Genomic DNA, 71380 nt, shown 5'->3' on the forward strand with positions numbered 1-71380 from the left:
TGCCCAAGCTGTACTCGAGTCAGTCAGGAGGATGGAAACTCTGAATGTTCTCACACTGCTGTGCAAAGCTGCAAGCCATTACACATTATACCGTGGCCCGGGCTAAAATAAGACTGCGCGGCGCTCCCGAGCTCGCTGCGAAACTACAAAGTGTCTTTTCAAATGAAACATCTGGAAGTCGAGTGTGCTTGTGTTATTTTCCATCCTTGTTTTAAAAAAAGAAAGAAAAAAAGAATGGCTTATAGATTCCTTATGACCAAAGAAGTGAGCTGTATCCACATGTGAAGCAATGTATGTTTTAACTGTAGGGTGTCAAATAGGATCAAAGGCAAGAGATTTGTCGGTAGTGGACATTAGTAAGGACGACCCTACTTCTACCATAGGGTGTGGCACATGGCATGATATAATCCTAGATCACCCAAGGTATACCAAAACAATGAAACATATATTGCATAGAAATATGACATAGTGGAACATATTAATAAATGTATGTGGCACTGGTTAAACTTCTTTTTGAAGTTCAAGTTAAAATCTCGATTTTTTTTCCCCTACTTGATGGACTGCTTTCATGGGGCAAGTGTGTCCTACAAACATAGTGATGTGTGATGTGAAATATACTTATCTATGAGTGGCATGTTTGACTTTGGAGTACATCCATATTAAAGAACAAGCGGTCATTTGGGCACTTGCCAATGATGCCTTGAGGTGAGCCACACCCCAAACTCCTCTCCCTCGCCAGTACACACTCAGCCGGGTAATATGAAAACTATCATCTGCAAAAAATATCTGTCAATTGAGCATTAACCCTTTCATGAAGTTCAACTTGTTTGTCTGTTTGCCAACCACCCCCAGTCCAGTACCCTCATGATAGTCCCCAATCCTCACCCATCACGGTGTCAAGCGTGCGTGCCGTGCCCCAATTCCCCCCTCAACCAACTCACACACCACCCCACACACCTCCCCTCCACCGACACACATATCCACACACACACACACCCTCACCCTCACCCCACCACCCACCCACACACCTCCATCCCATCCCCACTCCACACCCAAGCACATTCACCCAACGCTCACCTGGTAGATCATGACTTTGAAGTTGCGTCTCTTCAGCAGCTCGTTCTCGTTGCTCTCCAGCCTCTTGATCTGACCCCCTTGCTTCTCCAGGTTGGCGCGCACTGTCTTCACATTGACGCTCACCTTGCGCACCTTCTCCAGCATCTTGTTGACTGAGTTGGACGTGGTGCTGTGGCTCTTGGACAGTTTGGTGAGCTCGCCCTGGATTCCCGTCACTGACCGCTCCATGTCCTGCTGCCGAGCCTCCAGGCCACTCTGCGTCTGTTGGATCTGGTCCACCGCCCCGATGATCTTGTCCAACAGAGCCAAGACCATAACGCCGTTCTCCTGGGTGCCCACTTTATCCTTTTCCTTTTCCTCCTGGTCGCCCTCGGACACGGCGAGCGCCACCAAGGAACGTTCCTTGGCGGCACCAAAGTCTTCGTCATCCGACGGTGGCAGGTTGACTTCGTCGTCGGAGATCTCGGTGAGGGTCTGCTGCTGCTCCTGCAGCTCCAAGTGCAGGCTGGATGTTTCCACTTCCATGACTTTCTGGATTGTTTTCTGGATGAAGACCTGAAAATAAGTCAAAGGACTGTGTATTCAAAAGAATTAGACGCTGGAAAGAGATGCTTTCTCTATTGTTTTTTACTTCACTCGAACTCCTTGGGTGTCAGTTCAGTATTTGCTGCTTTCTGTCCCCTGACTCACACACTTCTCTGTTTGCTCTGTCCTTCTGTGGTCCCGTACACTTCTCTCCTGTCTTTCTCTCAAACTCTCAAACTCTTGCTCTCAAACACACAAGCAGGCTCCCTCTCTCTCTCTTCCCTATGTTCCTAATCCTTGGACAAAGTCCAGTCTACTGGGAAGAAGTCTGCTTTGGAAGTAACCGTAGGAGCGCTGGGATGTGAATGACACTCTTCCCGGAGAAACCCTTCCAGTCAAAGCAGAGCCAGCAGCTTTTTTCCTCTCCGGACCCCTTTTTCCTGGGACTCTCCCCTTTCCCCTCCTCTCCTCTCCCGTCCCTGGCCCCTCCTCTCTGTCCGTGAGACTCCACCTCAGCCGTGTGGGGAAACCCAGCCCCCACCTCCCCCAGACCCAGACGGCCCATCCCTCTGGGCCCCATCCCTCTCTCTCCAGCATGGTTGGAATAGTTAGAGTGGAGCTGTAGACTGGCCGTCACATGCAAGCTCAGGCACAGCAACAGGAGGAACGTGAGGTAGGAGTTTTCATAATAGACTACCGTTCAAAAGTTTGGGGTCACATTGAAATGTCCTTGTTTTTCAAAGAAAAGCACATTTTTTGTTTATTAAAATAACATCAAATTGATCAGAAATACAGTGTAGACATTGTTAATGTTGTAAATGACTACAGTAGCTGGAAATTTATAATGATTTATAATGGAATATCTACGTAGGCGTACGGAGGCCCATTATCAGCAACCATCACTCCTGTGTTCCAATGGCACGTTGTGTTAGCTAATCCAACTTTATAATTTTAAAAGGCTAATTGATCATTAGAAAACCCTTTTGCAATTATGTTAGCACAGCTGAAAACTGTTGTTCTGATTAAAGAAGCAATACAACTGGCCTTCTTTAGACTAGTTGAGTATCTGGAGCATCAGCATTTGTGGGTTCGATTACAGGCTCAAAATGGCCAGAAACAAAGAACTTTATATATAATATCAAATATCACAAAAATGTAAAACAAGATTCTCTGGTCTGATGAAACCAAGATTGAACTCTTTGGCCTTAATGCCAAGCGCCACGTCTGGAGGAAACCAGGCACCATCCCTATGGTGAAGCATGGTGGTGGCAGTATCATGCTGTGGGGATGTTTTTCAGTGGCAGGTACTGGGAGACTAGTCAGGTTTGAGGGAAAGATGAATGGAACAAAATATAGAAATATCCTTGATGAAAACCTGCTCCAGAGTGCTCAGGACCTCAGACTGGGGCGAAGGTTCACCTTCCAACAGGACAACGACCCTAAGCACACAGCCAAGACAATTTAGGAGTGGCTTCGGGACAAGTCTTTGAAAGCCCTTGAGTGGACCAACCAGAGGCCGGACTTGAACCCGATCTAACATTTCTGGAGAGACTTGAAAATATCTGTGCAGTGACGCTCCCCATCCAACCTGACACAGCTTGAGAGGTTCTGCAGAGAAGAATGGGAGAAGCTCCCCAAATACAGGTGTGCCAAGCTTGTAGCGTCATACCCAAGAAGACACGAGGCTGTACTTGCTGCCAAATGTGCTTCAACAAAGTACTGAGTAAATGGTCTGAATACTTATGTAAATGTGATATTCAGTTAAAAATATTTTATCAATTTGCTAACATTTCTAAAAACCTGTTTTTTCTTTGTCATGATGGGGTATTGTGTGTAGATGAATTAGGAAATAATACAATTTAATCAATTTTAGAATAAGGCTGTAACGTAACAAAATGTGGAAAAAGTCAAGGGGTCTGAATACTTTCCGAATGCGCTGTATATGCTGTATATACACTGCTCAAAAAAATAAAGGGAACACTTAAACAACACAATGTAACTCCAAGTCAATCACACTTCTGTGAAATCAAACTGTCCACTTAGGAAGCAACACTGATTGACAATAAATTTCACATGGAATAGACAACAGGTGGAAATTATAGGCAATTAGCAAGACACCCCCAATAAAGGAGTGGTTCTGCAGGTGGTGACCACAGACCACTTCTCAGTTCCTATGCTTCCTGGCTGATGTTTTGGTCACTTTTGAATGCTGGCGGTGCTTTCACTCTAGTGGTAGCATGAGACGGAGTCTACAACCCACACAAGTGGCTCAGGTAGTGCAGCTCATCCAGGATGGCACATCAATGCGAGCTGTGGCAAGAAGGTTTGCTGTGTCTGTCAGCGTAGTGTCCAGAGCATGGAGGCGCTACCAGGAGACAGGCCAGTACATCAGGAGACGTGGAGGAGGCCGTAGGAGGGCAACAACCCAGCAGCAGGACCGCTACCTCCTCCTTTGTGCAAGGAGGATCAGGAGGAGCACTGCCAGAGCCCTGCAAAATGACCTCCAGCAGGCCACAAATGTGTATGTGTCTGCTCAAACGGTCAGAAACAGACTCCATGAGGGTGGTATGAGGGCCCGACGTCCACAGGTGGGGGTTGTGCTTACAGCCCAACACCGTGCAGGACGTTTGGCATTTGCCAGAGAACACCAAGATTGGCAAATTCGCCACTGGCGCCCTGTGCTCTTCACAGATGAAAGCAGGTTCACACTGAGCATGTGACAGACGTGACAGAGTCTGGAGACGCCGTGGAGAACGTTCTGCTGCCTGCAACATCCTCCAGCATGACCGGTTTGGCGGTGGGTCAGTCATGGTGTGGGGTGGCATTTCTTTGGGGGGCCGCACAGCCCTCCATGTGCTCGCCAGAGGTAGCCTGACTGCCATTAGGTACCGAGATGAGATCCTCAGACCCCTTGTGAGACCATATGCTGGTGCGGTTGGCCCTGGGTTCCTCCTAATGCAAGACAATGCTAGACCTCATGTGGCTGGAGTGTGTCAGCAGTTCCTGCAAGAGGAAGGCATTGATGCTATGGACCGCCCGTTTCCCAGACCTGAATCCAATTGAGCACATCTGGGACATCATGTCTCGCTCCATCCACCAAAGCCACGTTGCACCACAGACTGTCCAGGAGTTGGCGGATGCTTTAGTCAAGGTCTGGGAGGAGATCCCTCAGGAGACCATCCGCCACCTCATCAGGAGCATGCCCAGGTGTTGTAGGGAGGTCATACAGGCACGTGGAGGCCACACACACTACTGAGCCTCATTTTGACTTGTTTTAAGGACATTACATCAAAGTTGGATCAGCCTGTAGTGTGGTTTTCCACTTTAATTTTGAGTGTGACTCCAAATCCAGACCTCCATGGGTTGATAAATTTGATTTCCATTGATAATTTTTGTGTGATTTTGTTGTCAGCACATTCAACTATGTAAAGAAAAAAGTATTTAATAAGAATATTTCATTCATTCAGATCTAGGATGTGTTATTTTAGTGTTCCCTTTATTTTTTTGAGCAGTGTATATATATATTTTTGTATTATATATCTTTTTTGGGGTCTGTCGAATATGTGAAGAAGTGGAGGTGTGTGTGTCTGTGTGTTTGTGTGTTTGTGTATTGTGATGTTGAAAGCTAAACATGCTGCATAACTAGCCTCATCATTATGTTATATTGGGGACCTGTATTTGACCAATTACTTCTTACTGCCATTGTCTTTTACAGTATTTATAACTTTACTAATACCACCGTTTTTCAGGTTAAGGGGAAAGAAACCATCACTATTCCTAAGGTTTTGCCAATAATGGCAGCAGCCTTCAAGTACTTAATAGGAAATACACACTGCCAGATGAAAACAAACAAAATGTATTAAGTATGTTAAAATGAAGTTTTTTAAACCTAAAAAAGAGGATACATTTGAAGAAAGATTACGAGGTGAGTAAGACAAGTGGGTAGTCACACAATTGTGGTCGATTTCTATCATCCAGATAAGGTCATATTTACATGAATAACTCCTGTAGGGGAGATTGGGGTTGGTTGTCTCAAAGCACAAAATGCGGAATTGTGTTAGGAATATTGTTCGATAAAGGCTTGGCCAGTTCTAAAACTCTGTATGATCTATATGGCTTCATTTCCTGTTACAAAGGGAATAAGTTACTAGCAAACATTGTGACAACCAACCCCGTGCTAGGGCTGGTTGTCACAAGTGGACAGAGTGTGTTTGATGGCGGCTTATAACTCCATTTTGGATATGAGGATAAAAATAGTCCCCATTTCAACATTGGTCTTTCCCCTAATATTGAAAAGAGAGATATACAAGTGCTGAGGAATACACACAAGAGTAAAACGTATAACAACCAACCCCAGTCTCCCCTATGAAAGGCATCTGGATTTTTCAGAATTTTCACTAGAGGGTATATTTTCAAATGATGTTGTATGACAATGACAGTAATAACCTTTAGAGAAGTCTCCCTGTTTGGCAAGCAATCAATCAAAATGTGTATTTAGAGATAGCTGGTTTTGAGTGACTGTATTTTTTTAAATCGATCATAAAACTCAGTCTTATACACTTTGGTGAACGGGTACATAATAGCATCTGAATGAGAGGCAAATATTTGAGTTGCTTTAGGGGGAAATATCATATAGATTGAGATGTAACAAGAATTGTTATATACCATTTTACATCATTTGAGATACAGAGTTCTTTTATATATCGGTAGTGTATTATAATTAAACCAAGCTTTAAAAAAGAAAATCATATCAACTCACCTATGATCCATTACATCAGTCAGCGACAACCTAAACATTCGGAAGTTAGTGGAATCAACTCTGGGTAGGTCTGGGCCATTGTGACATAGACACAGCACAACCATAGAGATCCTATTAAATTACCAATAGATGCAGTAAAGAGGTCAGTGGAACGCAGACCGTGGGGGATAGAAGAAGGACGTCTAATTGGCGCACATTCAACAAATCTGTTCTAACCAAGTGGATATTCTTCAAATCCATCAAGATTTATGTATTGTAACAGGCCCACAATGTGGTTACTAAAGTCTGATTTCAATATATTTGGCTGTTTTCGCTGCATAACATTTAGAAGTTGTCCCACACGTTTCGGTTGAATGCATTCAGTTGTGCGACTGACTAGGTATCCCTGTTCATTTCCTTTTCAGGTTTAGAAGAAGTAACTGACAAATGATAACTCCCATTCGAATAAGCTGGTAGCATAGCAAGCATACAAAATCAGTGGTCAGTTGTTTTTAACTGTTTTATTGTATTTATTTATTTTTATTTCACCTTTATTTAACCAGGTAGGCCAGTGGAGAACACGTTCTCATTTACAACTGCGACCTGGCCAAGATAAAGCAAAGCAGTGCGACACAAACAACACAGAGTTACACATGAGATAAACAAACGTACAGTCAATAACACAATAGAATAATCTATATACAGTGTAGTAAGATTAGGGAGGTAAGGCAATAAATAGGCCATAGTGGCAAAATAATTACAGTTTAGCATTAACACTGGAGTGATAGATGTGTAGAAGATGAATGTGCAAGTAGAGATACTGGGGTGCAAAGGAGCAAAAAATAAATATGGGGATGAGGTAGTTGGGTGGGCTATTTACAGATAGGCTGTGAATAGGTGCAATGATCGTTAAGCTGCTCTGACAGCTGATGCTTAAAGTTGGTGAGGGAGATATAAGACTCCAGCTTCAGTGATTTTTACAATTCTATCCTGTCATTTGCATGCAGAGACCTGGAAGGAAAGGCGGCCAAAGGAAGAGTTGGCTTTGGGAATGACCAGTGAAATATACCTGCTGGAGCACGTGCTACGGGTGGGTGCTGCTATGGTGACCAGTGAGCTGAGATAAGGTGGGGCTTTACCTAGCAAAGACTTATAGATGACCTGGAGCCAGTGGGTTTGGCGACGAATATGAAGCGAGGGCCAGCCAACGAGAGCATACAGGTCGCAGTGGTGGGCAGTATATTGGGCTTTGGTGACAAAGCGGATGGCACTGTGATAGACTACATTCAATTTGCTGAGTAGAGTGTTGGAGGCTATTTTGTAAATGACATCGCCGAAGTCAAGGATCGGTAGGATAGTCAGTTTTACAAGGGTATGTTTGGCAGCATGAGTGAAGGATGCTTTGTTGCGAAATAGGAAGCTGATTCTAGATTTAACATTGGATTGGAGATGCTTAATGTGAGTATTTGTAGTTGTCCACATATTCTAAGTCAGAACCGTCTAGAGTAGTGATGCTAGACGAGCGGGCGGGTGCGGGCAGCGATCGGTTGAAGAGCATGCATTTAGTTTTACTTGCATTTAAGAGCAGTTGGAGGCCACTGAAGGAGTGTTGTATGGCATTGAGGCTCGTCTGGAGGTTTGTTAACACAGTGTCCAAAGAAGGGACAGAAGTATACAGAACGGTGACGTCTGCGTAGAGGTGGATCAGAGAATCACCAGCAGCAGACATCTTTGATGTATACAGAGAAAAAAGCCAGCCCGGGAATTGAACCCTGTGGCACCCCTATAGAGACTGCCAGAGGTCTGGACAACAGGCCCTCCGATTCGACACACTGAACTCTATCTGAAAAGTAGTTGGTGAACCAGGCGAGGCAGTCATTTGAGAAACCAAGGCTGTTGAGTCTGCAGATAAGAATTCGGTGATTGACAGAGTCGAAAGCCTTGGCCAGGTCGATGAAGAAGGCTACACAGTATTGTCTTTTATCGATGCCGGTTCTGATATCGTTTAGGACCTTGAGTGTGGCTGAGGTGCACCCATGACTAGCTCGGAAAACAGATTTCATAGCGGAGAAGGTACGGTGGGATTCGAAATGGTCGGTGATCTGTTTGTTAACTTGGCTTTCGAAGACCTTAGAAAGGCAGGGTAGGATAGATATAGGTCTGTAACAGCTTGGGTCTAGAGTGTGTCCCCCTTTGAAGAGGGGGATGACCCCGGCAGCTTTCCAATCTTTGGGGATCTCAGACGATACGAAGGAGAGGTTGAACATGCTAGTAATCGAGGATGCAAAAATTGCTGCGGATAATTTTAGAAAGAGAGGGTCCAGATTGTCTAGCCCAGCTGATTTGTAGGGGTCCAGATTTTGCAACTCTTTCAGAACATCAGCTAACTCGATTTGGGTGAAGAAGAAGTGGGGGAGGCTTGGGCAAGTTGCTGTGGGGGGTGCAGAGCTATTGACCGGGGTAGGGGTAGCCAGGTGGAAAGCATGGCCAGCCGTAGAAAAATGCTTATTGAAATTCTGTAATACAGATGATTGGTGACGATGACATCCAGACAAGCATTATACTCCAATTTGTACTTCAACACAGTGTGAAATAAACATGTAAACAATAGCCTAAATGTAGGCACATTTTGCTGGAGGGTAAATGGAGATTTGGGACCTTTCCCCCACAGCATCCTTCCCCCACGCGTTTCCATGGCATTTGCATTGTTTTGGTCAGGTTCCATTGGCCTCTACCGCATCTAGAATTAAGAATACTTGAGTATTCTAATTCCTAATTCTATGAGCCCAACAAAGTGAGCTATGATTTCATTGATCAGTGCACCTTGAACATTCCGTTTGAACTATTTGATGGCTGACCACTGAAAATATAACTGCACCTCCGAAACAATGTAGAAAGTGGTATCAAAGCAACTGGCTTGCAATGGAGCCTCCGGAAAGTTATGAGGAATTACTGCAGGAATACCTGAAACTGAGGGAGGAGAAGGAGCAGATGAACCAAGTGATCATCTGGATGACGAAGAGAAATAGTCAACTAGAGAATTTGTGCTCACAACATGGCCTCAGTACGGATACTTCAGTTCAGCAGGAGGCTAGGTTTACCCCGCATCCGCCCTCCAGACTCCCTGTGCCCCCCACAGCAGGCCTCAGGGTGAGCAAGGTGTGGCTAGAGAACTCAAGTAAGACCAAGATGGCCTCCATGATAGAGAAGGTAGATAAGGTGACTTTGAATCAGGTTATTTTGTATTGCAATATATGTTTATTGGAGAATAGTATGCAAAATTACAGATATCACATGACATGTAACAGTGTTCACCTGTTTCCTCCAGGTGACTTTGAGTCCATTTCAGGAGAAGAAGAGGTGCGAAGTAGTGGATGCGAAACAGCAAGGAGGGTTACAGCAGTCGACGAGCAAGGCCGACTGCAATCGGAAAGAGTGTGATATCTGTGGCCGGCGCTTTCATCCTGACCGTCTGGAGAAACACAGCCTGATATGTGCCAAGGTCGCCTCCGAGAGCAAAAGACGTGGGGTCTACGACTCCTTCAAGCACCGGTACAAGGGCACCAACCTGGACAGCTTCATCAAGCGATCTATTGATCCATGATTCATGTGATGTGGTGTGTTGCCTGTCCTCCAAGCCTATATGCTCTCCTGACTATGACAAAGTTTAAAACTCTTATCCTACTAGAGAAACCTTTTTATTTTCACTTAAATAAAAAGTATACGTGAATTGTTTGGATCTATCAGTGTATTTCAAGAGAAAGATATACTGATGTGTTCCCATCACAGTCCATTGGTGCATTTACACTGTAAATATGTCCAATGGTGGAAAATGTACCGATTTTTGGGTATCTGGGTTGAGCAGGCATAGGCAAACTCAAATGGCCATTTTCAAAGATTTATTCTTAAGGTATGGTTTTGTCCATAAATCATTGCAATTAAGTTCCAAACATCAATCCACATCTATATCCAATCCATATTCAGTTCTGCATACTTTGCTTTCCATTTATCTTTTACTTTAAAAACCGAGTTAATTAAAATCACAAACATACAAACCAAATTGAAAACACAGGAAGTGGCAAAGGAAGTGGCACAGGAAGTGACGCAGCCCAGCAGGCAGGTGTCCATTTTCTTCAGAAGAAGGAGTGGATACTGTGTTTTGACCCTTACCGTACTGCAGAGAAAACTCTCAACAGTACATCATTCTTTTTAAGCATAGCAGCACTTCAACATTGAATATTTCTACAGATACGATCTATAGGTTTTTCTTATGTGTGTAGAGATGATAAACGATGACTAACAAGGCCTTACTATTTTAATTGCCTTTTTAAATGCCCACACCAGTAGAAATCAACTTTTCTTTCTCTCGAGCTGACAGACGATGGCCAGAGCATATGATGATGCACAAGGATTTAAGTCAATAATTCATTGATTTGGTCAAAGTATGATACAGTTGAAGTCGGAAATTTACATACATCTTAGCCAAATAGATTTATACTCAGTTTTTCACAATTCCTGACATTTAATCCTCGTAAAAAGTCCCTGTCTTAGGTCAGTTAGGATAACCACTTTATTTTAAGAATGTGAAATGTCAGAATAATAGAAGAGAGAATTATTTATTTCAGCTTTTCTTTCTTTCATCACATTCCCAGTGGGTCAGAAGTTTACATACACTCAATTAGTATTTGGTAGCATTGCCTTTAAATTGTTTCACTTGGGTCAAACGTTTCGGGTAGCTTTCCACAAGCTTCCCACAATAAGTTGGGTGAATTTTGGCCCATTTTGACTCCTGTACTCCCTGTTCACCCATGAATGTGTGACCATGCACGCCTCCAACTCAATCATCAAGTTTGCAGACTACAGTACAGTGGTAGGCTTGATTACCAACAACAACGAGACGGCCTACAGGGAGGAGGTGAGGGCCCTCGGAGTGTGGTATCAGGAAAATAACTTCACACTCAACGTCAACAAAACAAAGGAGATGATCGTGGACTTCAGGAAGCAGCAGAGGGAGCTCCCCCCCATCCACATCGATGGGACAGTAGTGGAGAAGGTGGAAAGTTTTAAGTTCCTTGGCGTACCCATCACGGACAAACTGAAATGGTCCATCCACACAGACAGCGTGGTGAAGAAGGTGCAACAGCGCCTCTTCAACCTCAGGAGGCTGAAGAAACTTGGCTTGTCACCGAAAACACTCACAAACTTTTACAGATGCACAATCGAGAGCATCCTGTCGAGCTGTATCACCGCCTGATACGGCAACTGCTCCGCCCACAACCGTAAGTCTTTACAGAGGGTAGTGAGGTCTGCTCAACGCATCACCGGGGCCAAACTACCTGCCCTCCAGGACACCTGGAGAAAGGCCAAAATGATCAACAAGGACAACAACCACCCGAGCCACTGCCTCTTCAACCCGCTATCATCCAGAAGGCGAGGTCAGTACAGGTGCATCAAAGCTGGGACCGAGAAACTGAAAAACAGCTTCTATCTCAAGGCCATCAGACTGTTAAACAGCCTTCACTAACATTGAGTGGCTGCTGCCAACATACTGACTCAAATCTCTAGCCACTTTAATAATTAAAAATTGGATGTAATAAATGTATCACTAGTCACTTTAAACAATGCCACTTTATGTAATGTTTACATACCCTACATTACTCATCTCATATGTGTATACTGTACTCTATACCATCTACGGCATCTTGCCTATGCCACACAGCCATCGCTCATCCTTATATTTATATGTACATATTCTTACTCATTCCTTTACACTTGTGTGTATAAGGTAGTTGTTGTGAAATTGTTAGATGACTTGTTAGATATTACTGTACGGTCGGAAGTAGAAGCACAAGCATTTCACTACACTCGCATTAACATCTGCTAACCATGTGTATGTGACCAATAAAATTTGATTTGGTAGGAAGGATGGTCTCGGGGTCCGAGGGTGTAGCCGTGGGGCTATAGTGGCTTGAAAGCGCAACCGGCTTGACATTCATCAGTCATTCAAACTATTTCAAAATATGTCATCTAAATTAATTTCTAAATAAATGGTATTGGCTACCATTTGAATGACAGATTTTAATTAATGACATCAAATTAATGACATCAAATGGATATCAAAGAGTGTATTTAGTCCATCCATAGATATTTGTATATATGGTTGCCAATAGCCTACCGTCATTACATAATATAAATACCCATTGTAATAGCTCAACTGGCTGACGTCGAAAGCCACACTAATCGCACAGCCTTGCAGCATCCCAACTCATCACATGACCATCCCCCAGCAGATGGTTTGCGTGACGTCACATTGATTCGTGAGGAGAGCGCCTTTCGTTCGACCTGGAGGAATTCTGAAGGATTTTATCACAAGTAAGCTAATTCATAACTGATTAAATCTATATATGTAAATGTGAATTTTACAAACAGAACGGTGTCAAACAGAAATGCTTTTTTTATGGTGAATTTGAACGTGCTTGTCATCTTGCGCGAGTCCTCACCTTGAGAACATTTCCTCTCAGGTCCATGCACTTCAGCTGATGATGCGATGCGGCTTGGTTCTGCCATAAGCTATTAGGTGTTGTTTAAAATAATAGTGATAGACCTACTGTACTCTATGTCATCCCTAATCAAATGGAAGAAATTGCAAATAATGTCAGTCGACCATTAATCGACGATGTTAGAATCATTCTGTATTTGCATTAGGCCATAGGCCTAATAACCATAGACCTTCGGTCAAAATATAACCGTTTGTGATAAAAACGAAATTCATTATCTATTCATAATACTCAAACGTTTATTTCAGTGACCATCAAACAGAGGTGCTATCTATTTATTTCGTCGTCATTTTGGTTGAAATATGGCTATAGCTGGTCATTTCAAGCAATATTTTAGACATATGTACTCATAATTTTCAATTCGCCTACATAATTGTTAGAAAGACGTATATATATCGTCTTTATATATAAGACGTATAATTCATCAATAATATTCCTATCATTATTCCCCGTGTTCGCCGTTGCCTTCATCATATTATGAAAGATGCTCAATAGACTACTGGTAGCCTACAGCTGCAGCATCATAATGGCGTCCTTGAGATGAAGGACAGTGCGGCAGAGAAAACGACATCTCTTTCTGAAATTGATAGAATATTTGATATTTTAATGATTGAACGTAATATGCTTTATGTTATTTAGAATATTTTAGAAATGTATTAGAACATACCTAACCTATATGAATTATGTTCGGGTTGACTACCTGGGCAGCGGATATATGTTTATGATAGCATTCCATTGGACACGGACAGTTAATCCTCATATCCATGTTGACTGATCATGATGACAGTCCTTTCACATCTGGAAAGAAAAAGGAAGCCATAGAATTAGAAGAATGACATACAGTACCAGTCAAACGTTTGGACACTGTACTTCTGACCAATTTGATGATATTTTAATGGTAAAAAAAAAGCTTTTCTTTCAAAAACAAGGACATTTCTAAGTGACCCCACACTTTTGAATGGTAGTCCAAATGCTAGACCTACTGTTCTTGAACTGTTCAAGCTAGAGACACACCAACCCAACTTTGTTCAGGCTAACTATCTATCCGTCCGCCCGTCTGTCCTAGTCATTTTGCCCTTCATTTTGCCAACAGGGGTATTTTTTTTTACCTTAAAGGGGTGAGTGTGTCAGGTGGTCAACATGGGGGAACTGTTCAGGAGCGAGGAGATGACGCTTGCCCAGCTCTTCCTCCAGTCTGAGGCAGCCTACTGCTGTGTCAGCGAGCTGGGAGAACTGGGAATGGTTCAGTTCCGCGATGTAAGTAACATACCAGTCATCTATCTATATAAAAAAAATATTTCACCTTTATTAAATTAAACAGGAAGTCCGATTGAGGTCAGAATACCTCTTTCCCAAGGTAGACCTGGCCAAGAAGGGCAACTTTGACACCTGTTTCTGTTTGAATTTTTAGCTCAATCCAGACGTGAATGTGTTCCAGAGGAAGTTTGTGAATGAAGTGAGGAGGTGTGAGGAGATGGACAGGAAACTAAGTGAGTGATTTCACAATATGTTGAATGAATAAATGAATACATTTTATTTGACATATTTAATATACGTATAGAGATATGTCAGCCAAGTGAGCCAACAATACATCCAATGTTTTTTAGAATTAAGAACACAGTAAGTGTTACACAATAAAGACATTTCCGTTGTGGTCCTCTATTTCTAGGTGGGTAACAGAATGGACAGCTTGGGCAAAACATAGCAGGGACAGTTCATATAATACCACATTAAGTATATGTTTTAATAAACTCTACACAAAGTCCCATCAAGACCAAAAATCGTACATATACAGTGCATTGGGAAAGTATTCAGACCCCTTGACTTTTTCCACATTTTGTTACATTACAGCCTTGGATTGAATCGTTTTTTTCTCTCGTCAATCTACAGTCGTGGCCAAAAGTTTTGAGAATGACACAAATATTAATTTCCACAAAGTTTGCTGCTTCAGTGTCTTTGGATATTTTTGTCAGATGTTACTATGGAATACTGAAGTATAATTACAAGCATTTCGTAAGTGTCAAAGGCTTTTATTGACAATTATATGAAGTTGATGCAAAGAGTCAATATTTGCAGTGTTGACCCTTCTTTTTCAAGACCTCTGCAATCCGCCCTGGCATGCTGTCAATTAACTTCTGGGCCACATCCTGACTGATGGCAGCCCATTCTTGCATAATCAATGCTTGGAGTTTGTCAGAATTTGTGAGTTTTTGTTTGTCCACCCGCCTCTTGAGGATTGACCACAAGTTATCAATAGGATTAAGGTCTGGGGAGTTTCCAGGCCATGGACCCAAAATATCAATGTTTTGTTCCCCAAGCCACTTAGTTACTGCCTGCTGCCATTTCCGAGAAATCTCTGTACTGGTGGTTCCCCGATCCCGCAGCTGAATCAACTTTAGGAGACGGTCCTGGTGCTTGCTGGACTTTCTTGGGCGCCCTGAAGCCTTCTTCACAACAATTGAACCGCTCCCCTTGAAGTTCTTGATGATCCGATAAATGGTTGATTTAGGTGCAATCTTACTGGCAGCAATATTCTTGCCTGTGAAGCCCTTTTTGTGCAAAGCAATGATGACGGCACGTGTTTCCTTGCAGGTAACCATGGTTGACAGAGGAAGAACAAGGATTCCAAGCACCACCCTCCTTTTGAAGCGTCCAGTCTGTTATTCGAACTCAATCAGCATGACAGAGTGATCTCCAGCCATGTCCTCGTCAACACTCACACCTGTGTTAACGAGAGAATCGCTGACATGATGTCAGCTGGTCCTTTTGTGGCAGGGCTGAAATGCAGTGTAAATGTTTTTTGGGGATTCAGTTCATTTGCATGGCAAAGAGGGACTTTGCAATTAATTGTAATTCATTTGATCACTCTTCATAACATTCTGGCGTATATGCAAATTGCCATCATACAAACTGAGGCAGCAGACTTTGTGAAAATGTATATTTGTGTCATTCTCAAAACTTCTGGCCACGACTGTACACACAATGCCCCACAATGATAAAGAAAAAAAAGAAAAATGCAAATTTGTAAAAATAAAAAAATACTGAAATATTAATTTTACATAAGTATTCTGACCCTTTACTCAGTACTTTGTTGAAGCACCTTTGGCAGTGATTACAGCCTCGAGTCTTCTTGGCTATAATGAATACTCAGGGGAAAAAAGGTGTAGATTCACACGCAGAGATGTTTATTTCACCTTCGCAGAAGGCAGGAATCATGGTCACAGGCAGGCAATGGTCATACACAGGTAGGCAAACAGGCAGGTGATTCAAAACTAGGACTGAAGGCTATAGCTGGTTCTCACAAACGAGCTAGGAATAGGCTTAGTAGAGTCAAAACGAACAATACCTCTCAAAGGCACAAACAGAATGAACTGAACTAAATAAGGAGCTGATGAGACCAGGTGAGTAACTAACACAGGAGGTGAGTAACTAACACCGGTGAAATCAATGAACAAAAAATTAAAAACAGGGCTACGTTCAAAAACACAAAGAAACAGGGCTACGTTCAAGAACACAAAGAAACAGGGCTACGTTCAAGAACACAAAGAAACAGGGCTACGTTCAAAAACACAAAGAAACAGGGCTACGTTCAAGAACACAACGAAACAGAAAACAAGGTTGACTTAAGAAAATAAATACAGAACCTTACATTGGCACACCTGTATTTGGGGAGTTTATCCCATTCTTCTCTGCAGATCAAGCTCTGTTGGGTTGGATGGGGAGCGTCGCTGCACAGCTATTTTCAGGTCTCTCCAGAGATGTTCGATCTGGTTTAAGTCCGGCCTCTGGCTGGGCCACTCAAGGACATTCAGAGACTTGTCCCGAAGCCACTCCTGCCTTATCTTGGCTGTGTGCTTAGGGTCGTTATCCTGTTGGAAGGTACTTTGCTTCGTTCATCTTTCCCACGATCCTGACTAGTCTCCCAGTCCCTCCGCTGAAAAACATCCCCACAGCATGATGCTGCCACCATCATGCTTCACCGTAGGAATGGTGCCAGGTTTCCTCCTGATGTGATTCTTGGCATTCAGGTCAAAGAGTTCAATCTTGGTTTTATCAGACCAGAGAATCTTGTTTATCATGGTCTGAGAGTCCTTTAGGTGCCTTTTGGCAAACTACAAGTGGGCTGTCATATGCCTTTTACTGAGGAGTGGCTTCCGTCTGGCCACTCTACCATAAAGGCCTGATTGGTGGAGTGCTGCAGAGATGGTTGTCCTTCTGGAAGGTTCTCCCATCTCCACAGAGGAACTCTGTAGCTCTGTCAGAGTGACCGTCAGACATTTTTTGGTACCCTTCCCCATATCTGTGCCTCGACACAATCCTGTCTCAGTGCTCTACGGACAATTCATTCAACCTCAAGGCTTGGTTTTGCTCTGACATGAACTGTCAGCTGTGGGACTTTATATAAACAGGTGTGTGCCTTTCCAAATCATGTCCAATCAATTGAATTTACCACGTGGACTTCAATCAGGTTGTAGAAACATCTCAAGGATGATCAATAGAAATAGGATGCACCTGAGCTCAATTTCAAGTCTTATAGCAAAGGGTCTGAATACTTATGTAAATAAGGTATTTCAGTTTTTTTGTTTTTTTATAAATGTGCAAACATTTCTTAATCAATCAATCAAATGTATTTATAAAGCCCTTCTTACACCAGCTGATGTCACAAAGTGCTGTACAGAAACCCAGCCTAAAACCCCAAACAGCAAGCAATGCAGGTGTAGAAGCACGGTGGCTAGGAAAAACTCCCTAGAAAGGCCAGAACCTAGGAAGAAACCTAGAGAGGAACCAGGCTATGAGGGGTGGCCAGTCCTCTTCTGGCTGTGCCGGGTGGAGATTATAACAGAACATGGCCAAGATGTTCAAATGTTCATAGATGACCAGCAGGGTCAAATAATAATAATCACAGTGGTTGTCGAGGGTGCAACAGGTCAGCACCTCAGGAGTAAATGTCAGTTGGCTTTTCATAGCCGATCATTTAGAGTATCTCTACCGCTCCTGCTGTCTCTAGAGAGGTGAAAACAACAGGTCTGGGACAGGTAGCTCGTCCGGTGAACAGAGACTTAAAACCTGTTTTCGCTTTGTCGTGATGGGGTATTGTGTGTAGATTGATGAGGGAAAAATATACTTTTAGCAATTTTAGAATAAGTCTGTAACGTAACAAAATGTGGATAAAGTCAAGGGGTCTGAATACTTTCCGAATTCACTGTACATTGTGATATAGTATTGCTAAGAATACCACGCACAGAATGGCACACAGATGTCTATTTCTCCCACAATGCAGAAACTCAATGGCTTGGTCTCAGATCTGTTTGTGCTTCTGCCTATTACATACATTGCCATTGTCAAGCAATTTGGCATGACAATTCCATAAGGAGTTGGCAAGAGATCAGAAAGAGACTGGCAACCTGGGTAGAAACACGCACATGTATTGAATATTACCTGGTGTTTTGCTTTACAGGGTTTGTCGAGAAGGAGATTAAAAAAGCCAACATCCCAACTGTGGATACAGGAGAGAACCCCGAAGTCCCCTTCCCTAGGGATATGATTGACCTGGAGGTATCTATCCCTGTTTAATACTGTACGTCAGTAATAGGAAATTATGAATGTCATTGACATCAACCCAAATTTAGCACAACACAATTTAACAGATCATTTAATCATCTTTTTTTGCTTTACACTACTACTCCATTTACGGAAAAACCACATGACCTTCACGTGATCACATGTGACGTGTTCCAAAACGTCTTATGTGAAGTTAATGTAATAACATGTGGCAACATTTAAAGCAACGTGAAAACGTGATTTTCCACATGTGAAATCATGTGATTTTTATGTAAGGGCCTACCTGATTGTGAAGTGGAACTGTGCAGCAGTTCGCCTGCCCTAGCCAATATCCAGGATGACACTTTACCGGACATTGGACATAGTTATAGGATATAGGTAGGACTCATGTTAGGGCCCATGACTGCTTGTTATGGAGCTGAAAGACTATCCCTTCCATAGAAATACCGGCAGCCATTTTAAAAGTGTACCAATGGGAGTAAAGCAGGAAGTAAAGGCTATGTCCGTTCTAGTGATTCTATTTCTATGACCCCTTCTACTATTTTCGAATCACGCCCCATCCCATCTAAAGCCCAATCTCATTGGTTGTCTCTGTTTGATTGACAGGCCACGTTTGAGAAGCTGGAGAACGAGCTGAAGGAGATCAACACCAACCAGGAAGCCCTGAAGAAGAACTTCCTGGAGCTGACTGAGCTCAAGCACATCCTGCGACGTACCCAGCAGTTCTTTGACGAGGTCAGCGAGTACCTCCACTCCAATATTTTGTGCACGTTCCAGGCGGACTACATTGCAGATGCATGCCAGATCTCACAATGCCTGGATAGGTTTTTAACATATCAGCTTCCCACATCATATGATATAGCAATTTGATGACCGACTGCTCAGTCAATGACATGGTACACAACCATTGATTGATGCAATGCAACGTCTGCAATGAAGTTCACCTGGAACGCAACCTCTGTTTTGCTCAATCCAATTGCTGGACCCCTACCTCCACAGACACCAGGGTTGGGGTCAATTCAATTCAGTCAATTCTGGAAATGAGAAAATTGGACCTAATTCGTAGTAGGATTATTCTCAAAGTAGTAATTACTAGCTACACTACATGACCAAAAGTATGTGGACACCTGCTCATTGAACATCTCATTCCAAAATCATGGGAATTAATATGGAGTTGGTCCCCCCTTTGCTGCTATAACAGCCTCCACTCTTCTGAGAAGGCTTCCCACTAGATGTTGGAACATTGCTGCGGGGACTTGCTTCCATTTAGCTACAAGAGCATTAGTGAGGATGGGCACTGATGTTGGCCGATTAGGCAAGGCTCGCAGACGACATTCCAATTCATCCCAAAGGTGTTCGAAGGGGTTGAGGTCAGGGCTCGGTGCAGGCCAGTCAAGTTCTTCCACACCGAAACATTTTCTTTATGGACCTCGCTTTGTGCACGGGGGAATTGTCATGCTGAAACAGGAAAGGGCCTTCCCCAAACTGTTGCCACAAAGTTGGAAGCACAGAATCGTCTAGAATGTATGCTGTAGCGTTAAGATTTCCCTTTACAGGAACTAAGGGGCCTAGCCCGAACCATGAAAAACAGCCCCAGACCATTATTTCTCCTCCACCAAACTTTACAGTTGGCACTATGCATTTGGCAGGTAGCGTTCTCCTGGCATCCGCCAAACCAAGATTCATCCGTCAGAATGCCAGATGGTGAAGCGTGATTCATCCCTTCAGAGAACTCGTTTCCACTGCTGCAGAGTCCAATGGTGGCGAGCTTTACACCACTCCAGCCGACGCTTGGCATTGTGCATGGTAATCTTAGGCTTGTGTGCGGCTGCTCGGCCATGGAAACCTATTTCATAAAGCTCCCGAAGAACAGTTAATGACGTTGCTTCCAGAGGCAGTTTGGAACTCGGTAGTGAGTGTTGCAACCGAGGACAGACCATTTTTACGCACTTCAGCACTCGGCGGTCCCGTTCATGTGTTGAGCATGTATTGCCTACCAATTCGTGGCTGAGCTGTTGTTGCTCCTAGATGTTTCCACTTCACAACAGCACTTACAGTTGACTGGGGCAGCTCTAGCAGGGCAGAAATTTGTCGAATTGACTTGTTGGAAAGGTGGCATCCTATGACAGCGCCACATTGAAAGTCACTGAGCTCTTCAATAAGGCCATTCTACTGCCAATATTTGTCTATGGAGATGTCATGACTGTGTGCTTGATTTTATACACCTGTCAGCAACGGGTGTGGCTGAAATAGCCAAATCCACTAATTTGAAGGGATGTCCACATACTTTTGTATATATAGTGTATCTTAACAATGTGGTTGCTGGTTTGTGAAGCCAGACTAAATTGCATCTTCCTCCTATCTCCATCATCATCACCATCACCATCATCATCTTCCTTACGTTCCACAGATGGAGGACCCCGCCCTGATGGAAGAATCGTCAGCCCTAATGGAGGGTAACGAGGGGGGCCGGGGAGCACCGCTCCGACTGGGGTGAGACACACACACACAATCACACACACGCAGCAGTTTTCCCAAAGAAACTTCCAAGCCCTCGGGCACTGAAGTTGTCAATTGAAATCCATAGAAACCAAAGTTTGTTAGGCTTGGGTCTAACAGAGTTAGGTGGCTCGCCCTGCTTGAACAATGGTAGGGGAAACACTGGTGTTCTAGGAGATGTACTTTCAACATACAATACATTAGAGTACAGGGCCTATAGGGCACTTGAGCTGTACATTGAATGCAATCAGCTGTACAATACACACACCATTGCATGCTGTAATATTATTTTGGAGCCCAAGGAAAAATATATTCTAGCTGTCGTGGGGATCATTTAACTCATAGATGTCCAAGTGACCTCTTTTTGTATACAGGCAATTTAAATGAAAGATGGTAGTGGATGGTGTATAAAAAAACTACTGGCCTCTTAATAGGGAATGATTTCAATTAACTTTGTGCCAGGCATTGATCCATGCTTGATAATGTCACATGGAACATCAGAACTATTTTGGATAATAGCAATAGACCCCATCGGAGAACAGCTTTGATTGCTGCAGAACTAAGGCGCTATGACATTGACATTGCTGCCCTGAGTGAGACCAGGTTCCTGGATGAAGGTTCCCTGAAAGAGGAGGGAGAAGGCTACACCTTCTTCTGGAAAGGTTACCCTCCGGGTGGACAACATCAGCACGGTGTGGGACTGGCAATTAAGAACAGCCTTCTACCCAGCCTCACCGAAACACCTGTCTGCATAAGTGAAAGACTCATGTCTCTCCATGTCCCCTTAGCCAAGATGCGTTATGCTACTCTTCTCAGTGCATACGCACCAACGTTACCATCTGAAAATGAGGCAAAGGACTGCTTCTACCAGTCACTAGATAAGGCCCTTCACCGCATGCCCAGGAATGACAAGATGTTTATGCTGGGTGACTTCAACGCTAGGGTGGGACAGAAAAACAGGATATGGAGCGGAGTGCTGGGTAGGCATTGTGTTGGCCAGGTCAATGAGAACGGCATGATACTGCTAACTCTATGTGCCGAGCATGATCTCATTGTCACTAACACCTTGTTCCAGCAGAATAACAAATATAAAACATCATGGATGCACCCACGCTCCAAACACTGGCACCTGGTGACTATGTCATAGTGAGACGTTGTGACACTAATGACGTCCTGCTGACACGTGCCATGAGGGGTGCAGAATGCTGGACAGATCACCATATGATACTGGCTAAACTCCAAGTGAGAATACTCCCCCCCAACGCCTGCAGAAGTCCAGTAAGAGGCGTCTGCACTATATCCGGCTTGAGAAAGCAGCAGTAAGGGTCGAGTTCCGCCGCTCTCTCGCTGAAAGGCATGAGGGAGACTGAGCCTCTTCTGAACGCAGAGGACCCCATGGACAAGAAGTGGGCATCTATTAGCTCAGTGTTCTATCAGGCAGCAGTCCACTCCATTGGCTACAAAGGTAGGAAACATCAGGACTGGTTCGATGAGAATTCTGACACCATCACAACCTTACTGGACAATATGCACAAAGCGCACAGGGCTACTCTCAACAGCCACACATCTGCTACCCTTCGCAAGTAATGGCATGCATCGCGCAAGGAAGTGCAAACAACCTTGCGTACTCTGCAGAATGAATGGTGGACGAATAAGGCACAGGAAATCCAAATTTATGCAGATAAAAATGACATGCACAATTTCTACAACTCAACTAAAGCTATCTATGGCCCGAGAAGTCGCTACATCAACCCCATGAACACAGCTGATGGTCTGACTCATGAAGGACCAAAACCAGATACTGATGAGGTGGGCTGACCACTTTGAAGCACTACTCAATCAGCACTCTCCCACAGACCACTCCATCCTGGAAGAACTGCCTGTCCGTCCACCCATTCAAGACCTCAATCATTTGCCAACCTTCCAAGAGGTGTTATCAGCTATCCGTTTCCTCAAGAACAACAAGACTCCTGGTGCTGACAGCATCCCGGCAGAGCTACTTAAGAAGGGAGGTTACTTCTGCATTAGAACACTCCACCAGTACATCAGTGAGGTTTGGGACTGGGAGATCGTCCGCCAACAGCAGCGGGATGAAAACATTGTCACCATCTATAAGAACAAGGGTGACAAGTCCATCTGCGGCAACATCCGGGGGATATCCCTTCTGGCTGTTGCCATCAAGGTCCTGGCAAAGGTGACATTACACAAGCTGGTGAACAACATGCCAGAGTTACAATGCGACTTCAGAAAGAACAGGGGTACGGTTGACATGATATTCACGGTACGGCAACTCTAGGAGAAGTCCCGTGAACAACATCAGAACCTTTTCATGGCCTTTGTCGACCTCTCTAAGGCCTTCAACATTGTGAGCAGGGAACTACTATGGGACATTCTACTCAAATGTGTCTGTCCAGACAAATTTGTCAACATCCTTTGCCAGTTCCTTGATGAGATGATGGCTCGGGTGGTCATAGGAGGGCAGGAGTCCGTGCCCTTTGGAGTAAGCATCGGTGTGAGTCAGGGGTATGTGCTGGCACCGGTACTCTTTAACATCTTCCTCCTATGTGTCACACAGCTTCTCCACATGGAGCTTGAGGACAGCAGCAGCGTTTTGGTGGACTTCAGGCTGGATGGAAACCTATTCAACATCAGGACGCTTCAAGCATCCACCAAAGTTTTGACGGAGCAGGTTCTTCAGCTGCAGTATCCCGATGACTGTGCTCTTGTGGCCCACACTCCGGAAGACCTCCAGTCCGTCCTCGTAGCGGCTGTGAGGGTCTATAGCAGGATGGTACTGTCTTTCAACACCACCAAGACAGAGGTGGTCTGCCAATGGAGATCCAGCCCTCCACCCACCATGCCTGTCTTCACCATTGAACACAAATCACTGGCAATAGTCCCGCCCTTCAAATAGCTGGGCAGCATCCTCTCTGAGGACTTCAGCAACGACCTCAAAATTCTAATTAGGATCAAGCAAGCAGCTGCCTTCGGAAAACTCAGACGCAGGGTCTTCCAAAACAGGGATCTCCACCTCCACACCAAAGACGCCGTTTATCAAGCCGTCTGCATCACCACACTTCTTTACAGCTGTGAAGCCTGGGTCACTTAATCGCCACAACAAGCAGCTTGAGCGATTCCACATAAGATGCCTGCCGCGCATCCTGGGAATCACCTTGCGCAACCGTGTGCCTCATACAGAAATAGTTGCAAAGACCAACTGCAAGAGTATGGAGGCTTGGGAATGTCATTAGAATGTCTTAGGATCGCATGCTGCGGAAGATCCTGTATGGCCAGCTACATCTTGGCCTGCGGTCTATATTGGGGCAGAAGAAGCGCTACAAAAACCAGCTAAAAACGTTGCTGGTCCTAGAGGACCTAGAGGATGCTGCTGCCGACCGTTCCACCTTGCGGCAGCTCTGCCAGAGCGGTGTACAGAGGTGGGAGGAGGAGAGGAGCACAAAGAGACAGCAAAAACAGCTCAGGAGACATACAACCATGCCTGCCCCCGCCAACACAGACTGCATATGCCCCACCTACAATAAAGTTTGTGGATCTCGGATTGGAGTCTACTGTCACCAAAGAATTTACTGTTAACTCAGAAGGGGAAGTCATCATCAGATACGATGGACTACCATAAGCAAGTAAGTGTGCGTGCGTGTCAGTAGGTCAATGGCAGCATATGAAGCTGCCACACCAACAAAGCAGGAAAATTGACACATTATGACCTATAGTCACAGTGACAGAACAGCAAACAAGTTGGGCTCATCCATCCGTCAACACATTTGTTTTGCACTGTTCCCATTAGCGCCTATTGTGTCTATTAGCCGTAGACGTATTGGAGTTAATGGGGTTGAATGCTATTAGGCTGGTCCCAGATCAGTTTGTTCTGTAACAACTCATATGGTTGTTGTTATGCCAAAAGGACAAACAGATCTGGGACCAGGCACCTATGTCAGGAAAAATGTCACGACAACCCAGAGGGATCATGTACAGTGCATTTGATTGGCCAGACCCTGAAATATTTTAATCTGGCCCGAGCAGGTTTGTTGCTGGGGTGATCAGCCGGGAGAGGATCCCTACCTTTGAGAGGATGCTGTGGAGAGTGTGCCGCGGCAACGTCTTTTTACGTCAGGCAGAAATCGAGGACCCCCTGGAGGACCCCGCCACGGTCTGTCAAAAACGTTTTTTATATCTTACTTCATATTAAATAAATAAAAATTGTGTGTGTGTTTTGTCTTGTATGTTTGTTCTTATTCTCTACTGTCTTTCGATTCTTTGTGTATGTATTTTTTTATGTTATGTATACACACCTGTCTGTGATCTGAGCACCTAACAGGAAAAATATGATTAAGTATAAAAAGTTGGTCAAAAAATGTTTTCTTTGACACACCAATAAAGATGAAAAATACAGAAACGTATACACACCCAAGTTTGTGCAACCTAACACCCAATGAGCCAGGGCAAAAAAAAATGGAAATCTGCGTTGTTCAATAATTTGTTCCAACGACAGTCACTGCTTTATTGGTGAGATGATTGACTCTTTCTCTCTTACAGGGCGACCAAGTCCACAAGTCAGTCTTCATCATCTTTTTCCAAGGCGATCAGCTGAAGAACAGAGTCAAGAAGATATGTGAGGGGTACGTTACTACCACTAGTCAGTACCCAGTTTGTCCATTAATTTAGCATTTGAGTGCTGTCAGAAATGTAGACATATGAGTTCCCGAGACGGAAAAAAACACTAGAACGACGCCTTAAAGTCGGGAAATTTGGACCAGAATGATGATACCCAAGTTTATCAGTTGTGACGTTTCATATCTGATCACGGAACATTGATTTTAAATGGGAATGTCTGTTTTCTAGTAATTCTAATTCTATGGTTACCTACAGTATAATTGTAAGTCAGTATGCGAACTGTTGGTTATGTGTTCCAGGTTCCGGGCCTCCCTCTACCCCTGCCCCGAGACTCCCCAGGAAAGGAAGGAGATGGCTGCTGGGGTCAACACCCGTATTGACGACCTCCAGATGGTATGCAAGACAATGAACACAGTAAAATAGTGTCACTTAACCGTTTACTGCAGTGGGCAAAATCAGGGACACAGTGTTTTTTGGTTGTCAAACAAATCTACTTTAAAACAAAGGTATACACCTCACACACATGATTATGGGCTTAAAAAACCAAAGACACCTGTACCATGTCAGATATAGAGTTGAACATGTATTACATTTTGCGTTTGTTCCCAATATTACACTTTATGTACATCATAAAAGACTGAAATATAACAAAATTGTTTGACATAGAAACAATGATGAGGCATATTAATAACATTCCACCCATGAGGCCACTAGAGGGAGATTTGGTAATTTGATGCTACATGTATCCTAATATGGACACCGTACCCAGTGGTAGGTAACTAGATTCAGTACAGGGACAATTTTTGGCTGAGCTGATGGTTGAGGTTCGCAACATAACAATCATTTCCTACCTTATTTACATTGAGACAAGATTACATATCTATTATTTTATTCGTGGGATTATTTGGGAACAGATTTCCTAAATTCAACTCATTTTTAGTTGGTGATTTTACCGTTTTCTTTGACCCAAAAGTAAAATCACAATTTTCTTTTTTTACCCATGAGACATTTTTTTTTACCTCTACGGAATCGGTGTCCCTCCACCGGGACGGTTGAGGTAACGTGCGCTAATGTGATTAGCATGAAGCTGTAAGTAACAAGAAAATTTCCCAGCATGTAGACATGTCTTATATGGGCAGAATGCTTAAATTATTGTTAATCTAACTGCATTGTCCAATTTACAGTAGCTATTACAGTGAAAAAATGCTACCATGCTATTGTTTGAGGAGAGTGCACAACAACAAAAACTTTTATCACTGCAACTGGTTTGATACATTCACCTCTGAAGGTAAATAATGTACTTACATTCAGTAATATTGCTTTGATGTGTCATTCTAAGGGTTCCAGAGATAAAATGTAGCATAGTTTTGTTTGATAAAATCATATTCAAATGTAGGAACAGGGTTCTAAAGTTTGAACCCCTGCTGTTTATGGGAGGAAGGGGGGGGGGTCAATGTAGATAGTCCAGGAGGTCCAGGTGGCCATTTGATTCATTATTCAGCAGCCTTATGGCTTGGGGGTAGAAGCTGATAAGGAGCCTTTTGGACCTAGACTTGGCGCTCCGGTACCGCTTTCCGTGCTGTAGCAGAGAGAACAGTCTACGACTTGGGTGACTGGAGTCTTTGACAATTTTTTGGGCCATCCTCTGACACCGCCTAGTATATAGGTCCTGGATGGCAGGAAGCTTGGTCCCAGTGATGTACAGGGCCGTACGCACTACCTTCTGTAGCACCTTACGGTCGAATGCCGAGCAGTTGCCATTCCAGGCGGTGATGCAACTGGTCAGGATACTCTCGATGGTGCAGCTGTATAACTTTTTGAGGTTCTGGGGACCCATGCCAAATCTTTTCAGTGTCCTAAGGGGTAAAAGGTGTTGTCGTGCACTCTTCACGACTGTCTTGCTGTGTTTGGACCATGATAGTTTGTTGGTGATGTGGACACCAAGGAACTTGAAACTCTCGACCTGCTCAACTACAGCCCTGTCGATGTTAATGTGGGCCTGTTCGGCCCACCTTTTCCTGTAGTCTATGATCAGCTCCTTTGTCTTGCTCACATTGAAGGAGAGGTTGTTGTCCTGGCACCACACTGCATGCTCTGAGTACACGTCCTGGTAATCCGTCTGTGCAGTCCATGCATGCTTCAGTGTTGCTTGCCTCGAAGCGAGCATAAAAGGCATTTAGCTCGTCTGGTAGGCTCGCATCACTGGACAGCTCACGGCTGGGTTTTCCTTTGTAGTCCGTAATAGTTTGCAAGCCCTGAGCGTTAGAGCCGGTGTAGTAGGATTCAATCTTTGTCCTGTATTGACGCTTTGCCTATTTGGTGGTTCGTCTGAGTGCATAGTGGGATTTCTTATAAGCGTCCAGATTAGTGTCCCGCTCCTTGAAAGCGGCAGTTCTAGCCTTTAGCTCGGTGCGGATGTTGCCTGTAATCCATAGCTTCTGGTTGGGATATGTATGTTCGGTCACTGTTGGGACGACGACGTCAACGCACTTATTGACGAAGCCGATGAGGTGGTATATTCTTCAATGCTATTGGATGAATCCCGGAACTTATTCCAGTCAGTGCTAGCAAAACAGTCCTGTAGCATAGCATCCATGTCATCTGACCACTTCCGTATTGAGCAAGTCACTGGTACTTCCTGCTTTAGTTTTTGCTTGTAAGCAGGAATCGGGAGGATAGAATTATGGTCAGATTTGCCAAATGGAGGGCGAGGGAGAGCTTTGTATGCATCTCTGTGTGTGGAGTAAAGGTGGCCTAGAGTTTTTTTCCTCTGGTTGTAGATGTGACTTGCTGATAGAAATGAGATAAAACGGATTTAAGTTTGCCTGCATTAAAGTCCCCGGCCACTAGGAGTGCCGCTTCTGCATGAGCATTTTCTTGTTTGCTTATTGCCTTAAACATCTCGTTGAGTGCAGTCTTAGTGCCAGCATCGGTTTGTGGTGGTAAATAGACGGCAAGAATAATATAGATGAAAACTCACTTGGTAGATAGTGTGAAAACCTGTTTCAGTCTGCTTTCCAACATTGACCTTTCAGCAGGACAATAACCTAAAACACAAGGCCAAATATACACTGGAGTTGCTTACCAAGACGACATTGAATGTTTCTGAGTGGCCTAGTTACAGTTTTGACTCAAATCTCCTTTAAAATCTATGGCAAGACTGGAAAATGGCTGTCTAGCAACAATCAACAACCAACTTGACAGCGCTTGAAGAATTTTAAAAGTATAATGTGCAGAACATTTGCTAACATTTCTAAAAATATGTTTTCACTTTGTCGTTATGGGGTATTGTGTCTAGATGGGTGAGAAAAATAATCTATTTAATCCATTTTGAATTCCGGATGTAACACAACAAAATGTGGAATAAGTCAATGTGTGAATACTTTCTGAAGGCACTGTATGATCATATGATTGGAGTTCCATGCAATCAGGGCCCATGAACAGCTAACCATACAATGGCTGTGTCCCAAATAGTTTGTTCCTGCCTGACTACGTTGCAGACGCCTGCATATCAAATAACCACATCATATGATATAGCAATACGATGCCCGACTATGCAGTCGATGGTGTGACGGCGAATAACTATTGGTTGATGCGATGCAACATCTTTCAGGTAGGAACGCCACCCTTCACTGTTGCCAGTGAGGAAGTTACCCAGTTACCCCTTGTTCTGTTCTCAGGCTTGCATTTGCCAATACATCATTCTTGTTACTGTCACGCCCTGACCATAGATTGCTTTGTATGTTTCTATTTTGTTGTTTGGTCAGGGTGTGATGTGGGTGGGCATTCTATGTTTGTATGTCTATGTTTTCTATTTCTATTGTGTTTGGCCTGGTATGGTTCCCAATCAGAGGCAGCTGTCAATCATTGTCTCTGATTGAGAACCATACTTAGGTAGCCTGTTTTCCCACTTTGGTTGTGGGTGGTTATTTTCTGTTTAGTGTTTGTCGTCACCTTACAGAACTGTTCGTTTGTCGTTTTGTCAAGTGTTTCGTATTTTATTAAAATTAATATGAACACTTCCCACGCTGCACCTTGGTCCTCTTCTCCTTCTCCCGGCGACGTTCGTTACAGTTACACAGGGCTTTTGTGTTTGTTATGTGACAGTGTTGCAAGCTAATCAACCAAATATGCAATGGCAATCATAAATTGTCCCAGAAAGCATGACAGGATGTGTGTGCTTGTGTTACACAGTCCCTTGATACTGTTGGTTTAAGTCACACAATGTTCTCGATGTGGGGATGTGCACATGTGCAGTATCTCAGTACTAGTCGGTAGAGGTCTTTCGCCTCGTATAACAATAATTGTGTTGAACTCTATCCTTGTAAAAAAAAGAATGCGGTTCTGCTTGAAAGGGAAGACTCCCTCTGTCCTCCTCTAAGCCTGCCCTCCAGTGGAGTCACCGTGCGCAAGCTTTTAAAAATAAATAAAATCATAGTGGCCATGCCCGAAATCTGTTTTTCCTACTACTTACTAAAACGACATACTGTTTAGTCAAATGAATACAGTACGCAACAAATATCAACATACTAGGCTCACCCTTCCTAAGAATGCGTCGTCTAATGTGCAATTGCATTGGTACCCGCTATTTGTTCATTTGGTTACAGCGTGTCCCCTTATCTCATTATCAGCTGACTATCAGCTGTTGTCAAACACATGTGCCTGGAAAGACGATTCTATTCCTCAAAAGTGTGCAGTGAATTCTACTAGATGAAAAGCCGAAGTGAGTATAACATCCTAACATTTAAGCATACTCGATTTTGGAAATGTCATATACTATAAAACGTAATATTTTCGCATACCTAAAATGGGTATGGGTATTTGGACACGGTCTATGTCTGAACCAACTGAGGCCTGAAGACTTGCGTTAGCTCCCCCGAGATAATACCTATTACCTAGGCTTAGATAACACCATCTTGTTGTCTGTGCAGGTCCAAAACCAGATGGACATTTTTCATAATTTAATCATTAGTTTGCACCAACAACCTGAAGACTTGCGTTAGCTCCCCCGAAATAATACCTAGGCTTTAGCTCAGCGAGCTAACAAAACCCTCTCTTCTCCCGTGCAGGTGCTGAACCAGACAGAGGACCACAGACAGAGGGTGCTCCAGGCTGCAGCCAAGACCATGAGGGTGTGGTTCATCAAGGTGAGGAAGATGAAGGCCATTTACCACACGCTGAACCTGTGCAACATCGACGTCACCCAGAAGTGCCTGATCGCCGAGGTGTGGTGCCCTGTATCCGACCTGGACTCCATCCAGTTCGCCCTGCGCCGAGGAACGGTGAGTCGGGTCTGCAAATCAGAAGGATTAGAGCTCCAAGGCAGGAAGCTCCCTTTAGTTCATTACCTCACTTCCTGTTGTTGTTTTGATGCTGAAAATTTGGAATTTAATAAGAGATGACGATATAATATGAAGTACTTTGCATTCTTTATAAACACCATCGAATTTGTGTCGAATAGAAATACTTGGAATTGGACAGAAATCATAATTAAGGGAGAAATTATATTGCTAGATATCAAATACATACAGAATATCATTATGCAATCTGTTTTGCCAGGCAAACTAAACCAACTGCACACACAATTTTCACCCGTTCACCCAGAGGTCTATGGAACGTACTCTTTCTGTGCACTGTTCTTATCTAAAGCTAAATGAAATGACAGGAATAGGCAAACGTTGATGTAATGTAGTGAAATACAACAATGATTCTGCCCAGTCTTTGGTCTGCAGAACTGACCTGGTGTATGTTCCTTCTTCCATTACTCATTGGTCTAAGTGATGTGGCTACCTCCTCACTGAGTCATCTGAAAATATGAAAATTGTGTTTAATTGGCATTTGTCAGGTAATTCTGGTGTAGGGTGAAGTTTCCCCTAGATGCTGATCTTGGGTCAGATTTGCATTTTCCTCACTAATGATTAAGGTTAGGATTGGGGGAGGGGAAGCTGATCCTAGAGTTGCACCTAGGGCAAACTTTACCCTGTAGCGGTGACTCATTGGCTTGGTGTGTTTTACAGGAGAGGAGTGGCTCCACAGTGCCCTCCATTCTCAACAGGATGACCACCAAGCAGACTCCGCCCACCTTCAACAAGACCAATAAGTTCACCTCTGGATTCCAGAACATCGTGGATGCCTACGGGATCGGAAATTACCGGGAGATCAACCCAGGTGACATACAAGTCTACACTGTGTGCCTCTGTGTTGTTGTGTCTATGTATGCTGTTGTGTCTTTGTGTGTTGTTTTGTCTGTCTGTTTTGTTGTGTCTACATAACTGTTATGTCTCTGTGTGTTTTGTGTCTTGTGTTGCTTTGTCTCGTCTTTTTTGTCTCTTGGGTTGTTGTGTCTTTCTCTGTATCTTGTTGTTGTTTTCCCCCATGCCATTGTGTTGTACTGTCCACTGCGATGTGTCTTACTGTGTGCTCTTTCCTACAGCACCGTACACCATCATCACTTTCCCTTTCCTGTTTGCGGTCATGTTCGGGGACATGGGTCACGGTGTGCTGATGACCTGCGCCGCCCTCTACCTGGTCATCCGAGAGAGCCGCATCCTCTCCCAGAAGACTGACAATGAGGTACGTCCCACCAAGAGCGCCGATGACGTTGTGTGCTTCCGATTAATATCTCCTTTCTCCTGAAGTGTGCACTCGTTCACTACTTCTCACAAACCTAAAAGCATTGGATTGAGGGAGGAAGGGGCCAGAGGGAGTTTCCACCATGTTTCTTATACCACTTAGTTCCTTTAAAGTCAGTGAAGGGATGTGAGCAAGTGCACACTTTGGGAGGAAGGAGATAATTAGGCCAATGTATTGTAGATTTAATTTGGCAAACTACCCTCTCTTGTACAGTAGGCTACATAACATGGGGCAATTTAAGTAATGTTTTAGTGTTTGATGTAGTTGTGTGTCGAATGATGGCTGGTACAGGCAATGACGTATGCAGACCTTCTTTACCCGGTGAGGCCTGGGTCGTGTTCATTAGGGTACGCAACGGAAAACATTTCCCAACGTTTTGCGAAGGGAAACGAAAATGAGTGTTTCTTATTGGACTGGTCTACGTGGTCCCTCTCTGTTTCAGTCCGTTTTTTCCTTTCTGTGCCAATGAACATGACCCAGGCCAGTGCTCCAATGTGTGTTCATACTCTCCCTGCCCTGGCAGATGTTCAACATGGTATTCGCTGGACGCTACATCATCCTGCTGATGGGAATCTTCTCTGTCTACACCGGTATCATCTACAACGATTGCTTTTCCAAATCCCTCAACATGTTTGGCTCCGGTTGGAGTGTCCGGCCCATGTTCAGCCCCAAGGGAGCCAACTGGACGTAAGTTAACTGTCCAACCTCTAAATCCACCAATAACCAACCAATCACTCACACGACTGCGTGACAGCCAATTGGGAGAAGGCAGTTCTTGGTAACAAGCTTTGACATTAGATAACAACAAAAAGATACACCCACCACGGGAGATTTCAACAGCTTGATTGCTGTTTAACATATTGTTCAAAAACAATACTCAAACTTTCATACCGGTTAATGTAGTAGCAGGGTCGTTCCACGAAAAGAGTCCTTTTTGTTGGTGAAAACATTTGGTGAAAACATTTGAATTCACCTCATTTTAACATTCTGTCATGACGAGCGGATTTTAAACTCGTCTGAAGTCGGTAACACTGATGTGCCAACTTCTGTCTGTAGCGTCGGAACCGTTTGAGATACAAACTAATATGACCTCACTATGGAAAGGGGAGACATTGCTCCGTTTTGCTCTATGACCCCCACAAGTGTCATGGGACTCGTCTGAAGGTAACCCATACAAACAAATGGAAGTATGGAGGTGGTTTTGTGGCAACAAAAATAAGGGGTTAAATATGTGTCCAAAAAAACTAAAATATTCCCTGAGCTTTCTTATATCGCCTAGATATAGGATAGACACTTCAAAACCTTATTCCTTATGATTTATTTATTTTAACTGTCTTTTTTGCCATTTATGAATGTGTAATTCAATGCATTTCTAGGCGCTGTAGTATTAAAGGCCAAGTTCAAAATTGTATCATATATTTTTGTTGTTGTTGTTGTATTTTACCCCAATTTTCTCCCCGATTTCGATCTTGTCTCATCGCTGCAACTCCTAAACGGGCTCAGGAGGGGAAGGTTAAGTCATGCGTCCTCCGAAACATGACCCGCCAAACCGCGCTTCTTTACACCCACCCGCCTTAATCCGGAAGCCAGCCGCACCAATGTGTCGGAGGAAACACTGTTCAACTGACGACGAGGTCAGCCTGCAGGCGCCCGGCCCACCACAAGGAGTCGCTAGAGCGCGATGAGCCAAGAAAAGCCCTCCCGGCCAAACCCTCCCCTACCTAGACGACGCTGGGCCAATTGTGCTCCGCCCTGTGGGACTCCCGATCACAGCCGGTTGTGATACGTCTTGGGATCAAACCCAGGTCTGTAGTGACTCCTCTAGCACTGCGAAGCACTGCTTTAGACCGCTACGCCACTCGGGAGGCCATCAAATAATGTTTTAATATACATTTTTAATACCTAAAGGGGTCTTAAAATTCCAAATCAAATTGCTAAATGATCCATAGTACGACCATCTTAAAATAATTCCATATGTTAGCTTAGTACCCCCAACGGAGTTTAAAATCTTCAGAGAAGTCACAGTGAGTGTACAGAGGGACATGTCAAAATGCTGAATTTTGGCAGTTTAGCCAGTCTTTATTTATTTATATACAAAATCTGATTTATTGAATGTTCCATCTGGGGTATATTACAGGGCACTTCATTTATTATACCAGGCTTTTAAAATCCAATATTGGTGCACTTTCCAGCAATGCATACTAGAAACCCTTTATGTATACTGTATGTCAATGATAGCAACGCTCTGCAAATTGTTCACTTCAATTGTCTGTAATATATCTAGGTTTGAAACTCTCAATGAAAATAAGGTGCTGCAGCTGGACCCAGCCGTGCCAGGTGTCTTCAATGGCCCCTATCCACTGGGTATAGACCCGGTAAGTCTGTCTGTCCAGTCTGTCTGTCTGTCTGACTGTTATATTGTCCGCCGCTCTGTTTCTCTGTGTCTGTCTTTCTGTCTATCTATCTGCACTTACCGGGAGTCATCTCTACAATGAGAGCTCTTTATCTCCGCCTCTTCTTTGTGATCTTCAGATCTGGAACATTGCCACCAACAAGTTGACCTTCCTTAACTCCTTCAAGATGAAGATGTCTGTGATCCTGGGAGTGATCCACATGATGTTTGGCGTCTCTCTCAGCCTGTTCAACCACCTGTACGTACCCCTCTGTGTTTAATGCTGTGTGTGTCTGTATGTCCGTTTTGACCTTTGACCTGTAAACCAGAGCACCAAAGAAAAAGGTCCATTCATGAAAACGTAATGGTCAATAATGTTATTCTCTTCTCCGCTTCTCATATCTTCTGTTCTCTTACTGTGGACCAGGTACTTCAAGAAGCCCCTGAACATCTTCCTGGGCTTTATCCCTGAGATTGTCTTCATGGCCAGCCTGTTCGGCTACCTCATCATCCTGGTCTTCTACAAGTGGACGGCCTACGACGCTTTCACCTCCAAGGACGCGCCCAGCCTCCTCATTGCCTTCATCAACATGTGTCTCTTCAACTACGGCGACGTCACCAATAAGCCTCTCTACCGGGGACAGGTGTGACCGGGGGACCCTTCCCTCCCTCCCTCCATCCCTCGGTCTCTCCTAACTACTCTGGTTCCTTTGCTGCCCAGTGGCATATGGGGCTGCATCTCAATAGTGACTCAAAAAGTGACTTCATTTCCTCGTCTTCTTTCCTTTGTCTGCTCCCATCTGAAAGAACTTAACAGATGAGAAGATAGACCCTTGAGGTGTGCCTGTTACGACCCTTTCAGCTTTTCAACTCTTTTACCCCCCCTCTCTCTCTCTCTCTCGCTCAGACCAGTGCAATCAAAGGAACGGGAAAGGAGGTCACTATTTTAGGCTATTGGGGCGCAGCCAGGGTTCCGGAGAGCGAGTTAGCATATGTCGCTGATAAGGCTCCATGTCCCCAATATATTGTCTGTTAACGTTCTCTCTGTTTTGGATCTATAGATGGGGATCCAGATTGTTTTGGTGCTGATTGCCCTTGCATGTGTTCCCTGTATGCTGATAGTGAAAACTATGGTGCTTCGGCGCCAGCACCTGTGGAAAAAGCACCTGGTATGTTCATCAGATCTAACCTTTAACCTTTATGACTCTTGTTGATTACCTGTTTTTGAGAACCTGTTGTTGTTTTCTTTCGCTTTTTTTGTGGCCTTTCGTTTCTATCGACTGTATGTTGTATTTCTGTAATGTCGTGCTTGGTTGTGTTTTGCCATACAATGATGCTTAAAGCATGCCTTGGAAAATCTGTGAAGTAAAACAAGTATATTTACTTTGCTATATTTTGATAAAAGATTACAAAGAGATTAGAAATACTTTAGCTGCATGTAAAAAATATTTATTTGGTTATTTGATTAACACAAGGCTAGCTTTGCTTGTTTGGCATATTAGTGGCACCTAACAAGTCTCCAATTTGTACAATATTCCCCATAATTTTAAATATTTGACATATATATATATCCATGTCTTTTTTTCCATATATTTTACATGTATTTTGCATACATGATTAACATTTTAACATGTATTTTCCATATATTTTCCATATTTTTTTATACCGATCTGCTTGTTGGGTGCCCCCCTAAGTGCCAAACGCAAACATAACACCCCAAGGCGTGCTTTAAGCCAGACACAGATCTTGTGGCTTTTGTATCTAGTCACAGAAGAGGGAAGAATGCCCTGCAGAGAATCTAGAGCAATCTTTAGAGCAAACAGGCGTGTCCTCATCAACCGGACTCACCCAACAGGGCACACAGAAATTCGGAGGGGTGCGGGTGGGCAACGGGCCCACGGAGGACGAAGCTGGTATCATGGACCACGACGCGCTCTCACAGCACTCTGAGGACGGAGACGAGGTGAGCCAAGGGGTTAACTGACTACGTACCTTTCTGACATTTTGGCTCGGAAGTACCATCATTTCAGACTGAAAGATAATCAAATTTTTTCTGAGCTGGATATCTATCATCTGGTTTTCTCTCAGCTTAGAATAGAATCTAATCTCTTCCCATGTCAGACCTTTCTTCCTTCTGCCATTCTAAAACATGTATTATTACCTCATTAGAAAGCACTTCGTTCCCCTCTCATTTGAAATCATCCCGTTCTTTACCACACCATTTAAGACCTCTCGTTCATAGCTACAGTATAGATCTTCCTCTGGATCTTTCTCTCAAACCATTTGAAACCCTTTAAAGGAATGAGTCTGTGGACCTTTACGGAATTTGTGGTATCTTTGTAGACTACAGCACATACTGCCTCACTCTATTCCTTATGCAGCAGCAATGACTTGCTATAACCTGTCACAGCTACATAAAACCCATTAATGTACCCTCACTACGTAGCTTCATTACATCATCTTCCTCTTAGACGTGTGTTTCAAATAGCAGCGCTGCTTTCTGTGTGTTATTGAGTGAAGGAGGGGAGGGATGTGGGTACAAGTGAGGGCAGGGAGGATGGAATGGAAGAGATAAGAAATGGATTTTCTGTTTCACAGTGGGTTCAGAAAAGTAAACAGTGAGGTGATTTTGCATGAGAACCAGCCTCAGTGAGTCATTGCATCAGGGAATGGAATTTGGAAAATATTGTTTCTGAGTCAGAGGTTCTGGGGTTTTTCATGTAGGCCTTATGTTACATTATATATCCTGGTAAGAGGTTTGTTTTTACAGAAAAAGTGTACTTGATAGTCCAATAAGAGTATACTTTGATGATTTCTTATGAAAAGGTTTGTATGTTTACAAAAAAATTGCTGGCTTGTTTTGTAATACAAACTACGACTACTATGAAATGTGATCATGTACTGTGTCTAAGATGATATAATTTCATTGTGGGTGTTGGGAGCATCTTTTAAAATAATGATTCACTGGAAGTCCAACCAGACATTATCTGGCACCTCTTCCGAAAGTTTAAACATTTAGCAAAATGCTGGATTAACTAAAAGTGTTATTATGTTGTCGCAAAGAGCCATAGAATGCTATGCAATGCATGCAATGCATGCTATTCATTTTTTTTGTGATCATTTTTGCCATCATGGTAGTCATATAACAAATTGCTTCCTGAACCCTGCCACTAACCTTTGACCTCTGCTTACTTTCAAGCATGCAGAGGAGGAACCGGTAAGAGCCAGGCCGTGCATCCCGGCATGCTGTGCGTCTGCCTGTCCCCAATGACAGTATTCTGCGGCCTGTCTGTTTACCCAACCTGCCTACCTACCCACTCTGTCAACCGCCCAAGAATGACGTGTGTGTGTGCATCAAATCAAATCAAAGTTTATTTGTCACGTGCGCCGAATACAACAGGTGTAGACCTTACAGTGAAATGCTTACTTACAGGCTCTAACCAATAGTGCAAAAAAGGTATTAGGTGAACAATAGGTAAGTAAAGAAATAGAAACAACAGTAAAAAGACAGTGAAAAACAGTAGCGAGGCTATATACAGTAGCCGAGGCTATAAAAGTAGCTAGGCTACATACAGACACCGGTTAGTCAGGCTGATTGAGGTAGTATGTACATGTAGATATGGTTAAAGTGACTATGCATATATGATGAACAGAGAGTAGCAGTAGCGTAAAGAGGGGTTGGCGGGTGGCGGGACAGTGTGTGTGTGTGTGTGTGTGTGTGTGTGTGTGTGTGTGTGTGTGTGTGTGTGTGTGTGTGTGTGTGTGTGTGTGTGTGTGTGTGTGTGTGTGTGTGTGTGTGTGTGTGTGTGTGTGTGTGTGTGTGTGTGTGTGTGTAGCAAGGCAAGTCTATCAAAAAACAGTTTTGACTGGATTCCCTTTCATTAACTGACATTTAGCCATACCATCTGATTGCTCACTTTTTATTTTTTTCCTGCATCTCCTTTCTCACCAATCCTCAGTCCATCCATCCCCACCAATGTGCATTGAGATATCAAAAAGGCATGATTTTGTTGTTGTTGTAATGTTTTGCTATTGATATCTGGATGTTGGATGAAAACCATTATCTGAGCTATTCAGCTTCCTACATTTGCCATTGCAACATGTACTGTGTAGTAGTGTTGTTTTTCTTAGCGAATCACGTTGGAAGCCCTTTTCAAGTAGAACAATGAGAGCCAGCGCTGGCTTTTCCGTGAACTGTGAGCGGATCGAAGGACAAAAGAGAGGGATGGAAAAAGGAAGCCTGGCCCTTGCCAAGCTAAACTGAATGATTTTGATTCTCATGTTTTTCACATCTCATACGCAAGGGAAGAAAGCCACATTACCGGTAGTTGTGGATAGATTAGATAAAGCAACCTCTTGAGGTACAATTCACTCAGTATGGAATTACAGCATACTTACAGTCAACTGTTAAGTGAATTTGAACAGCACCAGCCAGAGTCATGTTCAGTAGGGCACACTGTAACAAAACCTTTTTGCAATGGAAAAAAAATTGTGTTTTTATCAGACAAGCTCAGGTGGTACCTCCCTGTTTCTTTCCTTTTTACTCTCTTTCAAATCGTTTTTTTTCTGTTTTGTTCCTACTGACCATGACCATAGCCTAGGTCTGTGTAGCTTCCAGTGGAATGACCATTGTTAATAGTAGACATCTAGTTTCCAGCGGAATGGCAGTAGGTCTTAGTGTACATGTTGTTCCAATGGAAGGAGCATTGGTCTTAGAATGCATCCCTGATGCGCACCTCCTCTCTCTGCAGTTTGACTTTGGAGACGTGGCAGTCCACCAGGCCATCCACACCATAGAATACTGCCTGGGCTGCATCTCCAACACTGCCTCCTACCTGCGACTCTGGGCCCTCAGTCTGGCCCATGCACGTGAGTGTTACCCACACACTGCACACACACACTACACACAGGTGAATATACTGTGCACGTGCATGTAACTACGTACTCTGCACCTAGAAATGCGTGCGTGCGCACACACAAAGAATAGACATGTACTCATAACACAAGCATAATGCACATGCAATACTGTTCTTTTCTATCGCTCACTTACTCAGTCATGCACATACTACATGGCAAGAGGGTTGACACTAATTGGTGGATAACGACCTACTGGTAGAATGAACACCTTACAAATCTCACTTCTCACCTCCCTAACTCCCGTCTGTCTCTTTCTACCTCTCTTTCCCCTTTCTATCTTTCTTTTGTCTTTCCTTCTTTCTCTTTCTCTGTCCACAGAGCTGTCGGAGGTGCTTTGGACCATGGTGATGCACCTGGGCCTATCCTCCAGGAGCGGTGGCGGCTTCTTCGGCCTGTCAATCATCTTCGCGGCCTTCGCCATGCTCACCGTGTGCATCCTGCTCATCATGGAAGGCCTGTCCGCCTTCCTGCATGCGCTCCGGCTCCACTGGTGAGTCTCAAACACACACGCACGTACACACTACACATACAGCGCCTTCCGAAAGTATTCTTACCCTTTCACTTATTCCACATTTTGATTGTGTTACAGCCTGAATTCAAAATGGATTAAATCGGGGGGGTTTCTCTCTCACTCATCTACACATAATACCCCATAATGACAAAGTGAAAACTTGTTTTTAGAAATTTTAGCAAATTGATTGAAAATGAGATACAGAAATATTCACACCCCTGAGTCAATACTTTGTAGAAGCAATACTTTGTAGCGTCTTTCTAAGAACTTTTCACACCTGCTCATTTTTCTTTTCATAATTCTTCAAGCTCTCATATTTGTTGTTGATCATTGCTAGACAACAATTTTTTCAGGTTTTGACACAGATTTTCAAGTAGATTTAAATCAAAACTGTAACTCAGCCACTCATGAACATTCACTGTCTTCTTCGTAAGCAACTCCAGTGTAGATTTGGCCTTGTGTTTTAGGTTATTGTCCTTATGAAAGGTTAATTCATTTCTCAGTGTCTGGTGGAAAGCAGACTGAACCAAGTTTTCCTCTAGGATTTTGCCTGTGCTTCACTTAATTCCATTTATTTTTTATCCTGAAACACTCACCAGTCCTAAACGATTACAAGCATACCGATAACATGATGCAGCCACCAGTATGCTTGAAAATATGGAGATTGGTACTCAGTAATGTATCCTATTGGATTTCCCCCAAACATAACACTTTGTATTCAGGACAAAAAGTTAATTGCTTTGCCACATTTTTTGCAGTATTACTTTAGTGCCTTGTTGCAAACAGGATGCATATTTAGGAATATTTTATTCTGTAAAAGCTTCCTTCTTTTCACTCTGTCATTTTGGTTAGAATTGTGGAGTAACTACAATGTTGTTGATCCATCCTCAGTTTCTTCCTATCACAGCCATTCAACTCTGTAACTGTTTTAAAGTCAACTTTGGCCTCATGGAGAAATCCCTGAGCGGTTTCCTTCCTCTCCGGCAACTGAGTTAGGAAGGACGCCTGTATCTTTGTAGTGACTAGGTGTACTGATACACCATCCAAAGTGTAATTAATAACTTCACCATGCTCAAAAAGGATATTCAATGACTGTCTTTTTTTTACCCATCTACTAATAGGTGCCCTTCTTTTGCGAAAACCTCCCTGGTCTTTGTGGTCGAATCTGTGTTTGAAATTCACTGCTCTACTGAGGGACTTTACAGATACTTGTATGTGTGGTGTACAGAGATGATGTACACACACACACACACATCACACACACACACGTGTACACACACATGTGCAGTATACACACCCACACAGACACCCACACACACACACATCACACACACACACATGTGTACATACACACACATACAGTATACACACGCACAGAGACACCCACACACAGACACACACGTGTACACACACACACACGTACAGTATACACACACACGTGTACACACACACTTACAGTCCACACACACACACACACACATACGATGACAGACTCTGTATACTGTATCCATGGCCCTGCGCAACCTCCAAATTGATTCCGTTCACGTAGCGACTTGTGTTGCCTCCTCACTTGTAATCCCTTGGGATCTGCTCATCTGTTTTCGTGTAAACTCACAGGAGAGCACACATGGTCGGGAGGTGGAGTGGAGTGTGGAATGCGATGGGTAAAGACTCACGGAGTGAATCCAGTGCCTTAGCAGATGGGAGTGTGCCACTGACTGATTATCCAGTTCACAGCCCCCACAGTCTATCTTGTCTGCATCCCAAATGGCACCCTATTCCCTACATAATCCACTACTTTTGACCATGGCCCATATGTAGGGAATAGGGTACCATTTGGGATGCACACGAACTGTCCAGTCTTCATGCGATACTCCATTTTTCACTTTCTCCGAAGTGTCCTTTTCCCACTGAGTTTTCCAGTTCTATAGGTCATATGGAAAAATAGCTCTGCGCAGTGTAACCAAATAGACAGATACAGGCGAGAGGCTATCTTTTTAAGAATTGAAAAACAAAATAAACAAAAAACTCACTGTCATTCTTTTTTACTTTGTTAGTGGTCTATCTTTCTTAGGTATAGGTTTTTGGCATGTTATGTACAGAGTTGGGTTTATTTTCTTAAAACCTTCCTCATCTGGCACTGGCTATTAAGCACTAATGACCATCTTACCTCATGGTTGTGAAATGAGGTATAGGAGAGTGTGTTTTTGTTGGATGCCAGTATGAGCCTAATGCCTTACGCCTGCCCTCCTGCCTTTGTACTGTAGTCTGTCAGCGTTGGAATGGTGCAGTGCCGTACCGCTCTCTCTCCCAAACACCAGTCAGTCTGTCAGCTCCTCAAAATGGCCTCCAGGGAAATGCTATGTAGACCTATTTCCTATAGTGCACTACTTTTGACCAGGGCCCAGCTAAATATATTAGGCCCAGTGCAGAAAAAGTTTTGTTTTTCTGTGTTTTGTATCATATTGTACAACAGCTGATGAAAAAATATATATATATATTTTTTAAATGAAACTGAAAACTATCTGTTATTGGCAGAGAGGTTTGGAACTCTTTCTTATTGGTCTATTAACTAATAGGGCCTATAGGTCTCTGGTCAAAAATGGTGCACTATATAAGGTATAGGATGCCATTTGGGACACTATATAAGGTATAGGATGCCATTTGGGACACAGCCCAGAAAGAGTGACTATACCAGAGCCTGACCTTGTTCGTTTAACTCTGAAGTTTCTCACTTTTGGCTTTCGGTAACTTGACTGAACATGTAAACATTGACGTGAACCTCTAAATTGTTCAGCAGAGGAGGATAGAAAAATTGTGTTTTTGGGGGGCACAGAGACCAGAGTCATTATGTAAAGGTGGTCAGTGTACGTCACATTGGTCTGGGTTTACCGATGATTCTGACAATAACGTCCATAGCCTATATCATTCGAAGCCTATATCATTCGAAGCCTATATCATTCAAAGCCTATATCATTCGAAGCCTATATCATTCGAAGCCTATATCATTCGAAGCCTATATCACTCGAAGCATGCACCATTGATGTTTCTGGTCCTGGTGCCATATGAAAAATACCACAAACCTCTAAGATGATCTCATTTGAGAATAAATATAATCTCTCATAATGAATTTCATTTTAATATCTGGTTGGGTTGGTGACAGTTACAGTGTAGACGAGGACGGGAATGTTAAGACGTGAAGGGTCTTGTCTGGCTCTGGATGCGGTGCTGATTTCGGCCGTATTTGGTCACCCACCGCTCTGATACGACGTTCCATTCCAGGACGTTGCCCCCTAGGCGGCAGGTAACCTAGCGGTTCGAGAGGCGAGACAGCAACCGGAAGGTGAGAGCTGGCAACAGGAAGGTTGCTGTTATCAAATCCTAGATGCCATTGCCTGCCGTTGAGCAAAACACTTAACTCCCCACAACAACACTTGCACCTCTCCAAAACCTGTCTATGTACAGTGCTTTTAGAAAGTATTTACACCCCTTGTCTTTTTCCACATTTTGTTGTGTTACAAAGTGGGATTAATATGAATTGAATTGTGACATTTTTGTCAACGATCGCCACAAAATACTCTGTCATGTCAAAGTGGAAGAAAAATTCTCAATATTTTTGTTAATTCATGGAATATAAAACACTATCTTGAGAAGATAAGTATTCAACCCCCTGAGTCAAAACATGTTAGAATTACCTTTGGCAGAGATTACAGCTGTGAGTCATTCTGGGTAAGTCTCTAAGAGCTTTGCACACCTGGATTGTGCAATATTTGCCCATTATTCTTGAAAACATTTGTCAAGCTCTGCCAAGTTGGTTGTTGATCATTGCCATTTGCCAGAGATTTTCAAGACAATTTAAGTCAAAACTGTAACTAGGCCACTCAGGAACATTCAATGTCGTCTTGGTAAACAACTCCAGTGTATATTTGGCCTTGAGGTTTGGGGATATTCAATGTCTGCTCTTGTAGAAAAATCTCCCTGGTCTTTGTGGTGGTATCTGTGCTTAAAATTCACTGCTCGACTTTAAGGACCTTACAGATAATTGTATGTGTGGGGTACAGAGTGGGTGTAGTCATTTAAAAATCATGTTAACACTATTATTGCAAACAGAGTTAAGTCCATGCAACTTATTATGGTACTTGTTAAGTACATTTTTACTCCTCAACTTATTTAGGCTTGCCATAACAAAATAATTGAATACATATTGACTCAATACATTTCAGCTTTTCATTTTTAATTTGTAAACATTTCTAAAAACATAATTCCACTTTGACATTATGGGGTATCGTGTGTAAGTGACACAAATTAAATTCAGTCTGTAACACAACAAAATGTGGAAAAAGTCAAGGGGTATGAATACTTTCTGAAGGTACTGTATGAATACTGCATGTACAGTATGTGTATGTACAGAGCATTCGAAAAGTATTCAGACCTCTTCACCCTTTCCACATTTTGTTACTTTACAGCCTTATTCTAAAATTGATTTTTTTTTAAATCCCTCATCAATCTACACACAATACCCCACAATGACAAAGCAATAACTGTTTTTCACATTTACATAAGTATTCAGACCCTTTACTCAGTACTTTGTTGAAGCACCTTTGGCTGCGAAGATACAGAGAAGATACGTCTGGTAAGACGAGGGGCAGGGGTGTGTGTCTATTTGTCAATAACAGCTGATGCGCAATGTCTAATATTAAAGAAGTCTAGAGGTATTGCTCGCCTGAGGTAGAGTACCTTATGATAAGCTGTAGACCACTCTATCTCTCAAGAGAGTTCTCATCTATATTATTCATAGCCGTCTATTTACCACCACAAACCGATGCTGGCACTAAGACCGCACTCAACGAGCTGTATAAGGCCATAAGCAAACAAGAAAATGCTCACCCAGAAGTGGCAGTCCTAGTGGCCGGGTAATTCATTGCAGGCAAACTTAAAACTGTTTTACCTACCTACTACCAGCATGTCACATGTGCAACCAGAGGGAAAAAACTCTACACCACCTTACCTCCACACACAGAGACGCATACAAAGCTCTCCCTCGCCCTCCAATTGGCAAATCTGACCATAATTCTATCCTTCTGATTCCTGCTTACAATCAAAAACTAAAGCAGGAAGTACCAGTGACTCGCTCAATACGGAAGTGGTCAGATGACATGGATGCTACACTGCAGGACTGTTTTGCTAGCACAGACTCTAATATGTTCCGGGATTCATCCAATGTCATTGAGGAGTATACCACCTCATCGGCTTCGTCAATCGTCCCCACAGTGACCGAACATACATATCCCAACCAGAAGCTATGGATTACAGGCAACATCCGCATCGAGCTAAAGGCTAGAGCTGCCGCTTTCAAGGAGCGGGACACTAATCCGGACGTTTATAAGACCTCAGACGAACCATCATACAGGCAAAGCGTTAATACAGGATTAAGATGTAATCCTACTACACCGGCTCTGACGCTCGTCGGATGTGGCAGGGCTTGAAAACTATTTTGGACTACAAAGAGAAAACGAGACGCGAGCTGCCCAGTGACACGAGCCTACCAGACGAGCTAAATGCCTTTTATGCTCGCTTCGAGGCAAGCAACATTGAAGCGTGTATGAGAGCACCAGCTGTTCCGGACGACTGTGTGATGGTAGCCGATGTGAGCAAGACCTTTAAACAGGTCAACATTCACAAAGCCGCGGGGCCAGACGGATTACCAGGACATGTACTCAAAGCATGGGTGGACCAACTTGCAAGTGTCTTCACTGATATTTTCAACCTCTCCCTGACCGAGTCTGTAATACCTACATGTTTCAAGCAGAACACCATAAATATAAACATAAACACCCCAAGGAAGCGAAGGCAACCTGCCTAAATGATTATCGCCCCGTAGCACTCACGCCGGTAGCCATGAAGTGCTTTGAAAGGCTGGTCATGGCTCACATCAACAGCATCATCCCGGATACCCTAGACCCACTCCCATTCACATACCGCCCCAGCAGATCCACAGATGACGCAATCTCAATCGCGCTCCACATTGCCCTTTCCCACCTAGACAAAAGGAACACCTATGTGAGAATGCTGTTCATTGACTACAGCTCAGCGTTCAACACCATAGTGCCCACAAAGCTCATCACTAAGCTAAGAACCCTGGTACGAAACACCTCCCTCTGCAACTGGATCCTGGACTTCCTGACGTGCTGATCCTCAACACTTGGGCCCCTCAGGGGTGTGTGCTCAGTCCCCTCCTGTAATCCCTGTTCACCCACGACTGCATGGCCAAACACGACTCCAACACCATCATTAAGTTTGCTGATGACACAACAGTGGTTGGCCTGATCACCGACACCGATGAGACAGCCTATAGGGAGGAGGTCAGAGACCTGGCAGTGTGGTGCCAGGACAACAACCTCTCCCTCAATGTGAGCAAGACAAAGGAGCTGATTGTGGACTACAGGAAAAGGCGGGACGAACAGGCCCCCATTCACATCGACGGAGCTGTAGTGGAGCAGGTCGAGAATTTCAAGTTCCATGGTGTCCACATCACTAATGAACTATCATTGTCAAAAACACAGCAACACAGTCGTGAAGAGGGCACAACAACACCTGCCCCCTCAGGAGACAGAAAATATTTGTGATGGGTCCCCAGATCCTCAAGAAGTTCTACAGATGCACCATTGAGAGCAGTTACAGGGGATAGTGCGTACGGCCCAGTACATCACTGGGGCCAAGCTTCCTGCCATCCAGGACCTATATACTAGGCGGTGTCAGAGGAAAGCCCCAAAAATGGTCAAAGACTCCAGTCACCCGCACGGCAAGCGGTACCGGAGCGCCAAGTCTAGGACAAAAGGCTCCTTAATAGCTTCTACCCTCAAGCCATAAGACTGCTGAGCAATTAATAAAATGGCCACCCGGACTATTTACATTGCCCCCCCCCTCCATTTGTTTTGTACACTGCTGCAACTCACTGTTTATTATCTATGCATAGTCACTTCACCCCTACCTACATGTACAAATTACCTCAACTAACCTGTACCACCGCACACTGACTCGGTACCGGTATCCCCTGTATATAGACTAGTTATTGTTATTTTATTGTGCAACTTTTTTATTCTTTTTTACTTTAGTTTATTTGGTAAATATTCTTAACTCTTCCTTGAACTGCACTGTTGGTTAAGGGTTTGTAAGTAAGCATTTCACAGTAAGGTCTACACCTGTTGTATTCGGCGCATGTTACAAATAAAGTTTGACTTAATTCGATTTTTCTTTGTCACCTCCCTGACCAATGCCCTTCTGCTCCGATTGCTCAATTTGGCCAGGAGGCCAGCTCTAGGAAAAGTATTGGTTGTTCCAAACTTATTCCATTTGGAGATGGAGGCCACTGTGTTCTTGGGGACCTTCAATGCTGCAGAAATGTTTTGGTACCCTTCCCCAGATCTGTACCTCGACACAATCCTGTCTCGGAGCTCTACGGACAATTCCGTAGAATTGAGCTCAATTTCGAGTCTCATAGCAAAGGGCATGAATACTTATGTAAATAAGCTATTTCAGATTTTTATTTTTAGTAAATTTGAAAACATTTCTAAAAACCTGTTTTCGCTCTGTCATTATGGGGTATCGTGCGTAGATTGATGAAGGAAACCATTTTTTGTAATCCATTTTTAGAAAAAGGCTGTAACGTAACAAAATGTGGAAAAAGGGTTCAAAGCGGAAGTACGATTTCAGTTGGACCTTGTGTGCAATTGATTATAATTATCTTAATCCATCTGCCCTTGCTTACTTCCCTTGGCAGATTTGATAGAACTGCATGTGGGAAATCAGTATGATGGAAACTAGCTATTGCTTCCTTCCACCCATCCATGTATCTCAGATCTGCCAGAGGAGTGGACGAGGACAGAGGAGAGAGGGAATGAAGTGCAGCCTCAGTCACTGGCAAGATACTGCCCCCCCCCCCCCCTTTCCCCACTCTCACCCCCTCTTTGGGGAAAGGGATGATCGACAAGTGGCTAGCTACATGTAGCTTAGCAGTATAACATATCAGGTTATTTAATTCAAATGCAAATAGAAGGGTTCCACTTTTTAAAAAGCCATTTTATCCTTTTCTTAATGTAAATAATGTTGGATAAGCGCAAAAAAGCTGGCTTCTCACCAGTTGTCAGCAAGTGGATGATGCTGTGTATGTTGCTTTCAGTCAGTTGAATAGATATTCAGCGACTGTCGGTGGGACGATCCACCTTGAAAGCGAAGTAGTGACAGCATTTATTTTTCTCTGCAGTTGTTCCACGATTTAAAAGGTTTCTTCTTTAAGGTTGGTTCTCATTCAGAGAGGAGACGGTGTTACTGCCAAGCATCTGGCCTCGTAACTGAGGAAGGAACATGCTGCTTGTTAAAGCCCGAAATGTGGTATAATGGTGCCGATCAAAGACCGTCCAAGTTTATTTGAGGCGTTTTGACTCATGTCCAGGAAATGTTGGACGAAGTATCGTAATTGACTATGATAATTTGTAATTGGTCTTGACATTCGAGAGGCAACCATTTCTTTGTCTTGTGTCGTGGCGGCTGGCTCGAGGCCTCGTCCCAAAACTCCATTGACCTGTTCAATAAACCACTGATCTTTTGAGGTCCTTTTTGTCTCTTTCTTTAGGGTGGAGTTCCAGAATAAGTTCTACACGGGGCAGGGCTTCAAGTTCGTCCCCTTCTCCTTCGAGAGCATCCTGGAGGGGCGATTTGACGAGTAAACCAGCTCGGCCACATCCCTGACAAATCCCAGATCCCTCTAAACGTTTCTGCACGGAACCCCAAACTGCAGCTCTCTTACCCCCTCTAGGAGCCATGTTGTGATGTGTCTGTTCATGAGTTGTGTATCTATGCTCCTCTTTGCTCCACTCCAGCCTCGCAATGTTGTGAAGTGTTGTTGTTGTTTTTCCATTTTCAAGAAACTCCCTCCTTCCTTCCGTGATGCCATAAGAAGTCGCTGCATATTGTGTGTGTCGCGTTTCACCCATGAGCTTATCAGTTGCTCTTCATTCATATGAAAGATGGTCGTGGAGGTTTTATTCTATGGCATCCTATGGCATCCTATGGCATTCCCTCAATGTGACTGGTGTAAAATGTTCTGGTATATCTATTCAGAGAGAATGTCCCCTGTGTGTTGTGGCTCTCCCTGTGTGTATTGTTTTGTGCAGCATGATCTAGCTATTAGCGTGACCGTGTCAAGAGGAAATCATAACAGGTGCTTCCTGCTAAGGATATGACCAAATTGAGATGGGGAGATTATGGGGACATGTTCAGGAGCAGTTTCATTTGACTGTATTTTCTGAACCCGCTCCGTTGAGGAGCAGGCAGAGCGATATTCAAATCAAAACATAAAATGCATTTCTATTGGTTACTGTACTATACTAATTTGCTTGCCCCTAACTTGCAGCTACAGTATGAGGATACACTGTATTGTTGTTTATGATACTGTAGTACTTACACATATATTATTTTAAATGCTGTATTTATAGTAGCCTATTCTACCCTCAAACTCATGTGATGAAAACAACACTCTCTTTGGTTCATATCGGTGGTTGTGTGTGATGTGGGCTGTCAAGTAATGAAACATATCTATCAAATTACACACATGAAGTCCTCTCGAGTACAATCCTATGGTTTGTAGTCGTCGACAAATATTGATTTTGTATTTTTTTCGTTCCGTGAATACATATTTTAACTGGTCGTCAATGTGGTCATTTGAATTGTTGTGTTGTGTTCATAGTAGGTGTGTGCGTGTGTGCATGCCTGCAGAAGGATTGGCCTATTTAAAACAAAGTCCTGTTGTTAACGGTCAAATTTACTCTGCAGTGTAACATGTGCTCTGTCAGTTGATGTGTGTACATGATATCAGTCAGATGTGTTTGTGAAGCTAACTATTAAAACAAAGTGTTTGGGGAATGGCCCTAGAGTCCTCACTTTCATATTGTGATTGTTATTCATTGTTTACAGTAACTATAGTTTTTCAGAGGTATACCCATCTGCTTTAAAGGGATACTCTACACAAATGACAACATTACATATTGGTTTCCTTACCCTGTAAGCAGTCTATGGAAGGTAAGACAGGAACCCATGCTTTGGTTTTGTGTACCTGTCTACTGTCTCCAAATGCTAGCTTTTTAGCATAGACTGCTTACAGGGTAAGGAAACCGATATGTAATTGTGTAATTTGGGTGAACTATCCATTTAACAGTCATCGATACCTCAAATTCCCATGGTCAAGCACATACTTCCATCCACCATCATCATCCCTGGATTTCTGAACTCACTTCTTAGGGTTCCTGGTTTTTTGATTCCCTGGTCTATTGTTGAATACTTCAGTAATTGATTTCCATGTATGAAGGTAAAGCCCTCAGAGATTTTACAGGCCTCCTTTGTTTGAAACAAGAGGAACAACATCAACATGGCCCTGAATACACAAAATGGGAGCTCCTCTGCCAAGCCATCCCACCCACTTCCCAATCCCCCCCTTCCATATGGCCTCAGAAGCCTGTGGAAACAAACAACCTGTTAGGACAATGCATCGTTATAATGGGAACTCCAGGCTAACCTCTCGTGCCTCTTCCTGATCAAATCCAGGCATACAACGGCTATACTCAGTAGGCGGTCCGCGTTCCGCATCCGGACACAGAACGGGGTCAATAAGGACCGCAGGTCTTGACAAAAAGGAACTAAATCACAACTGAAGTAGACTGTTTTTGGAATGACGTTGGACTAGACTAATTAGCCTAATTGTCCCTCTTTTCGTAGGCTAATTAGTCTAGAGGCCTTTGAGGATGTTGTATGTATGACCTGGTTGCTGGAGGACATGAGTGTATTACCAGCTGGTCCCAGACGATAGTGGAGATCCATAGCGCCCACTAGTAGCTGCCCAGGCTAGCATGAGGCACTTGGCAACAATCCACTGCAAAAGAAAATGTGTCAGGGTGCACTCCCGCATTTCCCCGCCCGCAATTTTGGGCGTTCCTGCATGTGGGCATTCCTGCATCTGCAGGAACCCCTTTTTATAATTTTAATGGTCCATTTTTAAGCTATGACTCCGGGACAGGAGGGAGGCTGGGGCGATCCAGTACAGTAGGTGGCAGTAATGCAAATAATGTTGGATTCCAACTGCCGATAAACCCCACAGAAGAAGAAGAAACGTCAGGGGGCGACAACAATAGCTAGCTATAGCTGGTACACGGGGCGGGGACGACCGGTAGACAATGTCTTTCACGCATGCCTGTCGGGCACTGTTTTACCCCAGTTCTGTTAACGATGGTGAGGGCAGGTGAGAGCGAAGGATACACTGTCTACCTTCCGCTAGCTAGGAAGGAGGACTCCAGTAGAAATTAGGTTGGGGGCGAAAATTGCATAATACTTTTATTTCCCTTTTGACCCACATTCAAAAGTGTCACACAAGCATGAAGATGTCGTGCTCAAGGGGGGGCATTCATGCAGGACCAATGGGGTGCTTGAGGGGGAGGTGTTCCTGCAGATGCAAGAACGCCACCCACGCGGGAGCGCCCGAATTGTGGGTTGCAGTTGCACACTATTAGCTGGTTTCCGCCAAATGGATAACAAGCACGCTCGCGGCCATCAGCTCTTTGAGTTTTCTGACGTGATGGCCAGAGAAGCATGAAGGAGATTAAAATATATATATATATTTAACCTTTATTTAACTAGGCAAGTCATAAAGAATCGTGAGTAATAAAACAGGCAAACACCCGAGACAATTATTTAGCAAAGAAATGCTGCCAGAGGTAACACAAGAGGGAGCTCAACCCTTCAGTCGATGAGTAACTGACCAACAACTTAGATATGACTGCACTTTTGGACTGGGGATACCCCAAGCCCACTCCCGCCCTCTATAAACTTGGCAGACTTCATTTCCCTTTCAAAGCATACAAATTCCTGTGGAGATTGGTACAAGTCCCGAGCCTTCTGGAACGTGGAAGCACTATTTATATTTGAATGAAAATCAGATAGGCATAAGCATGTCCAAGAGAACGTCTTAATTATCCATTTTAAAAGAAAGAGGAGAAACGTCATTATTTTTTATCATTCTTTATTTTATAACTGCGAGAACAGGCCTTTTGTCCTGTCAATAGCCTTAGGAATTGTAATATTTATACGGTAGTAATGTATCTAGCCTAAATGTGTCTCTAATTGCCATCAAAAAACAAATTCTATAGAGGGAGTTATGTAACAGCTAAATAATTGAGATTAAACAATCGTTTTTATCTCCTTGGGGGATCCCATGTCTTAACATGCACCCTCTGTTGAAGAATCAAATGTGAAATGGTCAAAAATTATTGTACTCTGAGTAGCACAGAGCCACAGACAGAGTAGCACAGTCAAAGTGTGTGGGTGGGGGGGGGGGTTCATTGTTGGACATAAAAGTAAAAAATATTTCACATGACCCTTCCCTTATACTGTAAAATAATTTGAACACCCTCCACCCTCATAGAATTAACTCAAAATAATGTTTTACAACCACAAATAACTGTGTTTATAAATGTGGATATCGACTTTGCCACTTCAGTATACTTTTGTGGCATAGTCAATTCCACACAGGGCTACGGGCCAGACGGTTGAGGGTTCGCCGACCACCAAAGATGAGCTCACTCTCCCTGCCTGTTTCATTACACTACGCAGAGCCGGCTGCAGACAATGATCAGCTAGGGGGAAATCAGATTTTCAACATTTTGATGCCATATTTATTATAATATAAAATATATGCAACAGATTTTCCAACAACAGGTTTTGGTGCGAAAGCACCACACAACCAATAAACAAAACATACCAGCTTCGGGCACTTCAATATCATGGTGTGCGTTTTCAACAACACAATAAATAGACCATGTCAATTTCGACAAACAGGAAATGCATCCCTCCCTACCTTGCATGCTTACCCAGTATCGAAGGCTGGGCTTGACAATCTCCGGTTGTCATGAAACTTTTTGGTGTTTTGTAACAGTTTTGTCTCTTTGATATTCTTCAATGGTCCGCTGTACACTTTGGATTAATTGATCAATAAAAAAATACATATATACAGTAGACGTACAGAAGGAGGGTAATTAGTCAATGTTTTATCTGAATATTTTGTATAAAGATAAGCATTATATTTTTAGATTATAGGAGTAACTTTAGTAGGCCTGAAATAGTCTTAAATAGTTCAACTGTCGGAGTCAGTTCATATCATAGTCCTGCAGTAGCTAAAGCTTAATAATAGCCACACCGTACAAAACCTTCACAGACGTTTCTAAACATTAATAAGGGTAATTTCAAAAGTAAGTCCAGCTATTGTTTATAGGGAAAACATGAGCAGAAGAGCAAATGTAGACCAGGGAAAAAATGCGCTACCCTCCCAAAAGCAATAACAAAAGTCCCATATTTTGGACCGCCTCTCCCCGCAGTAAATTTCGATCTGTCCCTAAGTGATTCTAATTTTGGAAATCTGTTTAGAAGTTCCCGCGAATAATAGAGAGACGTGATCGTATACAAATGCAAGCAAGCTTTGAGTTATGTTTTAGTCCAGTATTATATACAACGCATTCGGAAAGTATTCAGACCCCTTTACCTTTTCCACATTTTCTTAAGTTACAGCCTTATTCTAAAATCGATTAAATATATATTTTTCCTCTTCAATCTACACACAATACCCCATAATCACAAAGCAAAGCTGTTTTTTTTCTAAATGTTTACTAATTTATTAAATGGCTGCGATCCCGTTAACGGGATTGATATGAAAACAGCCAGTGAAAGTGCAGGGCGCCAAATTCAAACAACAGAAATCTCATAATTAAAATTCCTCAAACATACAAGTATCTTATAGCATTTTAAAGGTCATCTTGTTGTTAATCCCACCACAGTGTCCGATTTCAAAAAGGCTTTACAGCGAAAGCACCACAAACGATTATGTTAGGTCACCGCCAAGTCACAGAAAAACACAGCCATTTTTCCAGCCAAAGACAGGAGTCATAAAAATCAGAAATAGAGATAGAATGAATCACTAACCTTTGATGATCTTCATCAGATGACACTCATAGGACTTTATGTTACACAATACATGTATGTTTTGTTCGGTAAAGTTCATATTTATATAAAAAAAATTCAGTATACATTGGCGCGTTATGTTCAGTAGTTCCAAAAACATCCGGTGATTTTGCAGAGAGCCACATCAATTTCCAGAAATACTCATAATAAACGTGTTATACATGGAATTTTAGATCCACTTCTCCTTAACGCAACCGCTGTGTCAGATAAAAAAAAAAAAGAAGCTTTATGGAAAAAGCAAACCATGCAATAATCTGAGTACGGCGCTCAGAGCCCAATCAAGACAAAAAGATATCCGCCATATTGTGCAGTCAACAGAAGTCAGAAATAATATTATAAACATTCACTTACCTTTGATGATCTATATCAGAATGCACTCCCAGGAATCCCAGTTCCACAATAAATGTTTGTTTTGTTCAATAATGTCCATCATTTATGTCCAAATAGCTACTTTTGTTAGCGCGTTTTGTAAACAAATCCAAAGTCACGAAGCGCGTTCACTAGGAGCAGACGAAATGTCAAAAAGTTCCGTTACAGTCCGTAGAAACATGTCAAACGATGTGTAGAATCCATCTTTAGGATGTTTTTAACATAAATCTTCAATAATGTTCCAACCGGAAAATTACTTTGTCTTCAGAAAAGCAAATGTAACAGAGCTCGATCTCACATGAACGAGCGTCACGAGCTCAAAGCATTCTGCCAGACCTCTGACTCATTCCCCTCTCATTCGGCCCCACTTCACAGTAGAAGTCTCATTTAAGTTTCTAAAGGCGGTTGACATCTAGTGGAAGCCTTAGGAAGTGCAACATGACCAATATCCCACTGTATCTTCAATAGGGGCTGAGTTGAAAATCGACCAACCTCAGATTTCCCACTTCCTGGTTGGATTTTTTCTCAGGTTTTTGCCTGCCATATGAGTTCTGTTATACTCACAGACATCATTAAAACAGTTTTAGAAACTTCAGAGTGTTTTCTATCCAAATATCCAAATAATATGCATATATTAGCAACTGGGACTGAGGAGCAGGCAGTTTACTCTGGGCACCTCTCGGCACCTTATTCATCCAAGCTACTCAATACTGCCCCCAGCCATAAGAAGTTAAACATTTTAAACAGAAGTACCTTATTTACATAAGTATTCAGACCCTTTGCTATGAGACTCAAAATTGAGCTCAGGTACATCCTGTTTCCATTGACCATCCTTGAGATGTTTCTACTTGATTGGAGTCCACCTTTTGGTCAATTCAATTGTTTGGACATGATTTGGAAAGGCACACACATGTCTATATAAGGTCCCACAGTTGACAGTGCATGTCAGAGCAAAAGCCATGAGTTTGAAGGAATTGTCCATAGAGCTCTGAGACAGGATTGTGTCGAGGCAGAGATCTGGGGAAGGACACCAACACATTTCTACAGCTTTGAAGGTGCCCAAGAACACAGTGTCCGCAAACTGAGCAATCGGGGGAGAATGGTCTTGGTCAGGGAGGTGGTCACTCTGAAGGAGCTCCAGAGTTCCTCTGTGGAGATGGAAGAATCTTTCAGAAGGACAACCATCTCTGCAACACTCCACCAATCAGGCCTTTATGGTAGAGTGGCCAGACAGAAGTCACTCCTTAGTAAAAGTCACATGACAGCCCGCTTGGAGTTTGCCAAAAGCCACCTAAAGACTCTCAGACCATGAGAAACAAGATTCGCTGGTCTGATGAAACCAAGATTGAACTCTTTGGCCTGAATGCCAAGCGTCACTTCTGGAGGAAACCTGGTACCATCCCTTTGGTGAAGCATGGTGGTGGCAGCATCATGCTGTGGGGATGTTTTTCAGAGGCAGGGACTGGGAGACTCGCCAGGATCAAGGGAAAGATGAATGGTGCAGAATAATGAGAGATCCTTGATGAAAACCTGCTCCAGAGCGCTCACCTTCTAACCTTGAGTGACTTGAACCAGATTGAACATCTGAAGAGACCTGAAAATAGCTGTGCAGTGACGCTCCCCATCCAACCTGACAGAGCTTGAGAGGATCTCAGAGAAGAATGGGAGAAACTCCCCAAAATACAGGTGTGCCAAGATTGTAGCGTCTTACCCAAGAAGACTCGAGGCTGTAATCGCTGCCAAAGGTGCTTCAACAAAGTACTGAGTAAAGGGTCTGAATACTTACGTAAATGTGATATTTCAGCTTTTTATTTTTAATAACTTTGCTAACACTTCTTAAAACCTGTTTTTGGTTTGTCATTATGAGGTATTGTGTGTAGATTGATGAGGGGGGATAAAACAATTGAATACATTTTAGAATAAGGCTGTAACATAACAAAATGTGGAAAAAGTCAAGGAGTCTGAATACTTTCCAAATGCACTGTATGTTTGGGCTTCCTGCGGTCAATTTGCAGTCTACAAATGATTTGTAATTAAGTTTCGGCTCCCTGACAATACACTCAACAGAAAATCGTCCCGAGGCTGAATCTAGTTGATGATCTTGATATCATGTTGTAATCAGTTCCACACCCTTTCAAATTTCTCAGGGACAGTGTTCTCGTTCCTGTTGGAGAGCGACACTTTCCATGTGAAACTCTGCTAAAATCCAGACACCCATTTCCGCTACGACCGTGTGCTTGCGGTTCTTCTCTGAGGTTGGCAGAGGCCAGTCCATTGTCTCACTGGCAGGCCCATCATGATAAGGATTTGCTGTTGTTCAAACCGTATGTGGGGGGAGCATACTGAGTGCACATCAAAGAAGCTGGACTGGATTTCTTGAGGTTGCCAGATAATAAGAATGAATGGAACTCCATCTGCTGGACCTGGGACTCTTACACTGGTCTGACCCAACTCTGGATAAATGGGAAGTGAAGTACATGGAAGTTTGTCACTTGGGACATTTCTATAACTGGAAAGCCGAGTATTATTTTAGGTTAAGAGCAATACACATATGGGGTGGGGCTTTCATAGATTACAGTCCTTTGTGGCCGATGTCCACTTATGGGATAGTGTCCTCCCTCCCTCCTTGTCAAATCCGATTTTTATGTGAAGGGGAATTCCTTCACTCGTGGAAATATTCTAAACGGGAAAGCATTAGAGTACACAATTGAGGGGAACGTGTTCAAGGAGTAGAGTGACTTTGAAATTGTTGTCTGAAGCACGAGCATGATTTTTTATCTGTCTTTCAATGTGTGTGAAAACTGTTTCAGCTGTTTCAACATTATTATTTGCTATAATATGATTTTCTTTGTTCCTGAGTATTTACTGAATAACCTCTTCTAAGTAGAAAATGTAATATTCCCTTGATGCATTGTTTCATATAATCCAATACAAATGCATATCCAAAAGATTGTCCTGAAATTTGAGCTGTGGTTACATCGTCTTATCCTCATGTCCCTTATTTTTAACTAGGGAAGTCAGTTAAGAACAAATTCTTATTTACAATGACAGCCTAGGAACAGTGAGTTAACTGCCTTGTTCAGGGACAGAACGACAGACTTTTACTTGTCAGCTCGGGGATTCGATGTAGAAACCTTGCTGGCCCAACGCTCTAACCACTAGGCTACCTGCCACCCCTTACATAAATTTGTGAGTGAGATTTCATTTTGTTCATTAGCTGAATCTAAAAACTCAAATGTATCATAAATCTACTATTTGTATAGTACACTTTCAGTAAAAAAGGTTCCGTATAGAACAAAAATGGTTCTATCGCTTGCTTCATATATTGAACACCTTAGAGTTCTATACAGAACTCTTTTATATGGTTCTTTGATCAGAAACCTAAAGGTTCTTCTTCACTTAACCAAAATTGTTGCATATAGATAGAACCCTGCATGGTGCCATTTATGAATTATGGCTACTAATATTAAATATAATTGAATAAACAATTAAATAATGGACAAAAGAATAGCACTATAGTTTTTAGAATTTATTGTCATTATATGCAAACATAGTTTGGAAAATATGCACTGGTGGCCATGGACGCATCTCTTTGTTTGAATGATGGCCCATGTCAACTCTGGCTGACTTTACAGTATAATAAAATATAACTTTGTCCATTAGTTACAGTGAACAACAAAAACGTGTCTCCTGCTCTTAACACCCCCAAGTGGGTGGTCCCCACCCTCCCAGGCCCAGCCATGGCCGTGCCCCTGCCCAGTCATGTGAAATCCGTAGATTAGGGCAAAATGTATTTATTTAAATGTAGGATTTCCTTATATGAACTGTAACTCAGTAAAATCGTTGAACTTGTTGCATGCGGCATTTATATTTTTGTTCAGTAGCTAGGTGTAGTGTTGATTATATGCAAAGGCTGTAATATAATAAGAAATCGTGATGACAATATTGTCTCTTACTATTTCATAGTAAATGCACATATGCATGTCTGAATCTAAGATATGTGTATGCGTAATGGTTAATAAATGCCTGGTATCTAACATGTGCCGATCAGCCTTTCACTACGTAATACATAATTATACTCAAGACATTAAATTCTAAATCAAATCAAAGTTTATTGGTCGTATGCACAGATTTGCAGATGTTATCGCAGGTGCGGCGAAATGCTTGTGTTTCTAGCTCCAACAGTGCAGTAATACCTAGTAACACAAAACAATACATCATAATCCAAAAAGTAAAAATGTATGAATTAATAAATATCAGAACGAGCAAACTCAAGAGTCCGGGATATATATATATATATACATTCCAAAACATTATGGAGTGAAATGGAGCAGTTTAGTTATGATACAGCAGATAGCAGTGGTGAGCCATCCCACCACCCAAGTAGTATTTGGATAAGGTTACGTGACTTGGGTTTGTATGATGAAGGCAGGAGAGTGGATCTCGCCATGTTGTCATCAGTGGAGGCTCCTCAGAGGAGGACGGGGAGGACCATCCTCCTCACTGAAATCATAAAAATATCATTTAAAACATGTAAAAGTTATCCTTTTTAGATAAAACTATAATAAATAATCATGCCACCAAATAATTGATTAAAACACAATTTGCAAAGGTCTACAGTAGCCTCAACAGCACTCTGTAGGGTAGCACCATGGTGTAGCCGAAGGACAGCTAGCTTCCGTCCTCCTCTGGTTACATTGACTTCAATACAAAACCTAGGAGGCTCATGGTTCTCACTCACTTCCATAGACTTACACAGTAATTATGACAACTTCCGAGGACGTCCTCCAACCTATCAGAGGTCTTGCAGCATGAACTGACATGTTGTCCACCCAATCAAAGGATCAGAAAATGATTCTAGTAATGAAGCAGCTTGCTAGCACTGCAGGGCATAAAATGTAGTGAGTAGTTGACTCAGAGAGGGAAAAACAATAATTGAGCCATTTTGAACTAATGAATTTACTCCAAAATGAAGGAGAAGCAAGAGAGAAATATATTGAGATTGTCATTTTTCTTCACTTTCAGTTTCACTACATTAGCTAGTAATGCAGCTAGCTAGTTTAGCCTACTGAAACACCCTGCTCAAACAGAGGGATGCTATGTTAGCTAGCTGGCTATGACTGTCCACCACAACACTGGAACTCTTCCAAGTCAAGGTAAGCTTTTGTTTTTACTAATTTATTGCCACCTGGCCCGCCGATGTAACTGCTTACTGACTGTACACTACATGTTACTGCATGATTGTAACGGGTTTACTAGCGCATTAGTTATATTAGCAATGTTGACTAGGACGTTACTTTAGCTAATATGGTGACAACGATGTAGGCTGTGGCTTGGAAAGTTTTTTTTAGCCTGGTCACATACAGCTGATGTGTTGTGCATTGAATTCCACACGCGAAGGGAAAGGGAGAGAGGACGAGAGCGCAAAGATGCGAGAATGAGTACAACTTGGCTGTGTTCACACGTGATCAGGGGTGTATTCATTCCGCCTATTCTGTTGAAAAATATTTCTTAAATGGAAGCAAACTGAACAAAACAGGGATAAACATGAATTTGTCCAATAGAAACTCTCGTCTGCAACTGTTGGACTAATGATTACATCCTATATCAGCTAGCTGCAGGCAAGAGTGTGCAAGGCGGTATTGAATGTCACTGTCTGTGCTAGAGGTCGACCAATTATGATTTTTCAACGCCGATACCGATACCGATTATTGGAGGGCAAAAAAAGCCGATACCGATTAATCGGCCGATTAAAAATTAAAAAAATATGTATTTATATATATCATACACACACACACATTTTTGTAATAATGACAATTGCAACAATACTGAATGAACAATGAACACTTATTTTAACTTAATATAATACATAAATAAAATCAATTTAGTTTCAAATAACATGAGAACATATGTTAAAACGAACCACCAGCTTTCATGGGTCTTCAATATTCCCAGTTAAGTTTTAGGTTGTAGTGCAGAAAGCAGAGCTTGTCTGCATGGTCCCCTGTCAGTCTGCTCCTCCGCGAAACACAGACCTTATTTGAAGTAGATCAAGACATTCTCTATGGACGACATGAACGGTAAAATAACGAAGAAACCCCTTTCAAGTTCAGCCGCAAGTTATTACAGGAATTATAACGCGTCGACTATTTCTCTCTAAACCATATACCTTTGACTAATCCGGAAACTATCACCTCGAAAACAAAACGTTTATTCCGTTCCGTAACGGGTGGCATCCATGAGTCTAAATATTCCTGTTACATTGCACAACCTTCAATGTTATGTCATAATTACGTAAAATTCTGGCAAATTAGTTCGCAAAGAGCCAGGCGGCCCAAACTGTTGCATATACCCTGACTCTGCGTGCAATGAACGCAAGAGAAATGACACAATTCCACCTGGTTAATATTGCCTGCTAACCTGGATTTCTTTTAGCTAAATATGCAGGTTTAAAAATATATACTTGTTTATTGATTTTAAGAAAGGCATTGATGTTTATGGTTAAGTACACATTGGAGCAATGACAGTCATTGATTGATTGTTTTTTATAAGATAAGTGTAATGTTAGCTAGCAACTTACCTTAGCTTACTGCATTCGCGTAACAGGCAGGCTCCTCGTGGAGTGCAATGTAATCAGGTTTTAGAGCATTGGACTAGTTAACTGTAAGGTTGCAAGATTGGATCCCCCGAGCTGACAAGGTTAAAAATCTGTACTTTTATTAGTCCTTTGTCAAAGATCTGTCACGATCGTGTGGAGGAGAGACGGACCAAGGCGCAGCACGTGAAAAGAACATCTTCTTTTATTAGAAGAGGAAAAACACGAAACGAAACACTTATACAAACTATACAAAACAACCGTGAAGCTATAAACGTAGTGCACACACACACACACACACACACACACACACACACACACACACACACACACACACACACACACACACACACACACACACACACACACACACACACACACACACACACACACACACACACACACACACACACACACACACACACACACACACACACACACACACACACGCTACAAACGTTCAACATAGACAATTACCCACAAACACCTAAAGCCTATGGCTACCTTAAATATGGCTCCCAATCAGAGACAACAATAACCAGCTGTCTCTGATTGAGAACCAAATCAGGCAACCATAGACTTTCCTAAACACCTACACTCAACCATAGACATACCTAGACACATACACTCAACACAAACCCATACACTACAACCAACACCCCCTATACCATATAATCACCCAAAACACACACATACCCCATGTCACACCCTGACCTAACTAAAATAATAAAGAAAACAAATAATACTAAGGCCAGGGCGTGACAAGATCATTCTGTATTTTTTACAATTTACTATGTACAGTAATAAAGGAATAACACGTAGGCTATGCAATAACTTTGTAATATTTGAAAAAAGCTTATTTGTGGAAAGCACATGCATGTGCGCAAAAGATGAGCAGACCCATGCAGTAGTTTGACTTTTGTCAAGGACACTTGAAAACATGTTCGGTCACAACAGGCAAAACATTGGCCATGATTTCAGGGCTTATGTTACGCTACTTATTGCACAGATGTACACTGAGTGTACAAAACATTAGGAACGCCTTCCTAATATTAATTAGCACTCAGAACGGCCTCATTTCGGGGGGGAGGGCATGGATCTGCAAGCTGACTAAAGCGTTCGACAGGGATGTTGGCCCATGTTGACTCCAATGCTTCCTACAGTTTTGTCAAGTTGGCTGGATGCCCTTTGGGTGGTGGACCTTTCTTGATACACATGGTAAACAGTTGAGCATGAAAAACATGTTCTACCATGCCATGGCACACATACACAATCCATGTCTAAATTGTCTCAAGGCTATAAAATCCTTCTTTAACCTGTCTCCTCCCCTTCAGCTACACTCATTGAAGTGGATTTAACAGATACCATCAATAAGGGACCATAGCTTTCACCTGGATTCACCTGGTCAGTCTATCTATGTCATGGAAAGAGCAGGTGTTCCTAATGTTTTGTACACTCAGTGTATAGTTGCAGGGGTGCAACTTTCACTGGGGGGAGGGCTCCACCCACATTCTGAAATTGTCCTGCCCAGTTGAATCAATGGAATGTGATACAAAACAAGGAAACAGTGTGCTTTATGACCATGCGGACGCCACCGAGCGGCCGGGTAGGCTGTTTGGAGTGTTTATCCGACTGGATTAAAAAATGTAAACACTTCTAAAACCAAAGTTGCGCCCCTGTATAGGGGACATGAGGAGTAGGCTACCAATATGGCGGACGGTGGCTTTCGAACAAATTGTAGTCTCATCAAGTTATTTAAAATACATTACACAAATTATATTATAATTATCTTGATATTTAAGATGACATGTTTGTATGAAATATAATCCTATATTCTTACAATAAGTCTCTTTTTTTTTTTAGATCAATTACCAGACTACGAGCTATAGGCCTATAAGGAGCGGGAGTAGAGAACCTAGACGCAGCTGTCTGGAATCAAAGCTTGACACGGTAACATGAGATCAACTGATCTGCTGGTTTATTCTTGTGGGTTTTTAGTTGCAGGAAAGTAGTTTCAACACGCTGGTGCATGAACTCCAGCGCTAATACAGAGCTGCATGTGGTTCTGCCTGGTAGTTGCAAATGGCCAGCAAAGTCCATCTCTGTTTACACAACGACCTGGAAAAATGTCAATAAAGACATTTTGCTTTTTCAGTTTCATTCTCCTCTGAAAGAACACTTTACACTATTCAGAGGCCATCTGCATACAAACGCTAAATGAAAGACAGACAAACATTCATGAGAAACGATTGAAACTTTATTGCGCTATTCTTTTCTATTAATTGAATACTCAGGAACATAAAAAAATATGGGATATTGATTCGTAACAGAGCTTTTAAATTGAAAGCTGCTATGAACATAAAATGTATTATGATTACTGTCATCATCGTTTGTAACACATTATCAATACCTGGTACAAATGTATTGCTCTTGGTTGGCTAACAGTTATAGTCACTCATCTCCTTGAACACCCCTCCCCCAGTAGTGAACTCCAATGCTCTCCAGTTGAGAATGTTTCCTGTAGTAAAGTTTTTCCCCTGCATATACAATTTGATTTGGCAAGGAGAGATGACACTATCCCAGAAGTGTACATCAGTAACATCCCCCACAAAGGATTGTGATGCTACAAAACCTCCACCATAACTGCCTTGGTTTTGACCTAAGATTATACTTGGTTTTCCATTTATAGGGCCATTTGGCTTAAGAATCTTTGATGCACTTCGTCTCCCATTCGCCCACATCTGGGTGAGACCAGTTTTAGAGTCCCAGGTGCCACAAAAAGAGATCCATGCATTTCTATTTTCTGGCAAACCGGTAATAGTAACAGAATTTCCTCTGATATTCAGTTTATACCCACCCTTTGATTGCAGACACAGATTGATATCTTTGGAATCAGAGGGGGTTGCTAGAGAAAATAGGGACTGGTCTCGTTGTACATCAGTGAAGAACCTCTGACACATGGTCATAGCAATAACAGGCTTTAAGACGTTGCCAGAGAGTTTTACAAACGAGTTGCTTGTCTCGACTGGGATGATGAACTTTTTCCCTGAGAGATCTGTATGGGTTAAAAATGAGAGAAGGAGAAAAGCTCACCAACAGAAATGTAACAGAAATCAACTTGACCTAGTATGTCTTGATGTACAGTATGATGAAAATATAGAGCTTTGCTTAGTTATTTCGCCACAGATCAGTTTAACAATATTTGCAATGCAACATGATCGGAAGAGAAGTTGCGGACACTCAATGAAAGCAAATATTTGCACAGTTAAGTCCACGTAGGGCCAGATCTACTACATGGTTAAAATTACAAGTGAAAACTTGAGAGATCATTCACCTTGATCTTCACCATAACAACCATAGATCAGAAACAGCAGAAACAGCAGCTTCTCCATCCACTTTAGTACACTGTAAAAAGAGAACAAAATATACTGAAAGTATGACATCTGCTGCCTGTTAAACCTGCCTTCAAGAACCATTCTGAGTGCTTTGTACACAAAAAAACTGTGCTAAATGTTGCCGATCTGCATAATCAATTGAAAAACGATTATATTTTAGTAAAGTCATTAAAATTACCTTTCCATGTCTTCTTGTTTAAAAGCCTTGATTAAGCAAATGTCCAGGATACCAGTTTTACTCGAGCTCTCTTCTGCGTCTTTGTCTTCTAATGTAAAAGTCATAGACTTTTAAAGGGGAAGGGGTGGATCTATTATGAACCAATGGTGAAGAGCATCAGATAAATACACTCTCCTCCTCTGGTTGCCATGTTTTACCAGTGAGTGTAAGTGGGTCATTCAAATCAAAGCTGCAGATCATTCATCTTTGCACACAGTATATTCCGAGACACAAACTCAGTACCCTCTCTACAGAGAAACAACTAGAACCTATTAGAAGCTTTGTCAATCCCACTGACACAGAAAATGGTGACAGTAGCCTACTTCAGGGCTATGTCCGAATTACTCTAATCTTACTCTTACTTTTGGTCATGTAGTGTAATTGTATGTGGACACCTGCTCGTCAAACATCTCATTCCAAAATCATGGGCATTAATATGGAGTTGGCTATAACAGTCTCCCATCTTCTGGGAAGTCTTTCCACTAGATGTTGGAACATTGGAAGCAAGTCCCTGCAGCATTCAGCCACAAAAGCATTAGTGAGGTCGAGGTGATGTCTGCAGTCTGCGTTCCAATTAATCTCAAAGGTGTTCGATGGGTTGAGGTCAGGGCTCTATGAAGGCCAGTCAAGTTCTTACACACCAATCTCGACAAACCATTTCTGTATGGACCTCGCTTCGTGCACGGGGGAATTGTCATGCTGAAACAGGAAAGGGCCTTCCTCAAACTGTTGCCACAAAGTTGGAATCATAGAATTGTCTAGAATGTAATTGTATGCTGTAGCGTTAAGATTTCCCTCCACTGGAACGAAGGGGCCTAGCCCGAACCACAGCCCCAGACCATTATTCCTCCTACATTAAACTTTACAGTTGGCACTATGCAATCGGGCAGGTAGCGTTCTCCTGGAATCCGCTAAACCCAGATTCGTCTGTCGGACTGCCAGATGGTGAAGCGTGATTCCTCACTCCAGAGGAATCACGCTTTATAAATCCAATCAAATGGATTTATAAAGCCCTTTTTACATCAGCCGATGTCACAAAGTGCTATACAGAAACCCAGCCTAAAATCCCAAACAGCAAGCAATGCAGATTTAGAAGCACGGTGGCTAGGAAAAACTCCCTAGAAAGGCAGGAACCTAGGAAGAAACCTAGAGAGGAACCAGGCTCTGAGGGGTGGCCAGTACTCTTATGGCTGTGCCGGGTGGAGATTATAACAGTACATGGCCAAGATGTTCAAATGTTCATGGATGACCAGCAGGGTCAAATAATAATAATCACAGTGGTTGTAAAGGGTGCAACAGAGGGTGCAACAGGTCAGCACCTCAGGAGTAAATTATTATCAGGGTTCCATAGCCGCAAGCAGAACAGCTGAAACTGGAGCAGCAGCACGACCAGGTGGACTGGGGACAGCAAAGAGTCATCAGGCCAGGTAGTCCTGATGCATGGTCCCAGGGCTCAGGGGAGGGAGAGGGAGAGAGAGAATTAGAGGGAGCATACTTACATTCACACAGGACACCGGATAATACAGAAGAATTACACCAGATATAACAGACTGACCCTAGCCCCCCGTCACATAAGCTATTGCAGCATAGATACTGGAGGCTGAGACAGGAGGGGTCGGGAGACACTGTGGCCCCGTCCGACGATACCCCCGGACAGGGTCAACCAGGCAGGATATGACCCCACCCAGTTTGCCAAAGCACAGCCCTCACACCACTAGAGGGATATCAGCAAACCACCAATTTACGGAAAGTAGAACATTGCAGTAGTCTAATCTAGAAGTGACAAAAGCATGTATTAGTTTTTCTGCATCATTTTTGGACAAAAAGTTTCAGATTTTTGAAATGTTACGAAGATGGAAAAAAGCTGTTCTTGAAATATTATTGATATGTTCGTCAAATATGATATGTTCATCAGGGTCCAGAGTAACGCCGAGGTCCATTGATGGGCATAGCAGTTAAGATCAGCTCCCGGCCCCTCATCAAAGATAATGGTTGGTCACACACAAACACACATTATCAATGGTGGTTATGATTAGCCTGGTGGAACCAACCTGATCGCTGCGTTCACCTTTCTATTTCACTTCAGATATCATAAAATGTTTAGTGAAAAAGAATGGTGAACACAGCGACCAGGCTGGTTCCACCAGACTAGGTTATGGCCTGGACATTATATGCATTTAAGAAGTAGAAAATAAGCAGCAAATAATGTCAGTTCACATAAATTATGTTTCACAATTGGGTTATCAAATGTGTCAAAGTAATGAAGTGGGTTATCTTCTGTATTTGCAAAAATGATGAGCCTGTGAAAGCTGTTCCTGCGGACATGTGAAGGTTGCTGGCCGGATACTTGCAAACATGTGGCTGACTGTTCCATTCATAGCAATGCTCACAGCGAGGGCATGTCTGCATGATGCTGATGAGGGCCCCCTTGCTGGTCTTCACTGCGCTGCATGCTTGGCTGCAAACTGGACATCTCTCAAACAACTGCAGCAGGCAATCTTATGAAGTGGTGTTGACTGGGAGGGCTTGTGACAGGGTGATATAGACAGCCAAGTGGTAAATTGCATCTTCTTTTCTTCTAAATTAAGAAAAACGCTTTTTGCTAATGCACTTCACAACCAAAATGACTCTAATAGTTGTATTTGCTTGGCTGTGGAATTAGCCTACTAGTTTATAAAGGCAGGCATTTCACATAACACAGATTACCTGTCGTTGTTGATGAAGCTGTCTGTTTCATCAGGGTAGTAACTCAGGTCACTAACAGAGGCCTCATGATGGCGTGTCCTTTTCAAAGGAGTTGAGGGAGACTGGCAACAACAAAGGTGTCACAAGGGTACTTATGTTGCATGACACACTTTTATTCTGAAGTCTTGCCTGAAAAGCTGTGAAAATAGCAAGTGAACAGTGAATGAAATTATTTTTGTTGGTTGCTAAACCATTGCAATCACATTGCTGGACATGTTATGATACCCACCTTTGGTAGTTCTGGTAGGTCCTGGTGTGATGAGATAACTTGATCCGGTGGAATATGACGATAAGAGCGAATATTTCAGAGAGCGCTCTGTAAGCCACGCCCCAGTGGGCAGAGCTAGGCATTCTTCTTCTAAAGAGGTTTACCGGCAGATGGCATGCAATAAATGTTGCATTACCGCCACCTACTAGACTGGAGTATAACGCCCTTAAAAGAAAGAAAGAAATCAAACAAATACCCTACCATCTAACACTACACACACTAAAAAATAAATACCATACTCCACTATTTAAATCAATTTAGTCCTACTTCAAGCCGACAGCCTTGAAGGATGGGACACCACCACTTAAAACACCCTGTAACTCTTCTGATGTCAAGTCTCACACAACCAAATACCTCTTTTCTGCGACTTACGTTCCATCCCTGCAGTACAGTTGGTGACCATTGCTATAAATGCATTGCAGTTGTGTGTGGTGTTGTTGCCATTCAGCCTCATCTAGTGTTGGTATGGAATAACTGATAACTGACAAAGTACCTCAGTCTTAAGAAATCATTGGGGAAAGAAGTGACACTTCCAGTTTGCACAAATCTTTATTTAATTTGCTGTTATACAGATATACAGACAGTATAAACGCATACATTCAATCTAACAATGTCTTCATTGTGTTTTAATTTAAAATTAAAGCATAGTCTTCCTTTATTCACCATTTCAATAAGAAAAAGGGCAATACAAGTATTAATGGCCAGCAGGCTCAGACAATATCAATAATGACTATAGGGAAAGTACTCACACTTCAAGACCCTATGGACAGATGGCTTCTCATTAAGTCATATGGTAAGTGTCTGGGGGAGTGGGTCAGTGACTCGAGGAGGAGAAAGAACAGGTGAGGGCAGCAACAAGCTGGTAGAGGGTGGCAAGGTGGGATTGGGCCAGGTACGTCCAGGTGTCAGGCCAGGGTGTCTTCAGTCACAGTCCAAGAGCCTCAGGCCTCAGGAGACCGAGAAAGAGAAAAGATGAGGGTTAGCGAGAGCATGTCTAAGACCATAGTACACCACATACACCTGGGGGGGGGGGGGGGTAGAGAATAATCCATAGTGTTGCTGTTGACACTGGATAATCTGACTAACACACACCTGTTTGACCTCACTGTGATACTGTAGTCCTACATATGTTACTTTTCTGAGTCAATTCAGGTAGCCCTTAATGTCCTGCATTTGTGTTAACCATGGCAACCAGCATTGTAAATAAAGAGATGTGCAGAAAGGAAATCCTCTGGGCCTCTGGGTCTTTGGATCCTTTCCCCTTAATGTATTTTTCATGTCAGCCAGGGCCATTTTTTTTAAAGAAACACAATTTATTTTAATCTCTAGTTGAGTAAGGTTTCTATTGCTTCAGTCCTTGTATATTTTTCAATTCTTGTTACCTGGTATACAGTGGGGAGAACAAGTATTTGATACACTGCCGATTTTGCAGGTTTTCCTACTTACAAAGCATGTAGAGGTCTGTAATTTTTATCATAGGTACACTTCAACTGTGAGAGACGGAATTTAAAACAAAAATCCAGAAAATCACATTGTATGATTTTTAAGTAATTAATTCGCATTTTATTGCATGACATAAGTATTTGATCACCTACCAACCAGTAAGAATTCCGGCTCTCACAGACCTGTTAGTTTTTCTTTAAGAAGCCCTCCTGTTCTCCACTCATTACCTGTATTAACTGCACCTGTTTGAACTCGTTACCTGTATAAAAGACACCTGTCCACCCACTCAATCAAACAGACTCCAACCTCTCCACAATGGCCAAGACCAGAGAGCTGTGTAAGGACATCAGGGATAAAATTGTAGACCTGCACAAGGCTGGGATGGGCTACAGGACAATAGGTAAGCAGCTTGGTGAGAAGGCAACAACTGTTGGCGCAATTATTAGAAAATGGAAGAAGTTCAAGATGACGGTCAATCACCCTCAGTCTGGGGCTCCATGCAAGATCTCACCTCGTGGGGCATCAATGATCATGAGGAAGGTGAGGGATCAGCCCAGAACTACACGGCAGGACCTAGTTAATGACCTGAAGAGAGCTGGGACCACAGTCTCAAAGAAAACCATTAGTAACACACTACGCCGTCATGGATTAAAATCCTGCAGCGCACGCAAGGTCCCCCTGCTCAAGCCAGCGCATGTCCAGGCCCGTCTGAAGTTTGCCAATGACCATCTGGATGATCCAGAGGAGGAATTGGAGAAGGTCATGTGGTCTGATGAGACATTAATAGAGCTTTTTGGTCTAAACTCCACTCGCCGTGTTTGGAGGAAGAAGAAGGATTAGTACAACCCCAAGAACACCATCCTAACCGTGAAGCTTGGAGGTGGAAACATCATTCTTTGGGGATGCTTTTCTGCAAAGGGGACAGGACGACTGCACCGTATTGAGGGGAGGATGGATGGGGCCATGTATCGCGAGATCTTGGCCAACAACCTCCTTCCCTCAGTAAGAGCATTGAAGATGGGTCGTGGCTGGGTCTTCCAGCATGACAACGACACGAAGCACACAGCCATGGCAACTAAGGAGTGGCTCCGTAAGAAGCATCTCAAGGTCCTGGAGTGGCCTAGCCAGTCTCCAGACCTGAACCCAATAGAAAATCTTTGGAGGGAGCTGAAAGTCCGTATTGCCCAGCGACAGCCCAGAAACCTGAAGGATCTGGAGAAGATCTGTAGGGAGGAGTGGGCCAAAATCCCTGCTGCAGTGTGTGCAAACCTAGTCAAGAACTACAGGAAACGTATGATCTCTGTAATTGCAAACAAAGGTTTCTGTACCAAATATTAAGTTCTGCTTTTCTGATGTATCAAATACTTATGTCATGCAATAAAATGCGAATTAATTACTTAAAAATCATACAATGTGATTTTCTGGATTTTTGTTTTAAATTCAGTCTCTCACAGTTGAAGTGTACCTATGATAAAAATTACAGACCTCTACATGCTTTGTAAGTAGGAAAACCTGCAAAATCGGCAGTGTATCAAATACTTGTTCTCCCCACTGCATAAACAACAACAATGGAGAACCACAAGGACAATAAGGTGAGGAAGCAGTCCATGTCAGCCAGGCCCTTCTTTTTAAAGAAACACAATTCATTTCAATCTCTAGTTGAGTGTATATGAACAGATTCATATATATGAGACTTCATGTTGCTAAAATGCAGTTCCACTCTAAAATGCAACAATGTTTCACACACATTGTTTTCAAAAATATGGCTAACACCAAGCGCCCTGCATTAGAAATCACAGTTCCACTCACCAGATGATGATCATTTGAACTTCTTGATTTAAAGTTGTTCTTGAAAAGGGAGAAGTTAACAAATTAGCAACAACATCCTCTTTGATAACACCTGCTGCAGCAGCTGCAGCTGCAAACTAGCCGACAACAAAAGCAAGTTAGCTAGACTGTGGGAAAACTACTGCTCCCTATTGCGCAGTGACCTGTTGGCCTTTAAGAAGGCAGAAGTGTCCATTTTTAAAATATTTTAAAATATATTTTTTAACGGCCTCACCCATTAACTCAAAATGTGATCAGTTGATTCCACTGTCACTCCAAAATGTTGTCCTAGTACAGTTCTTCTTCTGTGGATTTTATATGGCGGTTGGCAACCAACTTTAAGGTGCATTACTGCCACCAACTGGACTGGAGTGAGGACCAGGTCTAAATCCTTCCCAATAAACTTGTCTCCCTAAGGAA

At 42.9% G+C, this 71380-nt stretch overlaps 4 protein-coding genes, 1 long non-coding RNA gene and 1 pseudogene across 11 annotated transcripts in view; 3 read left to right on the forward strand and 3 right to left on the reverse strand.

Annotated features, from left to right (window-relative positions):
• Positions 1 to 2124, reverse strand: part of LOC139570482 (caveolae-associated protein 1-like) — a 23656-nt gene extending 21532 nt beyond the window's left edge. The window contains exon 1 of the mRNA XM_071392375.1: positions 1078 to 2124. Coding sequence (XP_071248476.1) covers positions 1078 to 1602 — 525 coding nt within the window. The 5' untranslated portion in view covers positions 1603 to 2124. The remainder of the gene's footprint in view (positions 1 to 1077) is intronic.
• LOC139570483 (zinc finger C2HC domain-containing protein 1B-like) lies at positions 2101 to 10064 on the forward strand. 3 transcript variants are annotated; one of them, XM_071392376.1, is made up of 3 exons: positions 2101 to 2275; positions 7348 to 7430; positions 9669 to 10064. In XM_071392376.1, exons 2-3 carry the CDS (start codon positions 7392 to 7394, stop codon positions 9942 to 9944), a joined length of 315 nt encoding a protein of 104 aa, XP_071248477.1. In that variant the 5' UTR covers positions 2101 to 2275; positions 7348 to 7391; the 3' UTR covers positions 9945 to 10064. The 3 variants fall into 3 exon arrangements, with proteins under 3 accessions (XP_071248477.1, XP_071248479.1, XP_071248478.1); XM_071392378.1 differs by lacking the exon at positions 7348 to 7430; XM_071392377.1 differs by lacking the exon at positions 2101 to 2275 and having other exon boundaries at positions 4651 to 7430.
• A 2534-nt stretch (positions 10065 to 12598) lies between these two features.
• On the forward strand, positions 12599 to 49981 carry LOC139570485 (V-type proton ATPase 116 kDa subunit a 1-like). 5 transcript variants are annotated; one of them, XM_071392379.1, is made up of 22 exons: positions 12599 to 12712; positions 13991 to 14154; positions 14309 to 14387; positions 18356 to 18453; positions 19066 to 19194; positions 20870 to 20952; positions 25000 to 25126; positions 25513 to 25595; positions 25890 to 25983; positions 30660 to 30872; positions 31608 to 31758; positions 32024 to 32163; positions 32747 to 32910; positions 34508 to 34598; positions 34756 to 34874; positions 35043 to 35259; positions 35677 to 35784; positions 36381 to 36578; positions 37815 to 37832; positions 39367 to 39484; positions 39851 to 40022; positions 48676 to 49981. In XM_071392379.1, the coding sequence occupies exons 2-22, from the start codon at positions 14038 to 14040 to the stop codon at positions 48767 to 48769; spliced, it is 2613 nt and encodes an 870-aa protein (XP_071248480.1). In that variant the 5' UTR covers positions 12599 to 12712; positions 13991 to 14037; the 3' UTR covers positions 48770 to 49981. The 5 variants fall into 5 exon arrangements, with proteins under 5 accessions (XP_071248480.1, XP_071248483.1, XP_071248482.1 ...); XM_071392382.1 differs by having other exon boundaries at positions 36471 to 36578; XM_071392380.1 differs by having other exon boundaries at positions 12615 to 12712; positions 14014 to 14154.
• Positions 49982 to 56435: 6454 nt separating this feature from the next.
• LOC139569711 (serum amyloid P-component-like) lies at positions 56436 to 58644 on the forward strand (annotated as a pseudogene).
• A 4656-nt stretch (positions 58645 to 63300) lies between these two features.
• Positions 63301 to 64787, reverse strand: LOC139570487 (C-reactive protein-like). Its single transcript, XM_071392385.1, has 3 exons — positions 64639 to 64787; positions 64400 to 64470; positions 63301 to 64120 (listed from the first exon to the last, which is right to left on the reverse strand). Exons 1-3 carry the CDS (start codon positions 64740 to 64742, stop codon positions 63504 to 63506), a joined length of 792 nt encoding a protein of 263 aa, XP_071248486.1. The 5' UTR covers positions 64743 to 64787; the 3' UTR covers positions 63301 to 63503.
• A 3439-nt stretch (positions 64788 to 68226) lies between these two features.
• Positions 68227 to 71380, reverse strand: part of LOC139570488 (uncharacterized) — a 3432-nt gene continuing 278 nt past the window's right edge. Inside the window, exons 1-2 of the long non-coding RNA XR_011674079.1 lie at positions 70943 to 71380; positions 68227 to 68637 (exon numbers count right to left, since the gene is read on the reverse strand). The exon at positions 70943 to 71380 is cut by the window's right edge and continues 278 nt beyond it. This is a non-coding gene — a long non-coding RNA (uncharacterized lncRNA). The remainder of the gene's footprint in view (positions 68638 to 70942) is intronic.

The sequence above is a fragment of the Salvelinus alpinus genome, chromosome 3 (assembly GCF_045679555.1).
Source record: "Salvelinus alpinus chromosome 3, SLU_Salpinus.1, whole genome shotgun sequence".
NCBI lineage: Eukaryota > Metazoa > Chordata > Actinopteri > Salmoniformes > Salmonidae > Salvelinus > Salvelinus alpinus.

What these genes read in the sequence shown, in the direction of transcription:
- LOC139570483 (XM_071392376.1), top strand. Translation starts at nt 7,392, where the DNA reads ATGACCAGTGAAATATACCTGCTGGAGCACGTGCTACGG. An exon ending in TGCTGGAGCACGTGCTACGG is followed by an intron (nt 7,431 to 9,668) that starts GTGGGTGCTGCT and finishes TGTTTCCTCCAG; the next exon opens with GTGACTTTGAGTCCATTTCA.
- LOC139570485 (XM_071392379.1), top strand. Translation starts at nt 14,038, where the DNA reads ATGGGGGAACTGTTCAGGAGCGAGGAGATGACGCTTGCCCAGCTCTTC. An exon ending in GTATTGACGACCTCCAGATG is followed by an intron (nt 25,984 to 30,659) that starts GTATGCAAGACA and finishes TCTCCCGTGCAG; the next exon opens with GTGCTGAACCAGACAGAGGA. An exon ending in TCGCCCTGCGCCGAGGAACG is followed by an intron (nt 30,873 to 31,607) that starts GTGAGTCGGGTC and finishes TGTGTTTTACAG; the next exon opens with GAGAGGAGTGGCTCCACAGT.
- LOC139570487 (XM_071392385.1), bottom strand. Translation starts at nt 64,742, where the DNA reads ATGACTTTTACATTAGAAGACAAAGACGCAGAAGAGAGCTCGAGTAAA. An exon ending in AAACAAGAAGACATGGAAAG is followed by an intron (nt 64,471 to 64,638) that starts GTAATTTTAATG and finishes CTCTTTTTACAG; the next exon opens with TGTACTAAAGTGGATGGAGA. An exon ending in TTGTTATGGTGAAGATCAAG is followed by an intron (nt 64,121 to 64,399) that starts GTGAATGATCTC and finishes TAACCCATACAG; the next exon opens with ATCTCTCAGGGAAAAAGTTC.